Source organism: Coffea eugenioides, chromosome 1 (assembly GCF_003713205.1).
Source record: "Coffea eugenioides isolate CCC68of chromosome 1, Ceug_1.0, whole genome shotgun sequence".
Classification (NCBI taxonomy): Eukaryota; Viridiplantae; Streptophyta; class Magnoliopsida; order Gentianales; family Rubiaceae; genus Coffea; species Coffea eugenioides.
In genome coordinates this window covers 41,066,747-41,138,835 of record NC_040035.1, presented here as the reverse complement: position 1 = coordinate 41,138,835, position 72,089 = coordinate 41,066,747, and the positions used below count along the sequence as shown (strand labels likewise).

Sequence of the window (72,089 nt, the reverse complement as noted above, 5' to 3'; positions counted from 1 at the left end):
TTATTTTACATATATATATATCCTTAATATTTTATTATTTGTTAAAAAATAATTATTTTATTCATTTTTAAAAATAAAAATAATTATTTTTATTTTATTTTTTAAACTTGTGCTCGAGTTTGACATTTTGAGCTCGTTGAGCTCGAGCTCAAGTTCGAGTTTTGTAAAATTAACTTGAAACTCGGCTCGATTAGGTTAAAACTCGACTCGACTCATTTATACCCCTACTCAGTGCAATTGGGTTGGACAGCCTAATCTCGGGTTAGATTAGCCATGTGCAACACACATACTTTGGTTTCATGAATTGATCAAATTGCCTTCCCAATGCTTTACAAAATGTATTTTCAAACTGACTTTTAAACTAATAAAATAGGTAAAAATGAACTCTGGATAATTACACTTAATTCAAAAACTTTTGAAGTGTAAAACATGAAGTATACTGTATTTAGCGACCACATTTTTTTAAATATATTTCTTAGTTGTAACAAACATATGAAAAATAGTAGTTGTAAGCTAATATATAACAAACTCAACCTCAATTATTGATAATAAGCTACAAGTTGCATAAAAATAGAATGCAGGGGAATAGCTAAATTGTGTTGGAAATTTTTCTTGTAAAGTAAATATTAAAAAAATATTGGAACGTAAGAACTTGTAGGGTAATATGGCCACTTCACAGGACCATGCAGCTAGAAATTTACTTGATCTAATTTTACCGGGTTGTGAAATTTGTAATGCCACAGAGAGTAAATTGGTTCAATTAAATATTTAGGGAGGACAATGTGAGGAAAAGGCATTTTTCAAGGGTGTTATTTGAAATTAATCCTAAAATTAATATTTACAGTTTGAATCCCAATCCTGCTTATATAGAAAGAACTCAGAAACAGCCAAACTTCAGAGAATCTGGATACAAATGCAGAAGAGAAGATTCACCTTCCTCAGCTTAAACCTCACAAAATTCATGCCCAAGAAACGAACAACAACCAGGTAGTTTACTTTGGTAGATGGCAAAATATAACTGATCTCTTAAGTTCTTGGTTTCAGAGTTCTACAGGTCAGATGACAAAAGTTCAAAACGTTCCAGTCCACCTATTATATGGTTCAAAAGAAACAACTACCACCGTTCACCATTGTTCCTTCCGTATCTGCTTCCAGTGTTCCAAGCACTATGAGAAGATTTGTCAACATATTGGCCTCTCCCATGAACCTGTTGCCGAGGGGATGCAGAAGAATTAGAAGACTTGTGAAAATATTGGCCTCTCCCATGAACCTGTTGCTGCGGGGATGCACAAGAATTAGAAGATTTAAAATATTGGCCTCTCCCATGAACCTGCTGCCCAGGGGATGCACAAGAAAATGGCTGGCTCTGCCTCCAAGCAGGACTTGCATTACTTGTAGAACTAGACTGCCACGAGTCCTTGTCCGTATTTTGCCATCTGCTCCAGCTATTATCTGATGCAGAAGTATTTGATAGTTTTTCAGGCCTCCAGTTAAGACCGCTAGCAGAAGTTGAGGTACTTGATGATGGAAAGGAACTGTTTCCTACACAACGAGCATATGACTTCAAAGCTGGAACTGGCCCTCTTTGAGTAGTAGAGTTGTTAAGTTTTCCTCTGCCAACACTCCATCCAGTGCCAGCAAATTTGCTGATGACTGCAGGTTCTTTGTTCTTTAGGCTAGATTTCTGAACATGGTTCCTATTTACCAATGCTCTGTTGGGAGCGCTGCCATTGTATTCATGCCAAAGCTCTCTCTTCACTATATCTGCTTCAGATATTGACTGCACGGATATATAGTGATTCAAATTTTATAGGCATTTTAACAAGTCAATAAGCATTTGTCTACTCTATTAATGAAAACTATTATTTCCAATTCCAACATCTACATCATGCTTGAAGTTTGCAATTTATCAGTTTTTTCATTTTTGATCGGAGTTATCAAACTGGCTTGGAGAAGAAATGCTTTCCCTTGGTAAAGTTGACAAGATTTTTATTCCTTTTAAGGAGAACTTGATAGGATTAAGCTTGTCCAGCAGATAAATGCATTTGCGTACCTCCTCTGGAATATTTACTCCTTCCGCAAGATGCCATTTAGGCACATAGTCCGAAGGAAGCTTGTAGAATGCACAGCTACAGGCAAACAAAAACAGGAGCAGTGAGCAGATATCCAACAGGAAAACTTCTCAAGATTAACAGAGATCGGCGATTGCTTACAAGACATCTTGATCTGCTTCACAAAGATGCATGAACCCACTCAGTCCATCGCTGAGGATAATGGCACAAACAGATCCACCATTGTTAATCCATTGTTGCAACTGTGACGACAAGCTTATACGGTATACAATTGACTCATCACGCAAATTCAGCAATCCAAACCACCTCTTGCAAGGTGTTGGAATTGAATGCTGATCCATACTCTTGGATAACCATTAATATTTTTGGTTTCAAGGGATAGATAACAATCAGATCAAACCAGCAAATGGTGATATTTTACTTTGTTTCACTTCTTAACCATGATAAAGCTACTTAATCAACACATTAGAAATGCTATGCATTCGATTTGGCCAATGATATTTAGGCACAATGGAGAAACCTGTTAGTTACCAGGTCACAGATTTAAGTTACTTTCAGTAAATTTCATGCACGAAACTAGGCAGACAAAAAGACAAAATTTGGAAAAAGTAAAAGGGTTGATTTGCTTACTTCAACATGTCATTGATCTTGATATAATCATTCTGCATGAAAGATGTGCAATTTTTGTAGACTGAACTAATTTGTTCACCCAAACCACTTGAACTCCCTATGAACAATTGATCAGCAGTCTCAGCATTCCTCTCTTTCTCATGGTCCTACGTAGCGTGAATGAAGTTAAACATATCGTCAAAATCAAAGGTCCAAGTTTATCAAATCCACATGCAGTAGTACACAGTACACACAGCTTCAGTGAGATTGACTATAGCTTATTAGTTAAAAAAAAACAAAAATTAACATGTGAGCTTGCTACATGCTCAAACATAGGCTTTCAGATTAAGCAATGTGTATCTAAAACCCTCAACAAGGAAAGAAGCATACTACCAAAGCAAATACAGATATATCAAATGGAAATATTCCAAACCTTTAATTCTGTTTCAGCCTTTTTAGTCTCTACTAGGAGGCGGTCTTCTTGAATGAATGGTAACTTGCATATAGCCTGAAAGGAAGAAAATTGTGTAAAAGATTCAAAGAGATAAGTTGTTTAACTAAAATTTTGTGTAAAAGATTCAAGTTGTTTAACAAAGAGATAAGTTGTTTATAGATATATAGGACAAACCTGCCACATGAAGCGCTTTCCATCTGCATCCGTCTCAAAACCTGAACATCAAATTTTCAACATGAGTAATATAGTCAATTATATTCTGGTTAACCTACTTTAAATTGAGTACAAACATCAGAAGTAGCCTTACGGGCTGGATAAAATTCAAGAATACTTGAATCTGCATCAACCATAAGTCTCTTGTATGCTTCAGGAAGAGCGTGGCAACTATTTGTCACTCGTCAGAAGTCGGAGAATAAAAGAATACGGTAAGAATAAAAGTAATCTCAAAATGATTCCAATACACAAAAATCAGGGTGGCAAATTACCTTTTTGGAGGGAGGACAGCCAAGAGCTGATCAAAAGGTTTCAGAGGTAGACCTTTTTGAAATTTCACATTCACTTGAGTAAGGCCTTTTAGGTCCGAAGCAAATGGACCATAATGAAATGGATAAAACCTAGTGGGATACATTGGACGGAACATATATTAGTGAACAAGTCTATCTCAATCCCAGAAATTTGCAGAATTTTTCTTACCAAGTCCATGATGGAACTCCAGAAAAGTAGTACTTTAGGACCCAACACAGTCCTTCAGTGTACTTCGCTACCTAGAAATCAGAATGGTGAAATCACTAGAAATAGGTGCAATACTAAGCAAAAGAATCAGTTGCTTTTTCCTGATAAAAATCAACATAATGCTCCTATGCTATGCGTTGGGATTGTATAAGCTAGATACTTGAAAAAAATCTTCCTCATGCTTGAAGGAATGTTTATATGTCTCAGCATAATCTAACGAACAACTAATGCTTTGTGACCAGAAGATTGATCTCATTATTACCTATAACAATACTAAGGAGATAAGATAATACAGCATGTAATATCATACCAACGATCTACGTCTCTGTTCCACCTCATCTGTTTTTGCAGAAAATTTAACTTCATAGTATCTCTTTTTCCATCCTTGAACACCCAGTTTTACCTGGAATTAGTCCAAATATTCATCTGTCATCTTCAATCATCAAAAATCTAATGAACTGCCTGACAAAAGATATCCACTTCATTAACCTTATCTGAAAAAAGGCCACCATTTCTGAATGTATCTGACTGGTGCTGGATGCGATCTTTCAACTCTTGCATTAACTCTTTTGTATTGTTCAGAACCTGAGGCATTAGAAGCGAAAACTATTAGATAGACAGCAGACTAAAATAAATGAAATAATTATAAAAACAAATGCAAATAGAAGAGATATACAGTGATGAAAAGAAGTACTTCTGAGAGAGTAATATCTTACTTCAGAATAATCAGTTAAAGAAATATCTTTTTCATCTAAACCACTTGTAGAATCCACAATCTCCGACATTTTTCTATCCTGAAATGCATTATCGGTATTTCCTAAGCTGCTCCACAAATTTGCTTCAATACATCCATCATCTTCAGTGTCCTGCTAGACAAGAATTATAGGATATCCCAATTAATTTTATGTAGCAGACAGCCTCAGGCCAAGAAATACTAGCCACTGAATCATTCAATTGTCAACACTCACAGCATTCAAAAGTTCTGATTGGATCCTCCTGAGCTTTCTTTCCTTGATTTCTAATCTTTTCTTGAATATTTTTTCTTCATACTCACCCACTGAAAGTATAAATTTCTCAACCCTTTTCAATTTTATATATCTGCCTTTCTTGTCCTCAATCTGCTTTCAGAAATTATATTAAAACAAAGGCGGTTAAACGCCCAAGTTGCAATTGCAGTAATTGATTGCTTAATACAAGATATTGTTAGGTACCAAATGTGTATCAACCAAGTATCCACCAAGATTCTTCATCTCTTTCTTATAAACATACATCAGTAAATCAATTGCACCCTGTAATCATAAGTAAGAAGAATGTATAAAGCAAGAAAACATAATTATTTCAAGACATCTAACTGCAAAATCAGAGACAGTACAAACCTCATGGATTTCTAGAGTGGGCATGTGCGGTAAGAAGTCATTGCCAGTGAAGAAACAGATGAATATGAAGTCATCGATTATACGCTCCAAATCTATGTTCAGATTCTCAGGAGGATCGCTTATGTTCAGATCGATATGCAGGTACTCCCTGAGGAGCCAGATATGCAAATACTGCAAACACAGTTTCAAAGAGAGTCAATAAAAAAACAAGTCATTTTCCATTTTCCCTTTTCTCTGTCAAAACATGATTGCAATGTTCAACCATTGGTGCAATAATACTAATGTTTCTCAGGTTTGTTTCTCACACCTGAAAAGGTTTTTTCATCACAGGCAATCTTCTATTTAATTTTTTGCTCGCTTCACTGCATCTGTCTGATTTCTCTGACGCTGATACTACCTCAATGTGGCAGGAAGCGGGCTTTGGCACTGATTCTGACTTGTCTACAACCTTTGGCAAATTACAAACATTGGAAAACAGAAGTTCTTCATTTCACAACATGTTAAACACTAGGACATCTTAGAGCAACTATAATTAAGCAATAAAGTAGAAGAATCTGCATTCGAATCACAAGTTTTGGAAACAGTTCCAACCTGCTTAAACCATCCCCTACACTTTCCTGAATATGATTCTGCTTTGCGGGCACTACGTTCAAGTTCTGACACTCCATTTAATATTTCCTCGTGAACGAGAACATCCTGTTTTGAAAGACAACAAATAATTTAACTCAAGACCGTATGGATTAACAAATCATGGATTTTAACAAGTACGCACTATCCAATTAGGCAAATTATGGTAGCACCAAAAAAAAAAAGCAGTTGATTGTAGCATTACCTCTCTCAATATCGAAAAATGCACCTCATGCGTTGCCAAAGCAAGCATGATTAAATCCGCGTCCTGCATTCAAATCAATAACTTTAGCTTGCCAATTTTCAAGTTCAAATAGGCTAAACTTCCTATAAAATATTCATCAAGGGGAAGGTTAACTAGCTACCAGGCCATATAGACAATGCTGAGTATTCGGATCATAACCTTCACTGCTGCGCTGAGCACGAATGAAAGACATTATCTTATGTTCCCCTTCGCTAGGAACATTTGCATCCGAGAGAATCACCTAAGATTTAACAATTTTTTCAAGTGATTAATGAAGTACATAATTAATTGATGAATCTTGCATTTCAGACCAATAATTAATTGATGAATCTTGCATTTCAGACCAATGTAGTACGTAATAACAATGCACCTTGATTTTGCTCCAGCGCGAATCATTAGTCATCCGGCGCTTAATATAGTTTTGCAGTTTCTTAGACAATAAGTACATAAATTCTGTGCCTGGAGTGATAATATTGGAATCAGACAATTCTGATTCTTCTCGAGGCAAAACCTTCTTGCCTTCCCTTTCAAATTTTTTCCTCAGCTTCGTTTCCACCTCTTCCTGAATTAAACATCAGTGAAAATAATTGGTCATTATGGCATAACCAACGGTGGCCAAGCCAGACAAAATCTTCAGTGAATTTTCATGTATAAGAAGATAGCCACCAATACATTAAACCCCTTAATTAAAACATTGGCTTTGTACTTGTAACATATATTTTGTTACTGGTTCATTTCATTAGAAATCGTTATCAGATCACTCATAGCCACTCCTTCATAATTAATTTCCACCAGTTATTGGTGTAAAAAGGTAAAAACAAAATTTTTTTTGTACCAGTTATATTAGCATAAATCTTTCGAAAATTTTATACTCGGAATTGAAAATTTTCCCTTGGTGAATTGAAGCACATGCCTCCACTAGCCAAAGTGTAGATCCTCCACTTGTAACCAATTGTAGATTTTCTAAGGTAGCGTTCAACCCCTTGTTACTCGGATCTAGCTATCAAGTCCTGCTAATACAGCTATTCTAGTGCCAAATGAAGAATTGGACATCGGTACATCGGGACAAAGCCGTTCGATTATGCATCATAGTTGAAATTCAGGATTTTATCCTATAAAAGAATAGCCTCATCTGAATATTACGCCATATTACAATTGGGATAATGAACCAAACATTGACTTGATTAATTGTTGCAATCAAGAAAATTACTCACAGCAGCTTCATTATCCTTTGCGGTTCGAAACCGTCTTGCTCTTTGTTGATTCATCTTGGCTCGGGGAGCCACCCCATCTGCCTCATGAAAATTGTCAATTAATCAACTAGTTAAAATCTCTCCCATTTTTGTTGTTTTGTCTTGCGAAAGACAATGATGTGAAATTAAATTTGGCATCGATCAAAATGGAAAAATTAACCTACCTATGGCCATGTACAAAAGTTTACGGGGTTTAACGATGTTGAAGAGTTGGTCGATATACTCGTAGATGTTGGAGAACACATCTTCAAATGTAGTCGGAGGAAACAACTGAAAAAAGTATTACAGTAGTAAACCTTAAGCCTCTGATTAATCCCCCAAAAAAAAAAACTTGGTCAGTAGTAAATAAAATAATAAAAAAAAAGAACAATGGGGAAATCTTTTTTGTAAAAGCAGAAAGACAATAGATAATTATGGTAGCTTACTAAACAAAACATGAAATTTTTATGCAAATACAACAGAAGTCATCATGGAAACCAACAAAAGATAAACACGTACGAGGAAACTCAAAAGAAAAATGCATGAAGGAAAACGAAGAGAGAGAGACCATATCTTCTGGATGGAAACAGGGATGAATGATTCCATTCATGTCAAGGTACAGATTATCGAACTCTAAGCCATGGTGATTTTCATCTGAATTAGCATCAGATACTATCTTTGGATATCTTTGAACTAACCATCGGAAAAATGATGGAACTCCCATGTTGATTTTCTTTCTTCTATACTACTTTCCTCTTTACAACTTTCAAGTTTCCTCTGCTTCTCTCTTGCTTTACTTCTTATGATTCTATCTCTATATATGACCCGCATAGCATGGATGCAACTAAATTAGCATTAATTATACTGTTTTGTGGTTGGCAGGACGCAAAAAACCTTTGGAGATTTCAGGAAAAAAGAAAAAAAAAAAAAAGTGGTACACTTTGTTGGCATTGTTTACACTTTTTTTTTGTACACTTATTTAAAATCAATTTCGATAAAGAACACCTTGTGAGCTAGTGGGAGTTGTTTTCTACAATAACTTTGCTAAAGTAAAGATTGAAGGACAAAAGTCTAGTATAGGAGTCTAAAAATTATGAAGTTTTTACAAAATTATTATAAAATTTTGAGTTTATTTTTATATATACCAATCGCTAATATATACATTGTTATTATTAGATGCAGATATATATATAAAATCTAAATTTTAAATTTGAATTCTAATTAATTGTTATGATTTTAACTGTGATAGTATATAAATTGTCAGTAAAGAAAATTAATCTTAAAGTTTTTCTTCTACTTTTGTTCTCTCTCTCTCTCTCTTTGCCTTTTTAAATTTTTTCTTTTTCTTTTATTTTGTGAAATCCCAAGAAGCTTAGGCTTGAAGAGATGCAAAGCTAGAAAATTTTTGGAGGAATTAAGGAGGCGAAAGTGAAGGTGACGATTTTTGTCGCTTCATATTGACCAACAAAGAGATCAAGGAAAGAGCAAAAAAGCAAAAGGCCTTTTGCTGTTCTGCCAGCATTTGTGCAACTTTCGAGAAGATTAAAAGTTGAAATGCGTCTTTGATATGAAAGGAGCCTGTCTCTTGAAACTTTCGAAGGGTAAATCATTTGTTCGGGCGAGAATTATTGAACGATGGACGCTTCGTTCTTAAGCAACTTCCGCACCATAATTTGCATTGTTACCACACAGGTTTCAAATTTTAAAGAATGGACCACAACTAATTTGGTATTCACGGTAGACGGTAGTAAAGGATGTTTCTTTTTATTTTGGGATAATTTCAGACAGCTCTCCTCATACTTTAAAAATTATATATACCTCCACTAAAACATAGGTTTGGGTTTTATCTCGATGATATAAGATCAAAAAAGTATATGAATGCCGAAAATTGCCCTCATCTAAATTTTCTTAATATGGATAATCATTAAAATTTTTTAAAAGTCAAGAATATACTTGTATACTACCGAAATTATGAGTTTTATTCCTCAACCAATGTTTTGATGTTTTCCATCTCCATGATTTTCTACGTCCACCCAAACTTTCATACTTTTATCACTTTTTCTTCTTCCAAACAAACTCTCTGTCTTAGATGTCAAAATCTACCGTCGTAATTCTTACCTTCATAATCTTTATCTCTCTATAGATTTCTTCCATGTATTGCCTATCAAACCGTTAGTCATAAAACTCACAATCCTTACCTTTTCCCCACTCAAATGGCCAAGCTCTCAGTTACCAAAATTCTTCTAATCTCTACTCTCAATATTTGGGTTGGTCATCCTAAATCAGCACACATTTTTTCTCTGAATTGACACAATTTTATTGAGAACAAGTTTCATATCTATTAAGAGGAACCAGACAAAACATCAACAAAGTGCAAGTTTGGAGCAATAGTTTTAATACAGTCTATCAAATTATACTTTTCCATAATTCACATTTTTTAAAGCTTTTGGAGCCTCTGATGAATAGACAAATTTGGAGGATGAAAGTGTTTTCTTGTAGGATGAAAAAGATAGAAGAATCAATTTGCATGGGATTTTGAGGAGGAAAGTGAGGTTAGATCAAAAGTAGGCTTTATGAGGGGCTCCATTTAAGAGACTTGGTCAAAAAGAATCATTGAATTGTTTAAGAATCTTTTTTTTCTTTTTTTTTTGGTTTTGGTTTTCTGAACTTGGATGTACGTAGAGTAATAGCTAAACCTTTGAGTATACGTAAAGTTGCTAGGTGAATTTCTCGAAATATTGTTGATATAAAAAATTATCACAAAAGTGGTGTTGTGATGGGAAGGTGGATAATATAAGGGTCGCGCGCAGGTGGAAATATTGGCGCAACAAAAAATTCAACCCATTTTTCCTTTTTTTCATGTTCTTAAGAATCGGTACAATTTTATATTTCAATCAAATATCACTGTAGATTAAAATATTTCAACGGTCGTGATTTGGAGGAAAAAATTTCTCAATCCTATTGCCGCAAGCAGCCACGGATTTAAGGGGGGGCTGGTGGGGGCTTAAGCCCCCCCCAAGCCGCCGGAAAACCCCCTATATATAGGGGATTCCGGCGGCCAGCCCAGCCATTCCGCAGAGGGCAAGCTCAGGCTCCTGCTTGATGATTTTTTCTTTGTCTGATGAGGTCAGACATTCCGCAGAGGGTTGCACGTATCCATACCCAAACCCTATGGCAGAGTTGCAATAAGTCTCTACGGTACCATCCCTAGATTCTAGGTTGATGTTGTTCAGCACAATGTGGCTGCAAGGAACCGTGTCGCTGCATGCAAATTTCATGGCGTTTTTGCTTTTGGAAGTCCCGCTAATGTTCTTGTACATGATTTCACGTATTTCAACTGCAGAACTCTGGATATAAAAAGTCGTTGTCAGGATATTTTAAGGATGAGTAGATAAACAATTGCCTGCACTTTTTTTTTTTTTGGTCGAATTTTAGTATCATTCAGAGTTTATTCACCAAAGAGAGCAGAAAATACAAAGTCCGTCTGGTTCCCAATTAACCAGCTATTCTGGAAAACCATGAAGCTAGAGGGTGAATCATACCTGGTTCTGGCAAGGCGTCGGCGAATCACAGTAGAATTGGTCAATGATAATGGGATTTGAAACGTCATCTACTCTCACATTCTGATATCGTACCCCTCGAACATACCCAGATCCTCCCTGCAGAGCTACCATTTTTAATCATTCTCCATATAATTATATGTTTTTATTATTTTTATAATTATTGATTCTAAATTTTACTTATTAAATATATTTATTTCGTCACAAAAAAAAAATTTTAATACACTTCGGCCCCCCCAAAAATAAATTTCTGGCTCCGTCCCTGGCCGCAAACAAAATTTGCGGAGAAGGAATTTTTATTTTTTAATGTCGCATAGGACTAAATTTGTGGACCATTGATCTACTCAGTAGACAATTGCCATTTGCAAAATTCTTGAAACCACAAATGACCTTTGCGGCAAAGATGAATAATAAGCCACAAATCATTTGTTGCAAATTGGATTTGCGGCGAAGGTCATTTTTTTTTTTTTTTTAAACTGCAAAGGTCATTTGCAGTGGTGAATAAGTTGGGACCGTTGATCATCGCTTGATCAACGGTCATACATTTGTTCCGTACTTTTTTCATTTGTCGCAAATTGGATTTGCGCCGATTAAATTTTTTTTTTAAATGCATCACCTCTGGACCATCCGTTCACACAAGACACAACGAGATCAATGGTGACAGCTTCAATCAAAGAAATTTTGAGTCAAAGTAGCATTGCTACAATTATTGTTGTATCAAAACAACAATTTCTGCCAACAGTTTTCTATAAAACTAGTCATTGTTCACTCGACTAAGAACCCTAACTTCTAACAATTCTATTTCTCTCTCGCACAACCCCATCCAAATCCCCTTCATCTTCTTCATCTGCTCAAAGTGGCTATTGTTCCGTAGGAAGACCAAAATAAGTTCCAGGATGATACATCATTTCGTCCACAAAATAGGTTCTAGGATGATCTTGACTATATGTACCACTTCCTAGGGATCTCGATGGGTTTTTCACATATTTTTCATATGGACGACGATAGCGTTTTCGTTAATGCTCCTTTCCAGGTGTCTATACATGGTTCTTGTCTTAGATGCTGTCAGACTCCCGTATTGGACCTCTCCGTTGATGACGAGGACCAAACGTCTGAACAAGTGCAGGCACCACCTCGGAGATCCGAACGACTACAATTGACACAAAATCCACCACATGGAAGGATACATTGGAAATATGGCTACTCTACCACTTCACGCGATAAGGGCAAGAGGCGTGTTAGTGGGTGATATTCATATTTTAAGAATTTTTCTTGTCAAATCTCTCGTTATTATCATTCAAGTTCATGTGCTAATTATTGCACTCATTTATCGTTTAAATGGTTGAATGCTACATTATTTATCATTATTTAAATTAACATTAAAACTAAAATATTAAAAACTTGATGACTTGGGCATATTTTATTTTCATTTAACAACATGCATGATTAGCACAATTCTTATAGGTAAATTAAATTTTAGATTTCGTGGTTAGGATTAATATTACGTGTTAGGGTGTAGTGATTTCGAGTTTAGGGTTGAGTTTATGATTAGGATTAAGGTTAGGTTTTAGCAAAAAAAAATTAAACGAATTGCCGCATTGACTTAATTGCATCATAATGCTGAATGCGGCAATTCTTAATTGCATTATAATGCTTCGCTTCGCCGCTCATGAAGGCTTTTCAAAAAAAAAAAAGCTCCTTAAATAATAATTCAAATGAGCAATTTCATGAAGTAGTTTGATTAAATAATAATTTGGCCTTTGCCGCTCATTTCACACGCGGCGAAGGCTTTTCAAAAAAAAATTTGCTCCTTAGCTTTGTAGAGGAAAAAAAATAAAAAATAAAAATTTTTTTTAAAGATGCCTCCATTACTGTTTGTGGCAATTCTTAATATAGAATGAGCTTCTAACTTACACCACTTTCGTGAACTTTTTTGATTTTAACAATATTCGTAGAAATTTGCCAAAGTTGCTAGGGTAACGGCACTTTTGGACGGCTTAAAAAATGATCAGTAGAATTTAACAAAACTTGCAATGATCAGGTAATTAACCCCAATAATCGGGCTGAGCCAAGCATCCAGGCAACTGCAAAGTCATGTTCATCCTGTGACTGGAGTGCAAGATCTCCAAGCCATGCCATGTCATGCCTTTTCTCTTTCTTTTTTTTCTCTTCCTTATTTTTTTTTCATTTTCTATGATATGGCTCTGGGCTTTTTCTCTTTTCTTTTTTCTTTTTCATGAAGAAAGCGGAGATAATGGCTAGAAACTTCTCCTCAATGGCTGCATTATATATATGTATATGTATATGTATATTGTGTAGAGCTTTATGAATCACAATAATATGCATTTTATGTTTTCCTATCATCTCGTGACTGCACTTTGGTATTTTCCATCATAATTTTTCATTAGATCTGTGCAGGCTTGTTTATATCCAACCTAACTTTTGGAAGAACTACATTAATATAATTGCGCGCCTTAGAAAAAAAAAAGAATCACTTATGTGACTATCTAGTTTAGATGGAGACTTACATGTTTTTGTTATACAGAGTTTTTGGGAGTCTTTAACATGTGATTGCTTGTTATAGCGAAATGAGTGGCACGGAGATTCAATACAAAAAGATAAAACAGCAAAAGGGACTTCAAAGCCATGGCATTGATGCTACTATCAACTCGAGTCAAGCTTTATTAAACAGCTATATATTACCAGCATGTGGTGATTTTGGGAGTTAGAAAGCTGTTATCGTAAGTCTACCATCATCATCCCTACCACCTTTCTCAAAGTATCTCTTGAATTCCTGATCTCCTAAATGTTAATCTGAAACTTGTAACTTTTTTTATTTTGCCACCTTACTCGTTACAACGTTGGTAATTCTATCCATAAATTGAAATAGAATGGAAATCTAAAATTTTCACAAACCAAATCCATTAAAAGTGAAAATCTAAAATTTTCACATAAAAAACTCATTAAAAGCCTTTGCCTCACTAATCTTATTGTCATGCTACCTTGATTAGAATATTTGAATGATAGAAGGTGTTACAATTTAATGGTCATGATTGAAATAGTTTGGCTACAATATATAGCTTGGTCAAGAAGAATTGTTTTTCTTTTTTCATTTTCTTTTTTTCTATTATCTTTTCCCTTTTTTATCAATGGCTTGTCTTTTGAAAAATTATGAAGGTTATTATAGTCATTATCTATCATCAAGAGAGGTAAGTGTAATATTGAAAATCTCAAGAGAGCTCAATGAAATCGTCAGAAACCTTAGAGGAGGTTTCTGAAATTATCCATTTTATTTTTTAAGGTAAATGAAATGCTAAGTAGGGGATCCTCCTACTTATGTCATTACAAAAAATAGAAGATTTTGTTTTCAAACCTCTCATTCACAAAAAAAATTATATGTATATATTTTATAATTATTCACTTAAAATAATTGAACATAATATCGTCCTAGTATTTGGATTTTTCTTTGTTATTGTTAATTGAGTTTCATAAATATCATCATTTGATAACAAATAACTCCTTTGTTTCCAAAAAAAAAAAGACAAAAAGGAAAAGGAGATTTTAAATACAAAAAAATTCTATAATCCCTTTTGGGTGCTATTCTCTTAACATGTATATCTAAGTATTTAACAATATTCAATCTAAGGATGAATAATACTTCTTTCACCATTTAGGGTCTATTTGTTTCGGGTGAAAATCTTTTCTAGGAAAATATTTTCCTAATTTTCCATGTTTGGTTGCAAAAAAGTTACTAAAAATATTTTACTGTGTAAAAGATTTTCGCTCATCCTACAGAAAACAACTTCCCTTCCAATCTTACTGAAACTGTTTTCCTAAACGCATGCGTCCCGCCTAATAAAGATATCTATCAAACTTTCAAAATTTATAGTATGTTCAAAATCAAAAAAAGGTCTCATCGTGCTCACTTCGATATCTTTGACACCAATGAGTTCGCCTTTGACGCTGACGAATTTGCTGGTGATGCCGACACTGTGAATTTGTTAACAATTTGGATTATTGTCAATTCTCACTGTCTTTTTTCAATCATTTTATTTTTCTTTGCAGTGTTTTCTTAAATCAAAATTACGTATCTTTAGTTCAAATTTGCCTTGATTTTAGTGCCTTTGAGATTGTGGTTTAATCGCCGGTATATGATCTTTAAACCAGATTTCATATACGAGTCAATAAGAGCACTAATCATATAAAAAAGAACAGAGCCTATTTCTTCAACTTGAGGAGATATTCATGCCTGGTCTTGCACTTTCATTGATTGACCTTAATCACCAACCATTTCGTGGTCTTAATATGTCTAACTTGATAATGTCTTTTATGGCACCAATAGTTATGAGTCAACGAATTGTCCTTTAATCACCAACCATTTCGTGGTCTTAATATGTCTATCTTGATAATGTCTTTTATGGCACTAATAGTTATGAGTCAATGAATTGTCCTTTATACTTGACCTGGATTCTTCTATTTTGAGTGGTTCTGCTATGTTTAGTGGTAGGAAATAGGAAGATCGGTTTTCCAGTGGTGGAAGAGAAAAGTGGGTGGCGAAAGGAGTAGAATTTTGATGATAAGAATGCAGTTAAAATTTTCAACCAAACATCAAAAAATATTGAAAAAGGTGAATATTTTCCCAGAAAAGAACTTCCATGGAAAATATTTTCTTAAGGAAAATACTTTACATCCTACCAAACAGAGCCTAAATGGGGAATTTTACTTGCAGGTATAATACCCAAAAGAGACTGTAGAATCTCCATTAAATACATAGCCAACTTGCCTTTGACAAGTTGGTTGATTGACAATAATCGCTTGTTCAAGCAGTTATACTAAACAATATCGGGGAAGGCATTTTTAATTTAAGTTCGTTGATAATAAATAGCTCACTTAAGTATTGGATAGTATTAGAGAATGTAGTTTGAGTATAAGCTGGTTGAAAATAAATAGCTTGTGTAAGTACAGACAATGGACAATATTGAAGAAAAGTAGCTTGTTGAGACGTGTTTTAGAACAAAATTTCCAATATCTTACAATTGATTAGGAAGTTAAAGATATAATTAGTAACTACGAGAATAAAGCTTTAATTCAAGATTGCTGAGCTTTGATAGAAGTGTTTTTTCTCCTGGACTTGGCAATGGCAGTGGCATCCTACACATCTATTACAAAAAAAAAAGAGAGGAGTTCGTGGTTTATTGTTGATAAGTTTTCATTTGCCTCTTATAAGATTAACTTAGTAGTTTAAGTCACTATCGTTTAAAGCTTTCATTCTCGAATTGATTGTAATTTATGCAGAACCAACTAGTAATGATAGTTCCAGCAAACATAAACGATTCTAGGATTCTTAGCAAGACTTCTTGCGCTTAAAATAGTATTGCAAAGTTTTGACAGTGGCTATAACATGTGTTTAGAATGAAAAAAAAAGAGGAATTGCTAAACTGATGACTAAGTTGATCAATATCTGGTGTACCAAGCTAAGAATTTAAAGCGTAATTGGGCTAATTCCTTCATTTATTGCTCAAAAAAATCGTGCAAGTATTGATATGACAGAGAGAATGTATTAAATAATAAGTTTGGTAGGCTACGAATTTTTTTTAATTGCTGCCCAACAATCAGTTGAATTTTAAAAAAAAAAACTGATGGCTATCGGATTGTGTCAAAAGGAAAAAACACACGTCAATGACTTTACACTAAATTTCACTGTAAAATGAAATAAAACATATGTCAACTACATTATAAAATGACTATACCACTAGAATCCTTACATTTTTTTATGAACTTTAACAGATGTTGATGAACCATTTCCTGCGAGAATAAAAGGAATTGATTTAGAAATAGAACACAACCATAGGAACTCAAAACCGAGACAACATTAAAAAAAGGACCTTTATCGAAGACACCATCTGATCTACCATATTCTCCCTTATCAAGAGAATTAGAATTACTTTGGATAGAGTATTATTTGAAATATTATTTGGAATAACTACTGTAGCACTTTTTGTGATGTGATATATGTGAAATAAAAATGTGATTGGAAATATAAAAAAATGGGTTGGAAAATGTGTTTATGATACAAGCGAAATATTATTTGAAAAAATTTGATAACCAAACAGTATGCAACTACAAAGCTACGCCCGCTTAATTTTCTTCGCTTGGATGGTGCTTCATGTTAACATCTATATTGGAGAAAAATGAGGATTACAAGTATATGGAACCTACTACAGAGTTATTACAAAAATAATTTCAAGAACTTGACTAAACTAATTTTAAGAAATTCAAGAGAGTTTCCAAGGCGTGTGATCACTCTCCTTAAGGTGTTGCAAATCTAAAATTTCTTAAAACACAATTTGTAACAAGAGAAGTTAGACTATCTCTTATTTATAGGCAATACAAAAGTAAAAGTACATGAATTTCATTTAATGCCCATTTACGAATATAGTGCGCTAAATTCATGAACTGAGTAGTTCTATACATAAACTAATAAACTTGAGAAGATACAACAATGTATCTTCACTTAATATCCATTCATGAATTTAGTACACCAAATACATGAATTGAGTGGTTCCGTGAATGAACTAATGAATTTGAAAAAAAAATCAATGTACTAATGAATATTGTAGGAAATTCATTAATCAAACTTCTAGAAATAAAAAGAAAGATCATGTCACAAGTCATGATCAATTTTCATATCACAAACTAATTTTCAACATTCCTCTACTTAGTTTGTAGTATGAAATGCTAAACCAACACTTATGATATCATGCATAAAGAAAAATAACTTTCGTTTTAAACTTTTCCTTAGTGCAAATAATTCACAAGTCCTAATTAAATCAGGGTGACTAGATTGCTTAAACTAAGATTTAAGATTAGAATAAAATTATCACACACATGAACTAATCAATTGCATCCAACAATCACATATCATTTTTAGCACTATTACCGCTCACGTGCTCATTCTAGTTCATGATCATGTATAAAAAATTACCCTAAACTTTTACTAGAAGTGGCACCACTTCTATGATCATATAGGTAAATTATATTTCTAACTTTAACAAATAAAGCACTAAGAAATATATTTATTAAGAGAATAATTCTCAATCTGCTCAATTAAGAGAACATGATGTACTACCATTTGGAATCATACATACAAAAAGTATAGTATTCATAATCACTTATTGACAACTTGCTTTTACCCTTTAAACCTTTCTAATTAGGGGTAGTACTAGAAGAAAATTGGGTTATCATTGCTAGTGATTCTAGACAAAAGGTTTTAATCCCATTCTTGATGTTGTCGAATTCATCAAGTCTCTTGCAAGAGATTTAGTCAACGGATCCGATAAATTATTATAAGTTCTTACAAATATAATTGTGACAATGCCATCATTCAATATTTGTCTAATATAGGTGTGTCTCAAACTTATATGACTAGATTTACTATGGTACACTTTGTTCAATGTTTTAGACATGGTAGCCTCACTATCACAATACAATGCAATTGTAGGCATAGAACGAGGTCACAAATTTATATCAAGTAATAAATCTCTAAACCACTATGCTTCTCTGCATGCGAAAGCTAAAGTTATGAATTCAGTTTTTATGGTGGAATGAGTAGTCACAGTTTGTTTCTTTGAAATCCAAGAAACAGCTCCACTATTCAGCATAAACATCCATCCACTTGTAGAATTTTGATCACTAATACTAGTTACCTAATTAGCATCTGTATACCCCTCAAGAACACTTAGAAAATTATTGTAGAATAGACCCAAATCTTTGGTTCTTTTAAGATAATTAAGGATTCTCGTCACTACTTTTCAATGATCTTTACTAGGATTCTTAATATATCTAATTAGTCTACACACTGAATAAGAAATATTTTATCTTATGCAACTCATTGCATATATTAAACTTTCAATTCTACTTACATATTCTAACTGAGCAATTGGATTACCAGTATTCTCATATAATTTAAAGCTAGAATCAAAGGAAGTACTAGTCTCTTTCACATTCAAATGTTGATTCTTGTTTAAAAACTTTATCAATATAATACGATTGTGAAAGTGCAAATCCCCCACTATACCTTTTAAAATCCCCCACTATGCCTCTTAACTTTAATTCTTAAGATAGTATCCACATCTCTAAAATCTTTTATTTTGAACTTAGCAGAGAGATACTTTTTAGTATCTACTACCGCTTGGTAGTTAGTATCTACAATTAGCATGTTGTCTATATAGAGATAAATGATCACTTCATACTTGCCTCTGAATTTAGAATAAATGCACTTGTCATCATTATTTGACCTAGATTCATGTGCACGTAAAACAGATTTAAATTTTTCATGCCATTGTTTAGGTGTTTGTTTCAATCTATATAATGATTTTACAAATTTACATACCTTATTCTCATTTTCGAAATTCTCCATTTATTCCATGTACGCCTTTTCATCTAAATCACCATTTAGAAAGGCTATATTGACATCCATTTGATATACACAAAAGTTATAGATTGAAGTTAGAATCAAAAGTACTCTAATGGATACAATTCTAGCAATCGATGCATATATATCAAAATAATCAACACCTTTCTTCTGTCTAAAACCTTTGGTCACTAACCTAATTTTATAGGTTAGTATGGATCCATCGGTGATATATTCCTTTTGAAATACCTACTTACAGTCAATAGGTTTAGAACCATGTGGTAAGTCAATTAGGACCCAGGTACCGTTAGATAACAATGAATCCATTTCGTCATTTACCACTTCTTTTTAAAATGGTGAATCTCTAGATTTCATAATTTCACTAAATGTTTTAGGATCATTCTCTATACTAAATAAAATTGGAGTTTTATTTAGTAGAGAATCTCTATTATTTTTAACAAGAAAGACAATAGCTTGTGAAGAAATGAAATCAGAGGGTAGATTCTTTTCTTTTCTTTGTTTCTGACTCCTCCTTAATTCAAAAGGAGTGTCAATTTTCTTCCTTTTTGTATCATTAGAAATATCAGCATTTTTTGGAAGAACTTGGTTCACAACTCTTGAATTATTGATAAACTTATTCTTAAAAAAGTCAACATCTTTTGATTCTACAATCACATTAGAATCAAGATTAAGTAACCTATAAGATTTAGAATTTTCAACATAACCAACGAATATACTTTTAAGTGTTTTAGGTTTCAATTTTATTCTTTTATTTTTCAGAACTCTATAATAAGCTATAAATTTCCAAATTTTTAGATAATTCAAATTTGATTTTCTTCCTTTCCACAACTCTTATGGAGATACTTTAGTTTTCCAAGAAGGAATGCAATTATGCACATGACATGTAGTTAATAAATCTTCATCCTTTAAATTTTTTGATAGATCAGAACTTAAAATCATGACATTTACCATATCTTTCAAAATTTTATTTTTCCTTTCAGTCAAACTATTTTGTTGTGGAGTATAAGGGGCACTTGTTTGGTGAACAATATCATTATTTTCACAAAAATTGAGAATTTGGTAAGAAAATATTTACCATCTTTATCACTTTTCAATACTTTAATTTTTCTACTTGATTGATTTTCAACAAGAAACATATGTCTAAAACATATAAAAGGTTCCATCTTTTATTTTCATTAAATATACATGCACATATCTAGAGCAATCATCAATGAATGTGATGAAATATCTATTTCCACTTGTTAAAATTTCATTCAATTCATAAACATCCGAATACACTAGATTAAGCAATTGTGAGTTTCTTTCTACTTTAGGAAAAGACAGTCTTGTTATCTTGATTTGAATACATACTTCATACTTCTTATTCACATTGTCATTAAATAAAATTAGACCATTTTTAAACATATGTTGTAGCATTTTGTGATTAACATGTTCTATTCTGTCATGCCGCAAAGAATAAGAAGAATCAACAAAATAAAGAGAAATATCATCAATCTTATTGATACTCAATTTAAACATGTCATTACAAGAGTAGTCTTTTTCAACAAATACACAATTCTTGGACAATATCACTTTGTTGCCCTCTAATATAGCTTTCAACCATTTCTTGTTAAGAATATAAGCAGAGACAAGAGTTTTTACAATATTCGAAACATGAAATACATTAGTGAGGACTAATTTCTTGCTAAAAGTAAATTGGATATTCACACAACTTTTGCCATGCATTTTAGCCCTTACACCATTTGCCATCATCACTTCATGTTCTTTAAGAATTTCATAATCGTTGAATTGACTCTTGTTATTGCACACATGAATGGCTGCACTAGAATCATATCACTAGTCCTTGGAAGAATTAGGTGCGGTCATGTTCAATTCAATCACTATACCAATTGACATCATAGCAATGATTTTTGAAATTTCGTCATCAAGATTTGCAATTGAAACACCACTAGCCTTTTGTTTCTTATCGTACATGCATTCATATTTGTAATTGTTTTTCTTGCCACAATTATAGCAATTTCTATTCTTCTTTTTATTGTCTTTAGTGTCACGCCCCATTTTTTTGAAAATAAAAGAAAGTGTTAAAAAATATGTTTTTTATTTTATTTTAGAAAACAAAGAAAAGGGGTTGAAGATGGGACATAAAACATGTGACGGTTTGAACCTAAAATATTAGTCTAAAAAGAATTTTTTTTAAAAAAGTAGAGTCGTCACTTGATATCGAGTTTAGGTATACCAAATCACCCAAAATATATTTTAAATAAAAAAATAAATAAAACCTTTTTATACGACTTCAAGTCATTAGAAAACAAGAGAAAAGAGTTCGGGAGTTACGGTTGAAAAAATAGAAGGCAAAGATTTGATAGGTTCAAATCTAAACCACCATTTCAACTTAACCAAAGTTAGTTGCGAGATTTAGTCAAAATTTTTTCTGATCTAACATCTAAAATTTATCACATTTGGATGCTTCTATATGAATGCAAATCTAGACCTAAGGTATTGAGAGGGATGGAATGTCTCTTCAAAATTTAATTGATGCAAATCACATTAATTGTGATATCCAAGAATGATTCTTTGAAGAGGTCACGAAAAATATGAAATATGAGACAAAAAAAGAAATTATAATATTTAGATAAATATACATAATTTAGAAAAAGAGAATGCAATATAACGGGTATCAGAGACGAGAAGTCATGACTTAATTTTCCTTCTTATAGAAGGGTAATAGCGTGCTAAGGTTAAAAAAATCATATTCGCTCATTTTCCATATTGGGAGGGTAACTCTCTTAACCTATTCAAGCAAATGGACTAACCTATTTCTAATTTGCTAAAATGAGATGCAATTCTAAATGATATGGTCCAAGCATATAAAGGGTAAGGGGATAATAATAGAAAAAATATCATGCAAATGATAAAACAATCCTAAAAATAAGAAAAAAAAATACATGAGATGTAATAAATATCATACCAAAGCATGAATCTAACGTATCGATGGTGTAAAGGGTCTAGTGTTAGACTAATCCATTTCTTAAAGTCCTCACTAGTGTTGGACTAGTGAGAAATTAGAGAGAAAAATCACAACTAGCGTTGGACTAGTGTGGTGACGTCATGCATTTATTATAAATAAATAAAGTATAATTAAAGCAAGTAAACACATAAAGCAAATAGAGTACATAACACATATGTATAATATCTAACTGCAAAATTTTAGAGAAAGCGAATAAATACACAAGCATACACACAAACATGCAAGCAAATAAAATTAGCTATTACATTGGACGCCCTAACTACAATTTAGAAGGAAAATTTTTTGAAATAATAAATCTATCTATTACATTTATCTAACTAATTACATTTTTGACAAAAATAAAATTTATCTATTACATGGTCTAATTAAATACATTTCTTGGGCACCTATCTATTACGATTTGGCATTTAAATACCTCCCAAATAATTAAAAATTAAATAAAACAAATAAAAAATTAAAGTGAATAAAATGTGTAAATAAAGGAAAAAGCACTCAAAATATGCAATCACACATAAAGCATATAGGAGTACATAAAAGAATTTAAAATAATAATAGAAGGTATCTCCCTTAACATAGTGGTTAAATGAAGTAAAGTTTGTTTTATTTATACTCCAAAATCAACAAAATAGTCAAGGCACCAATTTAATTAACAATTTAATAAAATGTAAACATGTAGCAAAATTCACTCTGTTATTCCAAAGAAATACGAATAAATATAAAATCCCTAAAATTCATCAATTAAATGTATCTAAATGAAGTATGATTAACAATTAAATGAAATAAACAATTGTAGTTAAGAAATGATGAAGATTAGGAACCTAATTGCAAAAATAGGAAGTTTTTGAGGTTAAATTATAATTATTAAAAAATTAGGGGTACAAATTAAATAAAAAGATAAAGTTTATGGACCAAAATATAATTAAATTTACAATCTAATTGAAATAAATTCAAAATTTTAGAGCCATTGTGAAATTAATTGAAAGATCAGAGGCCTAGTTGCAAATTTCGTTTCTGATTTGCAAGAAAACAACGCAGGCTTCTTGTGTTTTTTTTTTTTTTTTTTTTCTATTGGGCGGTAAACTCCTTAGCCCAAGCCGAAACCCGAATCATTTTGTCAGGAAAAGAATGGACCAACCCACTTGTTTTATAAGTTCCAAACCCAAACAAAACATTGGGTTTTTGCTTCACAACCATGTCATAACCAAAAGAAAAATAAAAACAAACCCATTCATTAAAACCCATCAATACATGAACCCATTTCTTAAACCATTTTCATAAATCCCAAAAAGAAAAAGAAAATGTCTAACTAAGTAATTTAAATCCAACAAAATTATTTTTAATTATATTCTGGAGACCAGAAATAATTTATTCAAAGCATGTATATAGAATATATGAAAGAAATCAAGGCTTTAATGGAAGAAATTCATCCATTTCTACAAAACTTTGGGCTTTAGTGCGATTACACAAAATTTGGAGGGGCAACTTGCAAATTTCAGAATCCTTCATGCAAGAACAGCAAATGATTCTGCACTTTGGAGATTCACCAACCCAGGAAAATGTGCAAAAATGGTTGTCCAAGATTCGGATCCAAATACACAAGATTATAATCCAAATATCCACAAGATCTAAACATCCAAGTGCAAGATTCAACACAAAATTAAGTAATAGAAAATCTAAGCTGAAAGTCTGCAAAACAAATGGGGGAAAACAGCGGAAAGAAAAGGAAAAAGAAAGAAAAACGTGTGCAGCAAAATCTTGCTACATCTGGTGAGGACCTAGGCCGGTATGAAGAAGAAAGAAACGAAATAAACTACCTTTGATGCCTTGTAGAGTCAAATAAACGTGGTAAATCTCAAGGAAAACGGATCCAGGTGCTGAAACTAGGAAAAGCAACTTTTGTTGATGAATGTTCAAGAGTTGTGACTGTAGCAAGTTCAAGCCTCAATACGAAGGGGTTGCAGCAATTTTTTTCGAAAATTTTCTAAATGAAATCTTCTCTACTAAGATCCTAGATTACCCAGAAACAAAATTTCTCCCAACAAAGCTATATCAAAGGAGAAAATTGAGCTCGAAGATGGCTGGTCGGTCAGCCTGTTTTTCCAGAAAAAATTTTTACAAAAAAATTCTTTTTTTCCTTGTTTGCCTTTCTTTTTCTCTTTTCTTTCTCTCCCTCCCCAGATTTTTGTGCAGCCGACTTTCCTTACCTCCTCTTCTTCCTAAGGCTGTGTCCTTTGCTATTTAAATGAAATGAAAGCCCCCAAAACCCTCCTCTCAAGGGTTGAGATGCAACCATATTTGCTGCTAATTTTTGGGTAATTTGATGGCCTCTTTTTCAGAGGTTTCTTGATAAGAGTTTGATTGGTGAGGTGGCCTTTGTACTGGTAATCTTGGGAAAAAAGAAAAGGAAGAAAAATCGAATCAAAATTCCTCAAAATTCCAACTGCATTTCTGTACAATATTGCTGGTTTCTGCTGAAGAAGAAATTGCGCGCGTGCAGCAGTGCACGCGGGCGCGGGAAATTTTTTTTAAAAAAAAACAATAATCTGATTTTCAAATTCCATTTTTATTTTCCTATCTTCATTTTCCTATATATATATATATATAACTAATTAAATAAAAATGATTTTTCTTGAAATGATAATTAAAAGGTCAAATGTAAAAGTAAAAAAATAAAAATAAAAAGATAAATAAATAAATAAATCAATTAACAAAATTTTGGTGTCTACACTTAGAATTAGTATCTTCAAGTTTCTTCCTTTTGACATTGGAAGACTTTCTTTCATTCATAAAATTTACCTTAGATCCTCTACTTTGATTTTGGATTCACCATTCACATCTTTCTTTTGAAGATTTCTAGTATTTTTTTCAATCGTTAGATGTTTCAAAACACCATTTAAAGTCAAAATTTCGGAAGTATGGAGCCATTTCTTTTGATAGTCATTCTAACTAGGAGGCAATTTGGCAATAATAACCCCTACTTGAAATGCTTCTGAAATTTCCATACTTAAATCTTTGAGTTTCGAAACAATCATTTGCAAATTGTGAATTTGATCAAGAAGTGAGAAATTATCTATAAATTTGAACTCAAAATATTTTTTAATAAGAAACTTATCTGAACCTTGCTTTTGGTCGACATGTTGACACTCAAGGGTATCCCAAATCTTCTTTGGTAAATTGACGGTTGTGAATAAATCATAGAGAGTATCTGACAGAGTATTGAGAATATGACCTCTAAACACCACTTGATCTTCTTCACGCTTTTTCCTTTGTCTCTTCAAAGCCTCTGAATCGTCATCCTTTGGAGGAGGAATTTCTGGAAGATCTGGATTCAACACGTATGCCACCTTCAAGGCCGTTAAGAAGAAGATCATCTTATCCTTCCATCTATTGAAATTGGTTCCAATTCCATCCAAGCGATCCAACTTAACAAAGTCTTAATTCATCACCTTGATAACAGATTCTTGAATAGACTCCATACTAATTTCAAATAACACCTTAAGATTGTAGGAGAAAAATGGGTATTACAAGTGCATGGAACCTACTACAGAGTTATTATAAGAATAATTTCAAGAATTTGACTAAACTAATTTTGGGAAATTCAAGAGATTTTCCAGGATGCGTGATCACTCTCCTTAAGATGTTATTTGCTCCCACTATCTTGCTAACCGGGTTGAGATGGCAAATTACCTCTAAGATACAATGAAAACAACAATTAGCCTATAGCAAGTTTAAGTTTAGTTTTCACAAGAAATGGATGTAAGAAACTGGTTTTGCAAATCTAAATCTAAAATACCTTAAGCACAAGTTGCAACAAGAGAGGTTAGACTACCTCTTATTTATAGGCAATACAATAGCAAAAGTATATGAATTTCACTTAATGTCCATTTATAAATATAGCACACCAAGTTCATGAATTGAGTAGTTCCATACATGAACAGATGAACTTGAGAACATATAACAATGTATCTTCATTTAATATCTATTTATGAATTTAGTACACCAGGTACATGAATTAAGTGGTTCCATGAATGAACTAATGAACTTGAGAAGATAGATCAATGTACTAATGAATCTTGTAGAAAATTCATAAATCAAACTTCTAAACATGAAAAGAAAAATCATGTCACAAGTCATGATCAATTTCCATACTACAAACTAATTTCCAACAATCTATCCCTCGTGTGAATGAACTTTCTGTTTCGATAAAATGACCTCATTCCTTCAGCTACAATACCAATATGTTAGTCGTAAATATTTAGAGCAATAAAATAACTCTATAAACAACCTAGATAAATTAGTGAAAAACAAGGCATTCTCCAAGGACATAATGAAGAGTCTCCACTTATTGGTAGAAGTGTGAGTCGGAATCGAAATCGGTAATTCGAAACTTTGAAATGGGAATTTTTCTGAATTTTGGTATTAGAATTTCTGACCGAATTCGATTTCGAATTCACCAATTGCGAATTCGATTAATTCGGTAAATTCTGATTTCACCGAATTCATGAATATAAAAATTATTATTATATATAAATGTTATATTACATATATATAAAAAAATTATATATATATTTGAAATTGAAATAGGAATTTCGAATCACCAAATTCAAGAATATAAAAATTACTATTATAATATATATGTTATATGACATATATATATAAATAATATATATAATATATATATATATATGAAAAACTGATTTGAAATCGAAATAAAAATTCCGAATTTCGATTTCGATTTCAATTTCGAATTGTGAATTCAAAATCAGAATTTTCGACTTGAAAAATTCCATTACCGAATTCGACCCAATTTCGTCTAATTCGAAATCGGATATTCCAATTTTTATTTTGAATTACCGAATTATCAAATTCGAAATTTAGAATTCAATTTGAATTCCGTCAATAAATCGAAATTTTTTAATTTTGTACACTCCTACTTATTGGTGTTTGAAACTTCATAATCTCTCAACTTGGGAGCAACTCTCCAGTATTTCGATTGCAGCATCTTCCTAATCCTTCGATAGCCATTGCGTGCTTGCGGCCTGAAGGCCCCAAACTTGGTGCTAAACTCATTGCACCCAAAAGAATTATCGCCATCATCTCTAATTCCTAAATTTACATTATTCTTGTGCTTGGGAAAAGAAGCACTAGAAACAGGGTCCTGTACTAGAATGAGCTTTTTTTTCCCTTTTTCCTTTTGATGATGGCCACCGGGCCATCACAAAAAAAATCCAGCTGGAGCAATTTTTTTTTTTTTAAAAAAAAAAATTCATAGTTTGTCGGGCTTAATAAGCCCGGCAGGCATAGTTCAATACATTCTCTCTGTCAATCAATACTTGCACGATTTTTTTTCGAGCGATAAAGGGATCGAGGAATTATTAGCCGGGTAATTGCCACTCTAAAAGATTGAAATTTAACTAATGCTTAAATGTTTTTAATTAAATTATAAACTTCAATTCATAATATATATATACACACACATATGTTGTGATCATAGAAGAAAACTTTAGATAAAAATGCGTGTAATAATGGATGAACTATATAAAAGGGTAAGAAACATGTAAAAGATTTTCATGTTTTCTTTGTTCCTTTCTCTCACATGCTTTTGTTTTTACGGTACCTTGACTTGTACTTATTTACACTAAAGTTAAGGGATCACAGCATCTGTGGAAAATGGAAGCGTTGAGAGAGACCAATTCCAAGCAGAGACCAATTCCAAGCACAACAAATCTTCATAGTTACATGCTACCACATGGTAGGTAAAATCACTTACCAATCACCACCTCTTTCCAGCCGTACAACCCACCGTTTTTTATCAACACACACATACATTTATATGTATGTGTGTGTATGTGTCTATATTTATATATATGTATATATGTATGTATGTATGTGTACGTATATATACGTATGTATATAGGCTTCATTCACTAAGGATATGCCCACCACCAAGCAAGAATTTATTGTTTCCTTATTATCAAAACACACATATATTTATATGTATGTGTGTGTATGTGTCTATATATATATGTATGTATGTATGTGTATGTATATAGGCTTCATTCACTAAGGATATGCCCACCACCAAGCAAGAATTTATTGTTTCCTTATTATCAAAACAAAGCGGTGTTTTCCCATACTTTTAGATGCTTGAGTTAAAATAGCCGGGTTGAAAAAATAAACCTTAAGTATTGAAGAACCATAAAGATGGAGGTTTGTAGTAAAAAAACATGTGATTAATCCTTACAACGTTGTAAGTGGCTGCAATTATCCAGAACCAAAAATGAATTTGTCATTGCCATTTGGATTAATTAAGAATAGGCATTTATTAATGAAGTTAATTTGGAGATTGGGAGACAAGGAAGAACCAAATGCGGCCTAAGCTTGAAACTGTTCTCAAGATACTACAAATGTGCATGTCCAAGTTTCATGCAACATGATCCTGATATGGTGCTGATACATGTTAACGAGACCAAGAACGATAAAATTCTTAGAACTTGCTGCCAAATTGATTATTCCTTCACAGTACTCCCTCTGTCCCATTTTGATAGTTCTAATTTTTTTTTTCATACAATTTAAGAAAAAATAGTTAACTTTGTTGAAACAATAAATTTAGGTGGCTATTTTCCTAAAATACCCTTACATTAAATAGAGTACAACTTTATATTAATTATTCATGAAAACTTGAATTGATGGTTTATAGGAACTTGAATAGATGGTCAAGAAAGAATCAATTCTCATTTTACATTATTTCACATTTTAGCTTGAAAGACTAACGAAGCTAGCTTTTCATATATTAATATGTCTTGGAAAATCTAAATGTATTAAATGGGGTAGGTTAATAGTCTATATTAAATAAGGTAGTTTATACTAATAACAACCTACATTGAATAAGGGTATTTTACAGAAATTAAAATATAACTACATTTTTCAATTGGAAAGTGGACTACCATTTAGGACAGACGAAAAAGGAAAACAAAACTATCAAAATGGGACGGAGGGAGTAGTATCTTTTTAATCAAACCTAGGAGTCCTTCATAAATTAGCAACAATCTTGGACAAAGTACTACCAAAAAAGAAAAAAAAAGGAAATTGGGATAAGCATGCTGAAGAGAGCTGAGTAAAATGTGTTTCAACCCTTTGAAGCTGACAAGAAAACTTTACTCATAGACATAATTGAGAACTGGCTGCAAAATTTTCCCCATGACTTTAGTCATCAATGGAGCCAAGTGTTAATAATTTTGACAAGCCCCTTTCGGATCAGCAACATTTGTCTGTGGCACATTTATCCTTACCCAAAAAAAAAAAAAATGGAGATCGACGGGCCTGTGATGAGTAGGACGAGGAGGAAAAGACAAAAAAAAAAAAATGGTTTGGGTAATTTAGTTTCCATGAAAGAATAATGCATTTCCCAAAGTTTTGAGCACCTATTTTGTTTTTGGTATTGAAACTTTAGTTGAACTTTTAAACCCAAGAATTTTTCAGCACTTCCACTCAAAAAGGAAAAGGAAAAGAAAAAAGAAAGAAGAAGAAGAAGAAGAAATTGTTCCATATTTTAAAGTTGCCTTTACGGGACCCATTAATGAGCAACTATGCCCTTTTCTTGGCATCTTGCCTGTGTATATCAATTACCACAAAGTCTATATTTCTGTGCAGTGCCCACAATCAAGAATCTAACAAGAAAAGAAAAAAGGGAATCACAAGCGTGCATGCATCCAAAAACAATTATCAGAACTAGAAGCAGCGGTTTGTCGGTGGGGCAGCTCCATTAATTCATGAAACATTTCTTTTTTTCTCCACCAATTACATTGTACATACTACAAATATAAAAATTTAAACTTCAAATTGAGTAAAAGGGGTTAAAATTAACCACTGTAAATTCATACATAATCTCCAATTGACAAGAATTTAATTCCTCGAATTGGATGAAAAGAAAAGATAGTGGAAATAACTCTTCACCTTGAGCGGTTGAGCCCACGAAATTGGAACTCGTTCAAACATCAACATGGCAGCTCTGCACCAATTGATACTTAATCGCTGGTCCAACCATAATGCCAGAATTCCGATTTCCAAGATTTATATAGGCAGGACAATTAACGTATAAACGGTATCTTCCAGAGATAAACGTACCAACTTTCCATCTAACTCTTCCATTAACTTTAATGTTGATCAAAACCGTCCCAGCAAATTGATCTTGAGTTAAAGCATCGGTATAATATGGTGCAATAGGAACTGAATTTCCATACAAGAATGGGGACCAAACCGTAATATCCTTGTGACCCTGGTAAGTAGAAGGCAGCAAAGTTGGCAACGTGATTTGTTGGCCACGGTAGGATGCATAGGCATCAAGTCTATCGTAATAAATGCCAATACGGTCATTGGGGTTGCGAGAAGAAAGCGTGATTTGGAAGTCGGACGTGAGCAAGTTGGGAGCTGAGACGTTGAAGGCGTAAACGGTGGCGTCTTGTAGGAGGAAGTGTGGTTTTGTGGGACGTAGGATGAGCCATACAAGGAGAATGATGAAGAGAATGAGGATGATGAAGGCGAGTAAGGCCACGAATAGGCGGCGGAAGAGCTTCTGTTTCTCATGCTCGTAGTGGCCGCAGTCCTTGGCCGACATAATGGTGGTTTGGAGGGTGTTGGAAGAGGGTGGTTTCCGGCAATAGGGGATTAGTTAGAGGAGGAGATTTGGTTGAAAGTTGGAACTGGCTGGTATTGGTAAATGGCTTTAGCTTTGTGGTATGTTTCTAGATTTTTGAGAGTGTGAGAGATCGCTATCGATGTTTTGTGGTGTCATATATAGCATTCATTGGGAGTAGGATTGAGTGGAGGTGCATTTAGGATATGAAGGTTATGAAAGCAATACTAGCTCTAGTAGAAAACAAAAGGCATATAAAAGAGTATTCATGCATTTGATCTTATACATGCTATAGTAGGATAGTACATTAAAAAATTAAGTAGAAGTAAGCCACATAAACTAGTGTTGTATATTGTGGGTCAAATGTGATGAAATAATTAATTAATTGTTGTTATGATCAAGGAAATGTTAGCGTTGCTAATGGGAGGTGAAAATTTGTGGTTTTTATAACACACAATTTTACACAGAACCATGATGGAAGTGTTCTTCTACATAAAGAAATGTGGAGATTGTGCAAAAATGAAGTGGACGGTGGAAATAAAGCCAAGGGCATTTGTTTGTTTGTTGCAGTGTGACCTTATCTTTTAGGGCAGATGCGTCTAAGCAAAGGCTACAGGATTCACGAATTATGGGAGGGGCCCTTCTTGTTTCACACTCTCATGGATGACATTTGGTAACTTGTAATGGCATCATTCTTTGGCCACCAACCTCTTGGCTATGGAAAGAACTATGATTGATATGAAATTAGCCATGCACATGAGGTAAGTTGCACAATTACTCAATTTTCTCTCAGTTCTCATCATAACATCAAAGAATATGTCTAACCAGATGAGTTGGATTCAAGATCATATTTTACAGATATAGAAATTGGACAAAATTGCTTCATCAATACAAGATTGATTGGGTAAGCTTATATAGGATCTTATTTAATTTTACTTTTTTTGAGTTTTCAAAGGGAGAAAAAGGGATAATGCAATGGTGGTGAACAAGGATTGTAGAAATTTAGCCATTTGGATAAGAAATGAGGTGTATGCTATAAACCTATGCTCTTCTCAAATTAGCAGTCTTTTCAATTTCAAACATTTTGCTTGATATCTGATCGAGAATTTATTTAACGTTTAATTCTTTTCAAGAATATAAAAAAATTAAATAAGTCTTCATAAAAGGGAGTTGGAACAATCTGCTTGTTTTTTTTTTTTTTTTGGGTCACAGCAATAGTATTAGTATAACTTATTTTAACCTAATTTAGATAAATTGGGAGGGGAACCTAACCGACGAGAACCCGTCGAAAGCAGCCACGTTCGAGTGGTAAGGTGGGAGACAAGGATTCAACCCTTGATCTCCCACCTACAACACCAAGACTTTAAAGTCTTAGGGATGACTAACAGCCTTTCGAAACAATCTGCTTGCATTAATTGTGTAATTAATATTCTTGTCCTCTGCATGTGCCTTCTACAGTAAAGACGGTACACAATCAATGAATTTCTTTACAGATATTTACCATTCAGTTTATTATATCCATTTTAATTTTTGTGTTTCTTAATAAAAAAATTATCTTGAAATGATCAGAGTTTGACGAGACTCTTCCTGTTTGATCAGCGAAGGTGATGGAAAATGGTTTTCCAAGAAAGGGAGAAATTATTATAGATAGTCCAAGTTTTTTCTTTTTTAATGGATAGTCCAAGTTAAGTCTAAGTTTAGTATGCCTAATTAACTACCCTTGTAGACCTGAGATACTGCAGACAATTTGTAACTTTTGTTCATATCATGTAAATCAGTAAATAATTAGCATTTTATTTACCAAAAAAATTAAGTAATTATTTGCTTTGTATCCTAAATGCAGAATTACTTTCAGAAGATAGAATTTAAGATTAGTATTCAGTACAACTAGAAATCTACCTAATCCACCGGACACATTTCACTGCACCATCTGGTATGGTTTCCCCTCTCCTCTGGATATGGATAGAGCTTGACTACTAGTCAACTTTAGGACAATTTCACAATGTCATCAACCACGTGTCCGTTCAAAAGCATTTATTTTAAGTTGGGACAAACAGTACGCCATTTCTTTAATAATAACAATAAATAAGTAGTAAACTTTTGTCAACATCTCCTATTTTTTAGAGTTTTTTTTTTAAAAAAACGTACTGTATCAAATTAACGTATGTGACATAAACAAGTAATTAAAAAATACATTCATAAAAAATGTAAAAATTCTTTGAGAAAAAATGGCAATCCAAACAGGGTGAATTTTTTTGTCTCCGAATTTTATGTACTATTGGTGTATTACGACCATTTTATAACTTTAGTACAATACAAAATTTTGTTAAATCTCAGACATCAAAAATTACAAATGTCTGTAATATTACTACCTCTATTAAAATTATGAGATGTATATGTGTTACACATCATACATTGCTAAAAAGTATTACTTACAAAATGAAACTAGAAATGCAATACTAAGTACTATTTGCCAAAAGCAAATACTATGGGCAGTTTTAATCAGCTATACAAATTCAGAGCTTGTTAAAGGCAAATGATGCGAAAGGCTAATTACTTTAGGTGACTGGTCGCATCACATGATAAGATGGGGACTTCCCTTCTACTATACGTATTCAAGACCAATTCCCATATGTGCTATAAAAAACGTTAAATGAAATAAAAGATTGGAGAGTTGTGGAATATTAGAATATAGATAGAGTAAAGGACTTTCTATTAATTAATAAAAAGTTGATTCTTAGTAGGTCCTTTGGTCCCTTTAAGAAGCTGCAATAGAATCTCAGAATATCCTAGACATCAGTGTTAAGGAATGGCTGCAAAAAATATCAAACACTTTACTCTTATACCCTGTTTGGATTGCAGATTTTTGGGAGAAAGTTTACGTTATTTTGTGAATATTTTTTTTACACGTTTTCTAATCGTTTTAAAAAAAACTGTAGTAATTTTAAAAATAAAAACATTCAAAAAATACTATAGTAATTTTGCACGCATCAAAAGTATTAGAATAAATTTTCTCCAAAAACTCTTCAAAAATTTTGATCCAAACAACCAATGTAGTTGAGTTAATCAAAGACATTACTAGCTTTATTTTGGCGACACTAATATATAGTTGTATACTTCCTCTAACGCTTAGTGAATTTCTTTCGTCTATGAAAACTTTAGCCATATCATGTATGTGCTAAACTGCTAATGACGAGTCAGATTTTAATTTTTTTTTAAAAATAAAGTTAAATTGAAAAAGATAATATAAATCAGGACAATAATTGTGAGTTTGTGAATTTACATAAAAAGTTAAATGCGATTTAAGTGTATTAAAAAGTGTCTACTGGATATCTATTGAAAAAAAAAAAAAACCCAACATCTTTTTATTGACAAGATTACATACAACTCACATACTTTCTCCTCTTTTCTTTTTGTGATCATACATGAGTTTTTAACAAGGCAATTTGCTGTCTTGTCTTATTGATCTTTTGTTTGCATGACTACATACTGTACAAGCTCTTTTTTTTTTTTTTTTGGGTATTGCCTTGAATAAATTCACATTCCATAAAAGCATGATTCTTGTAATTGTTTCGCTTCAAAGCCAAGGAAATTTTGAACATACGTGGTTGTTTAGCTCCATCATGACACCACTTGCAACAACCGTTTGAAAGCACAAAGATGAATGGAGCCAATGCATTTCCAATTTTACCATTGTCAACTACTCCTATCCAATCGATCATGACTTGGATTGGACCATTTATAAGATTGAATTATACTTGATCATATTTTTTGTTCAAGAATTTCTGCATCAAAGGTCGACATTCCAAAAGATATGATGGTTGTTGCATCTACTGAAAATGATGGTGCTTTTCTTCCCCAATCTCGATATCATCATTTCTTCTTTGACCCTCTTTTTTGGTGAAATATTATGGTGGAGATGATGTAGCTATCAGATACAAGGGATATTACCCAATGAAAATTTCATGTCCTGTCTAAAATATATTAGGTAGGGAGCAACTTTATCATAGATGCAAGATTGGTGTCTTAAATTTTTTTTTTTTTAGATTGATATATAGTCACATTGGTTAAATCTTGAAAGAATAGCTTCAAAAGTTCACATGATTCACTGCAAAAGTTTACATGCTGCTATATGCAGGATAAATTCCCTCCATTATAAAACCGCAAGTATTTGGGGCCCCAAATTCCAATTTCATGGACTAAACACGTTGGGTCTTCTGCTGGCTAACAACTCCACCCAGGTGGTATGATATCCATAAGCCAAGAACCACAAAAAACAAAGGATAAATTCACAGAAGTAAGGACAAACATCAATTTAAGTTTATACTATTTTCTATATTTTCATGTTATTTATGTATTTCTTTTTTATCTCAGCCAAAAAAAGAAAAAAGAAATTATGTTTTCCTTTTTCTTGGGTTTTTGTTTTTGAAAGAAATGTCTGGTTAACTTCAAAAGTTAGATAAAAGATCATTGATCAAGCCTCAAAAATTGAATTGATTGTTGAATTGATAATTTCCTTTTTCCACAATTTTTGTTGAAATGATAGTTTTCTATTTTGAGACATTGATTACCTGCATTTCTCTCTTTTCTTTTTCGTTTCCCTTCTCTGGTGGAAAAGGGCATTTCTCTTTTCCAAGGACGAATAAGCCTTTTTCATGGAACACAAGCCAAGGATATTACGTCTTCACAACATTTCCAATTTGCATGCAAAAAGTTGAATATCTTAACCTTTATGACCCCCAAAAAATAGCTCCTCTGGATGGAGATATTCGTTTTCAATCTCATGAAGCTTCACTAGAATATCCACCAAAGTTATTGAGCCATAGACGACAAAATCCAAAAGCAGAGGTCACAAATTTTAGAAGAAATAAAGGTGCAAGAAGCTTCACGCGTGCAAGATTCTGTCGGAGATAAGAGAAGTGGTAAAGAAATTGAACACAACACCAGGGAAGGAAGAAATGAATCTTTTTCAGAGTTTAATGAAACAACTTTTCAATTGAGTTGAGACAGGATAAGAATGGAATGATGAATTCTGAATTGAGTGCTCACAAGTGAGGATCTCTACAAGGGATTGGGTTCAGTCCAAACTTTCTTTGCAGATTATTTGTGGGCTCTAACAAAAGAGTGCTCCAACTCAACTCAGTAAATTGCACCCCTAATCCTAATGGAACCTCTAATATCTTTAGCATTGGTTTTAATTTTAATGTAAAGTGTAAGTAGGTAGAGTTACATATAGTCAAGCCCCTTAGTGGGCTTGGCTAGGGGAGGGCCTTTAAGGTCCTCCTCGTCTGATTGGGGGTTAGAAGTGGATTTGGAAAAGGAGGGAGGTAAAAGAAAAGGCAAAAAAAAAAAAGAAAAAAGAGTAGAGTTATACTTGCATGTATAATTAGTATTTAATTTTATGCAATTTCAGGAATATATAAGACAATGGCCTCAATCTTAAACACAATTAGCTTGTATTTCTTAAGATTTTAACCAAAGTATTAGTTGGATCGTCATAATATGAAACATCTTTGTACTATGTGTCCAAAAAAAGGGAAAAACTTTTGAAGGTAATTCTCCTTTGCATATCAAGAAAGATTAACGCAAAAAAGAAGCTTGCAATCACCAAGAACGTATGAAAATATTTAAAAAGATGGATATTGCAGAATGCATGAATCTAATGAATGTTGTATTTTCTTTTTTTGAGCCCAAATATTTATTCTTTTTTTCCTTTTTTGTTTTTGTGCATCTTTTAAATGCTATAGCCTCTAGCTACGTCTCGTGTTGAATTGCTGTAGGCTTCAAAATAGTTGATGAAATCTTTTGGTGCATTACGTTTGTGGATGGTAGATCATTTGGAATAATTTTTTGAAAAAAATACTGAAATATTTTTTCGATGTGATGTATATCGGATAAAAAGATAGTTTAAAAATATATTTTCAATGCAAGCAAATAAATTTTTACAAAGAATCCACTGTCCAAGTTGAGGACCATGCAGTAAAAAAATGAGCAAATTAATATGAATTTGGACGGAGTTATTTGACTAGGTCATTTGTTGGGCCATAGCCAAGACATATGTTCTATGATGAATTGTAGTAGAACTATGTAATAATTTCTCATCAGAATCATGAATCCGTTCCTATTCACTGGACAGAAGCAAGAGCTGAGCTGCAAGCTGTATTGATTTGTTAAAAATATTTTACCAACTGAGATATTTTTGACCCTTACATACACTAGGAGTCAACCATAAGTTGCTTGTATAGGATAGAAGACTTCAGACCATTGTCAAGAGTTTTCTAGCATTTTATTCTTCGTAATAAAACCAGAATCTCAAGCCCACTTCATCATTTCAAGTTCGTGTCATTGGTCAATAATTAAGACCTTACCCCATATTCTAGATCCAGATCTAAGATGACAAAACAAGTTGAGAATAAATGGCCTCTCCAGAGTTGAACATTACCATTAGGGATAATTTCATAAACATCCCTTGAGATTTGTAACAATTCCATTGAACTCTTTTGAAGTTTCAAAAATTACACGTACCTCCCTTGATTTGACAATTTTGATAACTTAACATTAGCTAGCAATTTAAATGAATACCCCAAAATACGCTCAACTTATAATGTTTAGTTACTTTCCAAAGTAATTATTAGCACAAATATAAGGAACGAGTGTCAAGTTTTCAATACCATATTTATTGTTTTAATTACTTTCCAAAGGAATTATTAGCACAAATATAAGGAAACGAGCATCAAGTTTTCAATACCATATTTATTGTTTGATAAGTAATTATGACAATAGTTCTACATTATGATAGAATGCTTTTAATGGTGATTTACTGGGGATAAATATTCTTCTAAATTGGAGATGAAAATATTGCCATGCTACTTTTAGAGTTTGTGAATTTTTAAATTGCTGGAATTACCATAATTTTGTAGTAGTTTTGACCGTTTCGTTTTGAGTTAGTGTGCCTTTTGATTAAAAAAATGGTCGACAAATAAATATTGGAGGATCGCATTCTAAGTCGTTCAAAAAAAAAAAAGTCACCAGTTCAACAGTCAGGGTCGATATTTATACATTTCTACAGTTTCACTAGCCAAAATATATAACAAAAAAGGAATAAGAAGAGAAAAGGAAAAGAAAAAATAATTATAAATCCTATTCTTTGTATATACACATCCAACAAAAGAGTTTTATTAAAATATTAAGATAGTATTATCATTTTATGTGTAATTTTCAAAACCTTGAGGGAGCTCAATGAAATTGTCATAAACCTCAGGGAAGGGTTGTAAAAATTTCCCTTACAGTTAAATTGGAAGCAGAATAAAGAACTGCCACGAAACACAGAGCCAGTGGAAGAAACGGTCATGAAGAAGCCAGGGAATATGTAGTCAGCAAAACATCGTCATGAAGAAGGCTCAAAAACTCAAATAGAGAGATCACATCATACAAAAAATATACTCCAAAAACTCTTCAATTTTATTCGGTCAAATCCCACAAATATGCTCATTTTTCTTCCAGCACAAGGCTCGCCGTCATGTTGTTAAGGCACTTGCTCAGTGCATTACTGCAACTTACAAAAGATGAAAAGAAAGCCATGTGTTTCTCTAAACAACACCAGGATATGGCTCTAGGCTATAGTTTAGACCTTCAAAATCAATAGATTGCTCCTCGGTAGCATCTCATTCTGCCAAAAAGGATTTTCATATACCATTTATCTCTTAAACTGCAAAGGAAGAAAATAAGCATGCATATATCACCTTTTCGACAGCTAGACAATATTTTTCTGTCTGTTCAACTTACAAGAGTGCAACAACTCTCAAGAACAAGAGAAACAGTACTGTAGTGAACCGAATCTTACTCTGTAATAATTAAAAAAGGTTGTATAACCTATTTATTCAGTCTCACTTAATTCCTTAAGGTATTATAGTTTGACTCCTGCCAACCTGCCAGGTAACCATGACATAAACTATGTGTAAAACCTGTTTTTGCATGTAAATATAAATATACCTTTTAGGCAATACTGGATATAGACCATCCTTACCCAGCCAATGTTTTAGGAAGAGAATTGGAATTATACTTTTACATTTGAGAAATGAAACTTCAATCCATCCGCATTATAAAACTGTACTACATTAATAATGCTTGCTACAATCTTTACTAAGTAATAAAACTTTAGAATGCAGCTACATCATCAACTGGTCTAAATCACTAAATATGCAGCATCATAACCAACTAATAACTCATTCTAGACCAAGTATCTTTCATGCTTGCCAGAATTAGAGTACCATGGAGACACAGAAAACTGTGCTTATAGGCCAGTAATATTTCATAATCAAGTTGTGTCAGCATGCTAATCAAATAATGGAGATCGAATAACATCTTTGCATTTGTACACCAACCAGAGATAAAAAAAACTTTGACAGAATCAAACATAGCATGTCGTCACACTCCATGTAGAAACAGTGGTCCAATCGATGCTGAGGAGTATTTTGTGCTCGAAAGACAATCTTAATGCAGATCATAAAATTCAAGAACATTTTCAGATGTCTTTTATGCACCATAAGTTACAAGTGACACTAAAAAACTTAAAAGTAGATTTTCACTTTAAGTCAGAAATTGTTTCCCCATTAAAAAGGAGTGGAAAAGTGCTCCTCACCATGTCCTTGAAATCGCAGACCATGCCAACTATGTTATCAGAAACATATCAATCATTTTGTGTTTTACATGTCAGCCTGACCTAGCAATGGCAATATTAAATGTAGAACTTCGAAGGAGCCACTTCTGACCTAAACACATAACCCGTCATCCAACTTAAAATTACTCTAAATTAAGTAGTGCATCTAGGCCACGTTCTCATCAACATCAGCTAAATTTCCTACAATTGAATCTATTCACCTGTATTCACCAAACTTCCAATGCTATGTAAATCAATTAACTATTTTTCTCATCTCAATGTACCTCAGAAGTCCAATTATGCTCGGTGATCTAAAGAAAAAATAAGGTCCAGGTTGAATTTCATTTTTTTTACCATTCTTATGCGCCTTTTTTTTTTTACCACTAGCAGATCCAAAAACTAAAATTCATATGTCCATTCATGCTACAGTATATGTATGTCCTCACGTTTCAAGACCAATTATCTGTACCACACTAAACATCAGCAGAGATGCAGAGAACTAAGCACATTAGACTGGCAGTAGAGCAAGCAATAAGGAGTGCATATACCTAGCAGTATGCTCATGTAGAGTATCTGCAATTGAATGGTGCAGACACTGTTTGGTTGCCAGTGGACAGTGTCCTCAGAAATGCTCCCATTGAATACTTTTCTAAGTCTTTAGACACTCGACTAATCATTTTCCATTGATCTTCTATTATGTAAAACCAACAACCTTTCCACAACCATCAACATAAGATCCCTCAAGTAACATGTGTTCACAAAATGCAGTAAAGGGCCAAATCAGTAGGTGGTGAAGGTAAGATCTATGTGCTTCTAGTGTAAGTGCCAATATGCCCTTCACCTGAATCCAGAACAAGGAATAGACAGCACAACAAAGAAAGTGCCAGATTGCAATTTCATAGACAATCAAGGCAACAGCAAACATTGGACCAACCAATAACAAACAATATCACATCATGCGAGAAAATATGAATACTGCAATACCAACTGTACACTAATCACTATGTAAGAACCTACGACAATACTGTCTCAAGCGTAATGGGAATTACACTACCAACACAGCGTTTCACAAACACAACATCAAGTCACAGTGCCCCTAATTCAAATGCCAATTCCTAATCATCATATTACATTGCTTATACTCACTAATCAAGGCACAATAAAATTGCATTCTAAGTATAAAACTACTAAGAACTTTAAAATTTTCATTGATTTGATAAAAATCCCATTTCACCTCAAATCCCTCAAAGGCCAACACGGCACTGTCGAGGTCCACCGGTTAAAGTCCCATTACTCGCATTAGCCGAAATCCCTACCGATAAATCCCCGCAAAACGCCTTCAAATACCTCCTCCTAGCCTTCCAAGCACCCGCCTTGAACCTCACCTCCATAAGCATCCTGACATTAAGCACCACATTTCCATTTTTCCCTCTTTCCCCATTAATCCCATTCGCAATATCTCCATCCAAATAAGCCTTTACCGCAGCCAATTCCGCCGTGAACGAGGTTTCATTCTTCTTCCCCTGAGAAAACGGCGGAAGAGTAGTTTGGGAAAGCTGAAAATTCTTAAAAATAAACGGCCGCCTCAACGTTGTCGTAAAACAGAGTGATTTTTCCATTAGGGTTCCGAGCAGTAATTTTCACGTCGAAATCCGCCGAGACAAGGGTACTCGAGGAGAGATTGAAGTTGGAAACCGAGAGCGAGTCGACTCGGAACTCGGGAAGACGGGGGCGGAGAACCAGCCAGATGATGAAGAGGATGGTGCCGAGGACGATGACGCCGGCAATTATGAAAGCGAAGAGGCGGCGAAGGAAGGTGGCGCGGCGGATGGCGTCGGGATCAGGCTGGTGGTAAGCTGGTCCGGTGTAGTATTGTTGGTTGTAGTAAGCAGCAGGTGGTGGTGCAGCGTAGGGGTAGGAGGTGTTGGACGGCGGCGGTGGGTGACCATTGGTGGTCGGAGCTGGGTAGCCGGTGACGGGTCGGTTATTCGGGTCAGCCATGGAAGAAGCGGAGGAGCATGAGGAGGTGCAGGGGTGGCAGGGCGGTGGTTATGAAGTTAGTGGAAGTAGTGGGAGGAGGTGAGAAAGTCGGCAAAGAATCCAGCAAAGCATCCTCGATACTTTCTTTTTTTTATTATTAAAATAGTACACTTAAACGGGAAAAATTACATAAATAGTCCTGAATATTTTTACTCTGCGAGTTTTGGCCCTTCACATTTGAAATGTGACATTTAAGGCTTGAGAAAGTATATTAATAAGGAAAAATGATAATCACATAAATGGATTCACATATTTTTACTTATTAGTAATTTTTAGGTCTACACCATATCTAATGATCAAGTTTCAAGTTTCTTTTTTGCCTAAAAAGATCAAGGATGCATCGAGTGACTGATTCTTTTATGAGTCTGTTTAATGGGTGCCTTTAACATATATTTCAGGTATCATATTTTTAAAAATATAAGATTAATTAGGAAAAATAAATAAATACAAGAGAGAATGGGTAAGATTAAATAGATAAAATATATAAATGCAAGGGACGATAATAATTATTAATATGTGTATATACATAGTAATTAGATGAATGTTAGGTGTGTTAACAAGTGTCTTATAGGTACCTATTAGAAAAACCCTTATTTTATACCAAAAATGAAAGCATAGTATTTTTTTCTATAACAAGTGAATAATTTTTCCCGCTACAATAAAAATTCCTTCAACCTATGAATTTTTTTTTTGTTGACACATCTTCAAGCAAAAAAATAGACTGAAACAAAATTTTTAGACACAAGGATTCTGAAGCATGGGGCCAAAATGGTTCATTTCGAATATGTTGGATAAAAGACAATGAAGTAAAAATATGAGGGATATTTTTCGTTAATGCCAGATTGCAGTGTGGAAAATATCGGAGGTTTGATATTTTAACTTTGGGTATCGGCTATTCGCCTATGTTCTGTGGATTATTCTATTTTGCAGCTATGGAATTTAATTCAACTTCATCATAAAAGATCATTAGATTAGATATGATTATTGCCTTGTCCCCTTCAAGTTTATCCACTCGCTGCTTTTAACTTTCTAATTTCTTTTGAAGTTTATCCACTAGTTTTTTTTTCCACCGGAAAAGGACATTCGAATCAGTAAGAAGAAAGAAAAATATATGAATATGCAAATGGAAAATGAAGGGAAAAGGAAACCTTTTTACCCTAATACTTTTCCCCGGGAATTCTTACAATGGTTTTCCTAAAAAGATAACCCAAAAACATAAAAATGGAATTTGTTATTGTTTTCTAATATTAGATCTGCAAAATACTTCAATATTGGATGGGGCCTTGCAAAATACTTCAATTAGCTCTGTTTGTTTGATGGGAAAGTTGTTTAAGAAAGTGTGTCGTAGAAAAAGTAACGTGAAGTGATGTAAAGAAAAAAACTGATTTTTTCACATTTGTTTGGTAAACAAGAAACTAATGTAAGAAAATACGAATTCTTTGTTTGTTTAGCCAGAAAGTAACGGTAAAATTTGACTGGTCTATTCATTAATAGAAAATATTCAATATTGAACTTATTCACTTTTGGTATTCAATATACATAAAAACATGTAATAAATATAACATTTTGCATATTGGAAGAATTGTTTATCTCAGAATTAATCGCATTCTTTAACAATTAGTTTATATGTGTGTGTAAGTTATTTCATAAGATTGAGTTTTGGTTAAAGAGGAGGTTGAATTTCAACAACATAGGTAGGGACTTTTTGGGAATTCCTTATATTATGAAGTGTTTTGCAAGCTGAAGGTACAAGTCAGGAAAGCCTGTGATTGGGTATATTAACCGAAATGGCCTCCTTTATAGATATTTAAAACTTTAAATGTGGTTGCGTGTTTGAGTATTTATGGTATGTGCAATTAATCTGGAACCATTTGTTGCTTTTGGTACAACTCATATAAGCATGTGGGTTTGTGTAATTACTGAAATGGCCTTTACACAGCACACGTTCAGCTCTTGAGCCGCAGATAGCCGTTTGGGACTCGCGCTTTGGCTGAAATTGCCTAAAATGAGTCTTGGCCGCTCTCACAGACAACCGTTTGTGTCTGTAACTTGAACAGCCTTTTTCCCCGCTGTTCTTGGCCACTGTTGCCTAATGTTTCATGAGCTTTCCGGATAGCTTCATGTTTGCATCTGGGTATTAGTTTTTGTATTCTTTGGATGTTGTCTCATGATATTGTTAGCTTTACTGTCCTGATTCCCAGCTTGTCTTTTCATCCTCTTTTAGGTGTGAACTCCACTATTTTGCTGTCATTTATGCCTGAATTTAATGGCCATAAACATGGGTTTATTAATGACTCCATGTCTGGCCTTTGGGATTGGGTCTGTTTCCCCCCTTTCAGCTTCAGGGATTGGGATTTTCCATGCCTCTTCCTTTCCCCTCTCATCCGAGCTCATGTCCGAAAGACCCCATTTCTTTGACATTATAGCCTCAATTAAATAACCAAGCGTTTGTATGTTAATGCCCAAATGGCTGCGCATTGATTATGCTTATTTCAATGCCTCCTCTTTCGTCTTCTTCAGTTTCACCCTTTTAATATTCTGGGATTTGGGCTATTTTTTATGCCTTTCTACCGAGCATCTCAGAATGTTCTTTAGCCGCAGCTACTCCTGGTGGTTCAGCTTGAAGTCAGATTTTTCCCGCAATTTTGTCGTTCATGTGGGTGGTTTGGGCCGTGTGTGGCGTCGATGTGTGTTTAATTCCTAAAATTTGACACTTGACCCTTGTAATTTAGCTGCAACATACAGATTTTTTCACAAATTTAGAAGGCCTCTGTAATTTGACTGGTTTCCTTATAATGTTATAGGTTCGGGATAACAGCAAGAAAAAGCTCTCGGTGGGGTTTCCGAAATAAGGTTAGCTTTCTGGGTATCAAGTCATTTGTGTGGTTTTCTAATATTTGTCACTACGGAACAACATCTGCATCTTGGAATACCGGAAGTACAATAAGCACAACTGTGGTAGCCAACAACCCAGACCTCAACTCTAAAGGAACACAAATGGATGTTGCAATACAAGCAGTGGAGACAAAGAAAAGAGACAGCTCAACTACTTTGGCACCCTCACCGTCTATAAAGTCTAGTGAAAGAACCAGTGGTACAACCCCTGCAAAACAAAATGAAGAAACCACCAAGAAGCAACGTATCTGAATGCTGCCTATTACAGCATCTAAAAGATTTTACTACTATTACTATCACTAAATAAGTGGACATACATAATGTCCTTTTGAACTACTCTATTATCTATCTGGATCATGGGAAACCTATTCGTCCGTACATTTTTGGGAATTTGCTGCATCTACTTATTTGTCTTGGGGAACTTGCTGATTCTAATATTAGATGGCTCTTATGTTGTTTGTCTCGTAATCGTACCTGCCTCTAATTATGTCGCACAGTGTACTATTTTTAGTTCAACGAAAACACTTCTTTAACCATAGATACCAAACACCCGCGCGATGCGCGGACACTCCCCCTAGTCATAAATATATAGACATAAAAATGAAGCATTAAATGTAAAAGTAAAAATACTAGGGTTAATTACATCTACCGCCCTTGTCCTTTGGCCAAAGTACAAATAGACCCCCTAGGTATGAAAAATAACAGTCAGCCCCTTTGACGTGACACTTGCTAAATGTCGTTAAAATTCTACATGTATGGACAAACATACCCCTTAAATGAGAAGAAAGATGAAAAAAAAAAAAGAAGCTATAAACCATCAAATACTAGTCATCATATTCAGGACAGCCAATCAAACCAACCCACAAATCTCTCATCTTTTATCGCTAAACACAAATTTATACCTACCTATCTTCAAATACTAGTAATCATATTCAGGACTTGAAAGATGTTGTTGCTCTTTTCTTTGGGTTGATATATTAAGAAAAAGGAATGGTGAATACACATGCAAAGGTAGCGATGGTTTCTGGAATAACAAACGATGGAGGCAGACCAACGACTTAGGGTTTTTCATTGTTTTCCTCTTCTCTGTTGCCCTTTTCTTTCATCTATGTATCCTGTTTTTTCTTTTTGCCCTTTCCTTTTATTTTGGGAAGACGTAGGGGGGTAATCTTGGATTTCTGAATATTCTTTGGCTGGCTTGGGACAAACAGACGTTAACAAACTAATGGGAAGGGCTCATTTGTTAGATCTATGTTCAGTCAAAGGAGGGTGACTGTTATTTTCCAAATCTAAGGGGGTCTACTTGTATTTTGGCTATAGCACAAGGGAGGTAAATGTAATTAACCCAAAATACTAATGTCCTATAAATTCAAAAAATTGCTCATTCATTAATTGTTAAAATAAGAATAAAATGTATAACTACAAGCTAGTTTTTTGAATGGTAAATTCTAAGACATTCTAATTTTTGTACAAGTTCAGAATGGAGGAAGTAGATTAGAAACTAGAAAGAAAGGAATTGTAAAAGAAATTTAATTAGTTGAAACTTTCTTGTGACTCACTTCCCTATCAATTTCAATAGGAAAAAGTTTATATATACATACCCCAATCACCTTGTTATATTCAGTATCACATATATCACATCATAAAAAAAAAATACTAGTACATGATTATTGTAAATATATTTTTTAAATAATCTCCTATCCAAACCTACTCTTTGATATTCCAATGAATTATTACTGTGAGCATTATACTAAGCGATAGTTTTAGAAACCTCCCTTGAGGTTTTTGATAATTTTAGCTAGCACCTCTCTTATTTTAGATATTACACTTACCTTCCTTATTACTACACTATGGCCATCTTAAGCCATGCTAAATATCAGTGCCAAACAAAATTAAATAAAATGAAAAACAGAAAACAATTAATCTTAGTTTCAAATTTTTTTCTGCCTAGTTATGGTGATTCTTGATTTTTTTGAACTACTCAGCTTTGTTTAATCTATAATTTTTATCAATAAAAAAGAATTCCTGCTAGAGGAAAAAAAATCTGATGTAAGTACTTTATTTATTTTTTAAAAATTTTATTTTCTTGCCGGTAGCTTGTGATATTTGTCGGGAGATCAAAGATGGCAGCCATGGTGTTATAGGGTTGATAGCGGTATTGGCACTGGCATTTAACAGAAAGGCATTACAGTAGGTCTTTTTCTCCTCCATCTCTCTAGTATTTTGGGATTTTTATTTGGATATGTACTATTCATAAGGTTTTGTTAATCAAACATTAAAATAAAGGAAATAAGTGTAATATTTAAAACAAGAGGAGTGCTATGTGAATTTTCTTTTTTTCTAGTGGAGGCTTATGAAATTTTCCCTTATAACAATTTAAAGAAGAAAAGTGAAAGAAAAAGAGGCATAGAAAAAGAAGATTTAATTATTAAGAGGAGAAACAAGGGAAGCTAGAGTTGTACAGTTGATTTTTATTTTTTATTCTTTGTAAGTCGAAGGACCACTCTGAATTTTTTTTTTGGGGTGCCATTGGGCTTTTCCACTCCAAAAGCTAGCTCTTTTTTTTTTTTTTTTCAACACAGAGGTATTCTGACTTACACTAGACTAGTCTCCTTGTAGTGCTGCAGAATTCTCTCCAAAGATATACCACACGGTAACAAGTGGAAATTGAAACGATGACATCTAAATAAGGATTCAGAGAGCCAAGCAGCGAACTACCCGTTTGCGGGTTTTCAAAAGTTAGCTCAAAAGGTGAGATTTTTTTTTTCATCACACTTATAACCAAACACCCTGCTCTTTCCACAATCAATGTGGGATGAAACACCTTCAAATCCCACCGTAAAAGTTGTTTAATTTTTTCCACCTTGTGAAAATATTGGAAAATTGGCGTCTCTAACAAAACTTGGACTATGTTTTCTTCACGAAACTTGTCATCGTGATACAGGGAGGAAGTGCAAAGGACGGGACAAGCCAAACTAGTTATTGCTCTTGATTGAAAAACCAAAATTCCAATCGGCAGTTACTTGATTGGTAGATATGTTAAACTTTTTTGGAGTACGATCGTGTCTAAGCTGAAATTACTGTGTGTTTCTAGGAAGAATTTGACTACTTTTTAATACATTGTCATTAATTTACATGCGAATTGGATTTAAGTGGAATTAATCTAAGAGGTTAGGATAGAAAGTGTTCAAAATTGAAATATAAAGTGTTCAAAAATCAAGAATTCACTTGGGTAAGAATATACAACTCAACTCAATCCTATCAACAATTATAGTAATTAAGAAATGATTATCAACACGATAAAAGGTCAATATTTCACGAATTCAGCACTACTGAATGTAGGCCAGGTAAAGTAGCCATCAGGATCATTTTATTCAGGAAAAAAGGGATATGGATACGGTAACACAGTCTCTCTACAATCCACAGAAATACCTTTGACATAACGTCCCATATATATATATAGAGAGAGAGAGAGAGGAGGTTCTGCCAATGTTTTCTTAGTTACAAAGTTCAATCATCACGCAGATAAATCTGATCATACTTCTGATCCACTCCGAATATATGGGCATCCGACTAATTGTACTATCCTCAATTCTTCATATAATCTAACAAAATCGTCCATTTATGATGCTCGGTCTCAATACATGGGACCAAGCTATTCACTTTCTTCTCTCTAACTTTCTCCACTCCTCTCAAACAAAACAACACCTTCCATGGGAGAGGAGGGAGGCCATTTGATCTCCTTCCCTCCTCCCAATCCTCCCAGTGATTTCTTTTTTTTTTTTTTTTTTTAAATGTTAGTAGGTAATAACCAATGATTTCTTTTTTTCTTTTTTACGTTAGTGTGTAACAAGTTTTCATTTGATCTACAAAAAGTTTTCTTTTAATTTGTGTTTTTCAGGCGTGTTTGTCAGATTTGTCATTTGTCAGATCTCAACGGCTCGACATAAATTGCATGAAGCAGTAGCAATTAAACAGATCTGTTTGGCACAATTAGAAACTGTGCACAGATATTGGTTGGGGTCAAATTCATAATACAATATTTCTAATTTTTTCAGATTTGATGATGTATTTGTAGATGATGTATTTTGATTTTTTTTTTTTTTTTTGTAAAAAAAATGACAGTAGATACAAACATGAAATCCAAATACGTTAGAAACAAACATGAAATCACAATAGATACAAATATGAAATCCAAATTATGATATTCTTGAACGATAAAACAAACATGAAATCCTTAAAATGAAATCCTTAAAATCAAGGAGGTGAACATGAAATCTTTAAAAAACAAACAAGGAGGCGGGGTCATAATATTCTAAAACGATAGATACAAATATGAAATTCTTAAAATTAAGGTGCCGTCACCTAGTATTGAGTTTTCCATAAAATAATGCACTAGAAATTTTACCTTTAAACCTACTTCCTAACTTAATAATCACGCTATAACAGGAATGTACTCCACTCAGAATAACAATCCCTCATCCATGGGCAACAGTCCCTCATCCAAGAAAAAAATTATTCCACGAAGAGTTACAATCACCATCCTTGCCATAATACACCCCTGTAGCAACTCCAGTAGTAGAATCTGACGAAATACCTATCTTCAACTTTAAACAGTCGACAGAAAGAGAACTTGCTGCCGAACGCATTATCCCCGACAAACATTTTTTAGGTATAGGTTCAACATCCCCTTCAGTTTTAGCTCCAGAGAGACATTCAAAAGTTCAGATCTTTCTCCGCCTTCGTTCTTCAACTTCTTGTCAATGGGCACTGAAACACCCTCAAATCGTGCTGTAAAAGTTGTCTTGTTTTTTCCACCTTGTGAGAGAGTAGGACTAATGGCATCGGCGACGAAATCTGGTAAACTGTTTCTGTCGCCGAATCCGTCAGTTTAGTAATAATATAGGGAGGCTTTGAACTTATAGGAAAAGCCAATCTTATTAGTGTTTTCGATAGAAATGTTGAAATTCCAATCAGCAGTTACTTGATCGGACGAGATGTTAATATTCTGGAGCGCTGTGGAGTCTGTGCTGATCCATGGGGCATCCGGCGTTTTAATTGCTATGCAAATTACTGTTGCAATAATTGAGAAAGCGATGGCCACTATAATAATGCTAGAACACACGTAGTTGGGCTTTTGTTTTTCCATGGCCGGCCAAAAGGGCTATCTCAGGGAACCTAAGGCTATATTGGAAGAATTTTGATTTAATATAATGGGTTGTTTAACCTTTTTACGGCTTTTGAAAGAATATTATCGGCTGTTAAACCCTTTTACGGCTATTGAAAGATCATGAAAACGGGTTTGTAGAGGTTAGAGGGTCCTAATGAAGTATATACTGAATATCAACAAGAATGACGTATCACAGTGGGAGTAGGATATTGGTTACTTTTCCCTTGAGATAATTCTATCCCAACTTCTGGTTTCTCCCTTGAAAGATAGCAGATAACCTTGTTGTTATAAACAAAATTGTCTTATTGTTATAAATCTGCACTAATGACGGATATAATATAGTGTTAATTACTAATTAAGTAGTACAAATTGCTAAACCGTTATCATAAATTTCTTATATTTTATTTACTAATATAAGATAATTTAGTCTTGAAATATTGTTTTTAATCCTTCAATTGGTGCTCTGTAATTTCTTATCCGAATTAAAATTCTCAAAGCTTTAGAGAGCAAAATCCCTTATTACCTGTTTTAATAATACTCTGCTACGCAATCTATCTATATTATATGTATTAGAGGCAACGTTTTTTCATGAGGAGCTTCCAAAAGCGTTAGAAATCCAAATCCTTTTTTACTATAATTTTAATTTTTTTAATTTAGTAATTTTTATCCTTTAACTAAGGGATAATAACCACCCCTATAAATCAGGTTTGTATATCACAAACTAGGTCTGACACTTTTATTTTTACTACAATTTTAGATTTTTTTTAATTTAGTAATCTTTATAACTTAACTAACCGATAATAACAACCCCTACAAATCATGTTCCCTACAAATTACATCTGCAAATTATAAGTCACGTTTGACATTTTATCACACAACTAATCGTAACAACTAATTGATAAGGAACTCTCACCTGCAAACCAAATACAGTAAGAAAAAAACACTACCTATCATGCTCTCACAATGGACGAATTCCACCTACAAACACTTTAATGGTGCCTAAATTCAAAACCATGGCTATAGTAAAATTACTCCATTTTAATTAATTACTGAACAAATTTTTGAATTTATAATCATAACCTGTACCTTCTTTCATTCTTACTAGGTTAAATATTTCCAAATACCTACTTAGATTCAAAGCATTAACATAGAAAACATGTTTTATCAGATATGCAAAAATTGTGGACAACTATATGAAGGTCATTTTGCAAAAATAGTGTATATGCATTGTAATGACGTGGTTGACACCATTGTTGGGTAATTAATTTCATGTACCTTTAAGTTCAACATATTTTTCTGTACTGTATAAAACTTTTTATTCTCAAACAGGTGCAATGTTAATATACAAATCAGATATTTCAGCGGTAACTTGCATTTTAATCTACAAGACAGACATGCACGATTCGTATTTCATTGTGATGCTTCTTATCTTAGAGAATTGCAAAGGAAAGTAGAATTTTTTTGAAACATATTTATTTTTATAATACTATTTATAAACTGTGTAAAAATACACTAATTTCGAATTATGCATGCTCTTAATTCTCAAGAAAGTAGAGGTAGGTAGTATTTGAATGATATACATATTTTTATTATACTTTGAATTATTGCTAGACAAGTCTAACATTTTAATTATACTGGTACGATTTTTTAATTAATTTTTTTATTCACCCCCTCTTTTAATTTTTGTTAATAATGTTAGCACTGTACATAGCACGGGTATTCATACTAGTTCCAATCTATGAATAGCTGCATCAAACTTTCTTTAGTTTAATTTTCGGATTAACTTAATTGCTTAATTTTGGCTGTGAACATATCAATATACTACTAGAGAATGGATGTGTTTTTGTAAGTTATAACTAGAGTTCTATTTCCACTAATTAGTCTCTACACCCGGCTTTTTTCTTAACACCACTCCCCTTCCACATCAGACGTTCATCCAAACTTTCACTAACATTGTTGTCCTGGAATTTTTCTTGTATTACTAAAATAATTTATTTTCTATACGCCCTTTTAATCTTTCAGTTGTTACTCTTTATTTTGTTATCCAAAATGTAGTTCTCAAAGCTTTAGAAAGAAAAATTACTTAATTACCTGTATAAATTATAGGATGCTATGTATCTATATAAATCCCTAAATTACAGGATAAATCCCTTTAGTACTCGTAAAGTGTACTTTTTTGGATAAATTACTTATTAACCTCCTGTGATTTTACATAATGTTAGATGATCTCTCTAAGGTTTTTAAAAATAGCCACATAATTCTCTTGTATGTAAAGTGAAAAAGAGATGGAATGCCCAATTAGTTATGGTGTTTATACCAATAAAATCTTAATATCCATGTAACATCCTTAAAGTTTGTATAAATATCCATTTTACCTCCTGTAATTTCTGCATTTAACCATATAATCTCCCTATACTTTTATACTAGTTGTTTAAGTCATCGATTGATTTAGTATATAAATAAGGACATTATTGGTATTTCAACTAACAACATTATATAGGCTATTTTTCGTCAAGTCTTCACTTTACATAAAACAATAGGGGGGTGAAGTGGACGTTTTGAAATATTAGAGAGGTCATATGGTAAAAGATGAAAGTACAAGGGGTTATATGTAATTTACCCTACTTTTTTAAGAATGTTGTTGGATAAAATTTCATCTGAACATGTATCACTGGGACAGAATCGGGTATAATCCCGTGGACAATAGGAAGTTTTCCTGTCTGCAGAGTTTGCACCGGGTTTACCCTTTTCATACTTTTCTATGCCCTATCAACAAAATGTTACTTTTGAAGCATAACATATAACAAAAATCATGGCCACCTTTGCAAGAATATTTTACACAACTCAATCCTATAAAGAGTCAGAGTAGTTAAGCAAGGATGGTCAATTGGAAAAACAGGTCAATACATCACGCATTAGCACCACGGGTAAAATATCCATCAGGATCATCTTCTTCGGTATACTGGAACAAAATATCTCTACAGTCCACAGAAATGCCATGACAATTAAATCCCATATTGGAAGTGGTTCGGGCAATGTTTCTACAGGTACATTCATTTCAATCATCCTGACCATTTTAATCTAAAACCTGATCGGACCACTTATCGAATCCGAAAACAAATAGGCACCCGAGCAAACGTACTAGCTTCATATTAATCTAACATAACAAAATATCAGTCAATAATGTTCGTTCTTGGCCACTCTATTCAAAGGTGAAATCATATTCTAGTCCTCAAAATCGACACAGTTCAGATGGTAGGAATATGAACTCTTAACATCTATTCTCAAACTTCTGTTCTTATTTTCCCCTGTACTGACTTGAAGTCTCCGATGCACTAAATATGATCATATATAGTGCATTTTGAAATCAATTGAAACCAATGGCTCAGATCGAGATCTTGGGTCAATGACTGGACGGTACCAGCCACTCATCCATGGGCACCAGTCCCTCATCCAAGCAAAAAATTATTCCACCAAGAGTAACAATCACCATCCTTGTCATAATAGACCTTTGTAGCAACTCCGGTAGTAGAATCTGACGAAATACCAATCTTCAACTTTGAACATTCGACAGAAAGAGATCTTACCGCCCAACGCATAATCGGTGACAAACTTTTTTTAGGCACAGGTTCAACATCCCCCTCCAGAGTTAGCTCTAGAGAGACATACGAAAGTTGTGAATTTCCACCACCATCCTTCAACTTATTGCAAATGGGAACTGAAACTCCTTCAAATCTCACCATAAAAGTTGTCTGATTTTCTTCACCTTGTGACAACGTTGGACTAATGGCATCTGCAACGAAAATTTCAGAACTGGATGATCTACCGTATTCGTAATAAAAATAATAATATAAGGTGCCTTTGAATTTATAGGAAAATCCAAACTCGTTAGAGTTCTTGATAGAAAAATCGAAATTCCAATCAGCAGTTACTTGATCAGAAGATACTTTAACATTCTGGAGTGGGACGGAGTCTATGCTGATCTGTGGGGCAGACGGATTGTAATTACATACGAAAATAGCTGTCCCCAAGAGTGAGACCAATGCGCCGCCGACTATAATGCCAGCAAAAAAGCAGCAGAAAACTTTCATGGCCGGGTCACAGACGATAGCCTGAGGCTATATTTGAAGAATTCTGATTTCAAAAGACGGGTTGTTTTAACCTTCCTACCGCTATTAAAAGATCTAAGAGAATATTGGGGGGTGACGATCAGAAAAATTATTGCAGGAGTCGGATGTTTGTTACTTTTCTATGCATTGACATAATATCAACCCAATTTGTGGAAAGATATTTCTCCTAAATTTCGGACTATCTTAGTATGGATATAGTTTAGTCTTGAAATAATCTTTAAAGTCCTTCAATTGCTGCTCCATATTTTCTCATCCAAATTTAGACTAGTATTTTAGCTGTGCATCGGCATGGGAGTAGGACTTTTTGTTGGCATAGGACTTTATGTTTTGGATGATGTTATTGCCGTTCTCTCAAACAGTCTCTTGCTCCATGACTCCATGAACACTTCCCGGTTTTAAGCTCCGGAAAGAACAAATTCTCTTCTTAGTTCCAAATTCCAGAGGGGGCCCGTTCAAGTTCCAGACCAAACAAAAATAGTTCCTGGATTCGTAGCAAAATATGACGAACTGAAGGTCTTTTTTGTACGACAGAAACAAATTCTCGAATTTTTCCATGAAAAATTTTTTGTAAAGAAAAATTTTCAGCTGATGTTCTTCCATTTGATAAAGTTTACAAATGTATTTAGAGAATATTTAAAAAAAAATTTTTTTTTACGAAAAGCCAATGACTAGAGTAAGGAATTCGAAAGATCTAAATTTCAGTTCCAAAGACGTAATCATTACATATTGAATAGAAATGAAAGAGATCGAGCTATTGGAAGAATTGGGATTCTGAAAAATCACATAGCACTAAGTCTTCTACACTTGTTACTAAACAAATATCCTAACTTATAAATCACGCTATCCAAAGACAAACGATGACTATCCTTGCCATAATAGACATGTGTAGCAACTCCAGTGGCAGAATCCGACGAGATACCAACCTTCAACTCTGAAAACTCGACATAGAGGGGGCATACGGCCCGACGCATTATCGGCGACAAACTTGTTTTCGGTGCAGGTTCGATATCCCCCTCCAGATTTAGACCCAAATGGGCACCCGAAAATTCTGAATTTTCTCCACTTTCGTTCTTGGAGATCAACTTATCGTCAATGGGCACTGAAACACGTTCAAATCGTACTGTAAAAGTGGTCTGATTTTTTCCACCTTGCGAGAAAGTTGGACTATTAGAATCCGCGAGAAAAGTTTCAGCTCTGGCTAAGTTGCGGAGTTTGTAAGTTTTGTCATAATACAAGGAAGCTGTGAATAGATAGGAAAAGCCAAAATCGTTACTGTTTTTGATTAAAAAATTGAAATCCCAATCGGCAGTTACATGATCAGAAGATATGTTGATATTCTGGAGTCCAATGGAGTCGATGCTGATCTCTGGGGAATTCGGCTTGTTAATGTCTATCCAAAGTAATGCTCCCATCAATGACATATAGACCCCAGCGAGGCCGATAAATATGTAGCAGTCGGAGTTTTTCATGGCTAGCCAACAGGACGATCTAAGACAACCTAGGAAGAATTTTGATTCAATATATATGCAGCAGACAGATTAAAAAAAAAACATTGAATTATTTTAAGATTTCATAGAATCGCCTATATATCTATAACTAGTAGTTGGATATGTCTATACGCTAAGAATTGAGAAAGAAAGATATTAAATAGGGAATCGCATCCAAATACAATTAGTGGTTACAATTAATAAATGCTTTAATCCAAATCAATCAAGTGATTGAAGATTCTTGATTAATTGGAGAAAATGATCATGATTATGGAGATTATAAATCACAGGAATTTATTTCCATGTATAGATTGTCGTAACTAGACATGTCTTATTCACTTGTACAAGTACTAGAATTCTCACCCGTCCACATTTCAAATCAAAATAGTAAAATAATTTTTGTTGAAAAAGTTGAAAGTTTGAGATGGTGTCAATTTCTATCAAAATATATTATTTTGAAAAAAACAAAGGAATAAAATCCCCACTCGTGGATGAATACTTCCTAAATTGTGTTTAATTGTCATATATTCTTACAATTGCTTATGTAAGTTTGTCCCATTCTAGGAAAGTTCCTTTCTTTCGTTATATCATACCGTGAGAATTTTGTATATTTTAAATTACCTATGATTCAATGAATAATTAAAAAAACTAATTCAAGTTGCGTTATTAGATAACATTTATATTTAGTAAAAAAATATAAAAAGTTACTAAAATTAAATAGAAAAAACACCAAATAAGGTCCAAAAATATTCCGAATATACGGATCACAACCATCCTCCTCATTCGCCTCTCTACGACCTTTCCGACCCTTTGGTTTCTACTCGTGGATAAAGTAAAGCTTATTTAGGTAATTACCTTTTACAAGGAATTTATTATCTTGGCACCTTGTCTTGGGACTCGAATTTGATGATCCTTTTGAAAGATTTTATTTTGAAAGATTTTATTTTGATCTATTTTTTTTTCTAAGGCTTGCAATAGGGTTGAGGAGAGAAGAGGAAAAGCGAGAGCTTCCGGTATAAATAGGTCTGTCAACGGTTCGGGTCTAGATCCTGACCTGGACCGGATCCGTGAAATTATTACAGGTACAGGTAGGGATTTAATTCCGTTACCCGGACCCGGATCCCGATCCATTTTGTCAAACAAAAAAAAGGGTCGGATACGGAATATAATATTCCGACCCGTATTAGATCCGGATCTGGATATAAATGGATTAATAATTTAAAAAATATATATATTTATCAATATAATTTGATTAGAGTGATGTATTTGAGTAAAGTCAATTTGATTTCTTTTTTTTTTTATTTTTTTTGTATTAGTTAGAAATTAGTTTACAAATATATTTTTTCTCATTTTTATTAGAAATTGTAAGTTTTGATAAATTTTTTCGGGTAAACCCAACCCGGATCTGAGACCTGTCGGATTCAGATCCTGAATATAGAGTAGAAGGCCTGTCGGATAAACGGGTCGGATCCGGGTCCGGAATAATGAATTCCGGTTCGGACCCGGCCTAGGTATCTATATCTATATGTATTGCAGAAGGGGTTTTTAGCAGAGACCCTCTCAATGACTTTCAAACTTCTCATTCTTTTTTCTAAATTTTTATATTTATTTTAATACATAAAAAGTAGTGGGTTATAACCAACCCTATCATCAATCAAATTTAAAATTTAAAACATTCCCACTATCTACTTCATAAACCGTTTATAGTTTGTTATTTATACTTTAAATCCTTTTTACTCCTTAATTAAAGACAAATGCTCATTCGTATGCTATTTTAATACAATGTTAAATTTTTATAATTAAGAAATATTTGTCACCACACTAACCCTATAACCACCCCTACAAATGAGCTTTGCAAATTACAATCACGTTTCAAAAAAATCACAAATGTGCAACTAAATGTAAAGTTGAGGGGGTAAAGTGCAGCTAAATGTAAAGTTAAGGGGTTTACTATATTTAACCCTAAAAAAATCCCAAGAACGTAACAAGTAGTGGGTTATAGATTTTTGTTTTTATTTTAATACATAAAAGTAGTGGGTTATAACCAACCCTATCACCAGTCAAATTTAAAATTTAAAACTTTCACATAATCTACTTCATAAATCGTTTATAGTTTGTTATTTATACTTTAAATCCTTTTTACTCTTTAATTAAAGACAAATGCTCATTCATATGCTATTTTAATACAATTTTAATTTGCAAGCATACAACATGATCAAGAAACAGCAGAGCCAATTAGGACTAGATTTTGACCAAAAAAAATTAGACCTAGATGGCACTGGCACGTTGTCGTAACTTGCGATGCCAATTAGGACTATTTAGTGCTTTTTTTTTTAAAGGAGTTAGGACACTGTAAAGCTTATTTAGACAAATTTTGCCTCATCGGTGATTTGAGTATCAAGTTATTGAATATACTACAAATCCTATATATCAGTCTGCTTCAAAAAAAAAATAATATTTTACTAGCATGTGGTATTTGCGTACGAAATTTTAGCGGTAAATCAAATGCTTTTATTTATACTCTATACAATTGAATAGTTTTTTAGCGAATATAACCATACTCTGCAGGACCATCACTTTGTACAATTGGAGCTAGCAAATTGTATATCATCATAATTTAGATTTTGCTCGATACCTGCGCAGTTGGTGAGTTCCATCAGTAACACTACATCAAACTTTTAATGTTGTTTTATACTCTTATCAACATGTATTTCAAAAAATTGTAGGTTTGAAAATAATACATGTGCTCGAAAGTTAGTTACGTGGTTGAGGTCAAGCAATTTTACAGCATCACAAGCATTGTTAATAGCAAATTCAAAAAAAATATGAATATCCGAATATACAATCATGCGTACGGTAAACTTACTCTATTTAATTTAATTACTACATAAAGTTTTTAAATTTATAATCATAACCTATACCTTTTTTCATTCTTACTAGGTTAAATAATTTCAAATACTTGCTTACATTCAAAGCATTAACATAGAAAACATGTTCTATGAGCTATGCAAAAATTGTGGATAACTATGTGAAGGTCGTTTTTAAAAACAGTGTGTATGCATTGTAATGACGTGGTCGACACTGTTGTTAGATAATTAATTTCATGTACCTTTAATTTCAACAAATTTTTTTGTATTGTATATAACATTTTATTTGTCAAACAGGTACAATGTTAACATACAAATCAAAGATTCCAGTGGTAACATGCATCTTAATCTACAGGACAGACATGCACGATTCATATTTGATTGTAATGCTTCTTATCTCAGAGAATTATAAAGGAAGGTAGAATTTCTTGATATATGTTTATTTTTTATAATGCTATTTGTAAACTATGTAAAAAAAATACACTAATTTTGAATTTCGCACATACTTAATTCTCAGGACAATGATGATAGGTTGTTCAACCAACAAATCAATTCATGCAAAGATCGTGCATTTTCATTTGTAGTACGCATTCCATAAAATTCAACAGAATTAATTAAATCACCAATTTTGGCTTTCGTACTAAAAGTTGATTTGTGTGAAGAGTGTTCACACCTTCATGCAAGATTATCAAATCGAATGCATAATATTTGTAAGTATTTCATTTTAACAACATTTAATTACATTCATTTTTATTCATATAAATTTCTATTATTTTTTCATGATCTATCATCCGAAAAAAGGTAATTTTTAAATAATATACACATTCTATCATATTTCAAACTATTGTTAGACAATTTGTACTATTTTTTAATTCACCCTTTTATTTTCATTTTTTCAATAATACCAGCACCGTGCATAGCACAGGTATTCACACTATTCTAAAACAATTGGACGAAACCAAAAGAACGAAGTTCCTTATTCTAAAACAATTGCTTAACTTTTCTCCGTGGGCCCCACAAAATAGTAACAAGGCTGCCGAATTACTCCTTGTTTTAAGCCTCTGTACGTTTCTTTCTTCTTAAAAGCCCAACATGACTAATGCTTCATACTCCGTGGTCCCCGCCGAATTGAGTGAAAGGTTACCAGAAGTCAAACTCTGCCCAATTCCCTTATTGTTTCCTATTGACCTTCGTACTCCAATCTCCTCATCAGCAAAGGACATGCAATCCCTTTGTAGCACCATGTGGGTCCGGTTGTTTGAAGTCTCCATTGTCTCCCGAAAGTCCCTCCTATTTTGTGTTTTTCTGTTCCACTCCCTGAAATTGAGTCCAATACCAAATATAAGTAAATATTAATAATTAAAACAATATTTGGCAAGGATAAAGGGGAAAATTAACAATAAAATAACTAACAATTAACACCCTATCAATTCCCCCCACACCTAAATCATGCTTGCCCTCAAGCATGGGACGACAAATAACACCAATATTTAAAAATGGGCATTGCTCCAACTGCCGTATTGCCAAGATACCCAAAAATATATATATATATATATATATCAAGCATCACAAGTTAAGATTCAAGAAAAACCACCCCGGTTAGTCTCTTAACCACCAACTCTTCCAAGTTAAAGCAAACTAATCTAAGGAAAAGGAATGGTTGCTCACATTTATCAGCAAATGGTCCAACTATTAATCCAAATCTCAACATTAACCCATAGATCGGTAAGCTGACTTTAGACACACACTTACACAACCTTCACCTTTTTCATCACGCTTTTCTATTTTTTTTTTTTAAAAATTTTTTTTCCTTTTTTTTTTTTCAATTAATATAACAAAAGACTTAGTCTCTAGCCATTAGAGCCTTTTGACGCGAACTCCAACATTTGATAGATGGAGGAGCCCGGTTACTCAGCTCCAATCGCTACGGGACCACGCACTCATAGCAACTACTACCTTTTGACGCGAGAATCGACACTTTAGGTGAAGATCCCCGGTTACTCAGTAGTAACAACTAGCGGAGTACAGTCACCTCTTATTTACAATCATATAGCACAATAACTAAAAATAACACAAAAATAACAGCAGCCAGCCTCAAATTTCCAAATATGGAGAACTAAAATTAATAATTGACCAATTCACATGAAAAATGCCAACAATCATTCCCTATGCCTAGAAAAGTTAACCAAAAATTGGAAAAGTTAAGCAATTACTGATATTCACCAGAGAGATGTTCCTGAACTCAACACATCAACTTGATACCTTTTTATTAATAACACTTAGCAATAGCAGAATTAGAGACAACAATCCAACATCAAACTTGGTATTCAAATAAAAAACTGACCACTAGGAAGAAAGAAAAGGAAATAAACGAAAAATAGAACAAATAACAACGAAAATAAAGGAAAAGAAAAAAACTAAAAGCTGAACACCAGAAATACCAGCTGTACCACAGCTCTCCCCCCCACACCTAAATCCGACATTGTCCTCAATGGAGATCATAAAGTAAAGAAAGCGAATAGGACAACTACACTTCCCTGAATACGTGGTGGAAGGTCTCGGGCGGCTATGGAATAGGTGGGAACGGTGGAGTGAAAATGGTGCTACGGTAGTGCGCGGCAGTGAAAGATTGTAGAAGGAAGGAGAGCTCCGACGTGCGTCTTGATCCAGGCGAACTAGAGTGCAACAGAGAACATCAAACCAGCAAATTTCCAGACAATGCAGCAGTTTCAATCAATGGCCGAGGACGTCCAACAATGTGCTTGAACGCAGTCAATTCCAACGAACATGGCGATCAAACAGACTAGAAGCGGTAATAGAGTCTAAATAAATCAACAAATCTCAACAAATGAACCCAATTCTACCCAAAATCGCAACAAATGTCCCCTAAAATTCAGCAAGTCCAGTAATAGCAGGTTAGAATTTAAGCAATAACAACTTAGTCACAAGCTCTGAGCTTTCAATCAAGCAGCCAACCAAGGAGAATGAACAAATGCAGTCAAAATACCCCAACCCGTACCACTGGTGCCTCAGACAGACAATGAAGCAACAAAAAGGATCACCCCAATCAAGAAAATGGAAACTTCAGGCACCTAAAGACTAGACGAAAGTCTCAACAAAGCAGCTATTACAAACAATAAGCAATGGTGGTCCGAATATTAGTCAATGCAGAAATAATGCAACTCAAAATCTCTGCAAGTGCTCCAATGAACTTAGCAATTGAAATCACAAAACCGAATACTCCCCAAACAAGGTACTTAGAGTCAACCAATGGCAATACTAATTCAACAAACCAACCCAGAAAATTACTCAACTAAGGGTGCAATAGGGGTCTCCAGCAGCCAAAACCCCAAATAATGCCCAACAATTCGATCAATACCAGAAAATCACCCCAAACAATGTAACAGTTAAACTCCACGGGCAAGGGACGTCCAACCAATTTCACTCGAACAAACTAGGAACAGTGTGAGTGACTAAACAAAGCAACAAATTTCAGCAATTGGACACAAATCCACCCAAAATCTCAACAACTGCCTCCAATTGGACAGTCAAATACCCAACTCAAACGATCAAAACTTAGCAATTGGGCCAAGCAACAGGCAATGGCAACAACCAATGGTTAGAATTCGAGAACAGTTCAGGCACCAAAACTCAAGAATCAAATAAGCAGGCCAGTACAGAGGATTAAGAAATGGAAAGCAACACTGCAACCAGTACCACTGGTGCACAGACAGGAAAGAATTAAATTCAATGGCAGCAACTCAACTGCAAGAACTTAAACTTTAAAATTAATCAACCAGTACCACTGGTGAGTCACAGGGAAAAATTAATCAAACGGCCAACAATCTAGCAGCAATTAAACTCAATTCAGTTCTAAATGAACCCCAGAAAATGCCTCAATCACCCCCTGCTATTAGCTATCAAGAAACCCAAAAATGCAAATTCCAGCATTAGAAGAACTAGAAAAATACTAATCGAGGTTGAAAAGGGAATACCTCCACCTGTCAACTTGGACAGGTGGGATGGCGTGAGCAGCTGAGCAGCGACGGCTAGTGGCGGTCACGAGGCCAATAGGCAGCGGCGCGCTTGGAGTTGCGCGCGTGGTGGAGCAGAGCGAGAGAGGGCCGCGCGCTGTCGGCTGTGGGCGGCGATGGGCTGGTGGTAGCGCGCAAGCGCAGGAGGAACTGACGCGAGGGAGAAGGTGCCACGAGCGAAGCTGGAGCTAGAACAGGCGGCGGCGCGCGATGGAGAATATCCGTAGCGTGCGAGGAAGAAGATCTGCGGCGCTGCGCGCTGGATTGACGGTTGAGCTGAGGTGGCCGAGAGCTGTGGCGGCTGTGAGCTCTCGAGGGAGGAGCGGCGCGGCGTGCTGGAAGCGCGCTAGCGGCAGTCGCGCGACTGAAGAGGAGTCGCGCGAGCTGGTCTGGTTGTGGGTGAAGCTGCAGCGGCGGAGGCTCGGCCACGCGCGCGGTTGTGGGCACGATGGTGGCTGGTGGCGGCGAGCTGAGCTGAGGAGAGTTGATGGTGAGGGCCGCGAGCTTTGGAGGAGGAGCTAGCGGCAGCGGCGGCGGCGGCGGACGAATGAAGGACAAGAAGAAAAAGGGGAAAACAGGGGCAGCGGGGAAGAAGGAAGAAAGAAGAGAAGGAAAGAAAGAAAGAAAGAAAGAAAAAAGGAAAAAGAAGAAAAGAGAAAAGGGAAATATTTTTTCTTTTTTTTTTTCAAAATTACTCCAACGTAAATCGTCCAAATTGGAAATTACTTTAAAAATTTTTTTTATTTTTTTATTATTTTTTTGTTTTGTAATAATAAAATAAATTTTTTTTTTCCTTTGGATTGGAAAGAGAATAATCTTTTCTTTTTCTTTTGATGATAGTAATAATAATAATACTACTGAATAATTAATAATTTTTTTTTTTTTTTTCTTATTTTGCCAAAACATGGTTTGGGTCGTCCAACACCGCGTGGGCATGCCAAGATTACAAAATATCCTCTGACCTCAGGAGACACAAACACCGCGTGGGCGCGCCAAGATTAGTCTTCGTCCTCTGATCTCAGGAGACACAATCACCGCGTGGGCACGCCAAGATTTCACTTCCTGGTAACAGTGGAGGAGATATTAGCATTGATACTACCCAACGGAGAAATGACAAAATGAAAGAATTTAACAACGAAAAACAATAAAATCAATATTTGGGTTGCCTCCCAAAAAGCGCCTTTTTTTAATGTCTTTAGCTAGACATTGTCATCTTTGCTCAGGGAGGATAAAATCTTGTGACTCGTTTCAATGCTTCATCCTTTATATAGTCCTGATAACCCTCGTAAATAGAGTAATCCTTGAGCACACGAACTACGGTTTTCCTTGGACTAGTAGATGGCGCCAAATAATCAAGCAGTGATCTCAATTCTTCATCCACTCCTCCATCAAGAGCACTCAACGGTTCAAGATATTTGACCATAGCTACTCTTAACTTATTTCTGCCATGAGACTCAAAAACTTCCGGTATAACAAAATCAATCTCATTAACAGAAATCATAGAGTAAGAGTTAAGAAAATGCGGGTTAGGGAATGGAGGTGGTGTCACCACATTTGATGATTCTTCACTGGATTCTTTCACTTGAATGGGTTGCGGTTGGGGTTCCATTTCTTCCTTTTCGGCTTCTTTTTCAACTGCATCTGTAGATCTCTCATTTTGACACTCTTGCATCTCCTCATCACTAGTCAAACAAATTGCACTCTCATTTTCTTCAAAATCAACAATGATTTTCGAGGGCAATTCTTCAATTTGAGAAGCCAATCGATTTATTCTGGATGTCAATAGACATATTTGATTTGCCAGATTATTCATTGCATCCTTCATCATCCCATTTCTCATTTGTGTCTCCTGTTGGAATTGATATGTATTAGTAGCTATTGATTCAACTATTTTTTCAAGAGACATACCTGACATAGATGATGATTCTTGAGACTCATACTGCTGAAAATTCATTGGCCCTGTTGTATAATTATAACTGGAGTTATCCCACCATCCTTGATCATACCCGTTTGGATTAGGGTTATACCACGGTTGAGACCAGGGTGAAAAATCTCCATAATTATTGAGTGGGACACTCAGATTATCTTGATATTCGGGACACATACCGGTTGAATGATCCCTGGCATAACAAATTTTACAGGTTGCAGCAGCCATTCTTTCTCTAATAGAGTTTAGTGCCTCTGAATATGCAAACTTAGCTAAAAAACAAGCCTCATTGCCTTCTCTAGAAACAAAATCCAGTATATCACCAAAATACGGAGTGTTAGAAGCCATAAACTATATAAAAAAATAAGAGAAAAATAAATAAAAAAAAATAAAAATAAGATGAACTCAAGAAGAAACAAATTAATCTGGCACCAGTCCCCGGCAACGGCGCCAAAAATTGACAGGTGTCGAACCTGTACAATAATAAATACCTGCTTAAATAAAATAAAATTTCTGTAGATAGTGATAAGTAGGGTCGAATCCACAGGGACTGGGGATAATTTATTTCTTTTAGAGTCCGAAGTATGGGGGAATTTTTGGAGAATATAAAATGACTAATTAACTAACTAATGAAATAACTAATAGAAATAAACAAGAATTAATCAAGAACCAATATGACTCTAGCCAAAGGTGCAACTTTTCAGACACGGTCCATTCAACTGATCATTGATGCAAAGATAATTCAATTACTCATTATTAGATTGGTTATAGTTGTCATACACGCGATAAACAACCAGTCTTTCCTTACCTTTTCGATAGTCAAGGTACGACCATTAACTATTTCCCTAACTAAGAAATAACCCTAAGTACGACCGTAGGATTTAATTACTCGATTGCATTAATGATTAGAAAAGCCCAACCATAACCAACAAACACGCTACGAGGGTTTGTTTAAATTAGATCATGCGTTTCCTTAACATGAAACCAATCACGCTAGTCGCCACTGGTATTAATCAATTGAACAATTACGGATTCAATCAATTAATTTGACATTAGATCATTAAATTAATTCGAATATCGGGCCCTTGGCATTCAAATAACATAACAAGCATAAGCAATTGAATCAGAAAACACACAAATACCAATAAATAAAAGAAATAAGTAAAATAATTAGATCTCACAGATGTTCGGAACCGAGTCCTCAAATTGACCTTCGACTAGAAAAACTTAGTTCATTTTCATGGAGGAAATCCCATGCAAAATTACAGAAGTAATTATTCTAAAACAAAGTTATGTTTCCCGCCCTCCGAAGAAATGAAAAAAGGGCAAATAAATAAACGAAAGAATTGGACGAAACCAAAAGAACGAAGTTCCCTATTCTAAAACAATTGCCTAACTTTTCTCCGTGGGCCCCACAAAATAGTAACAAGGCTGCCGAATTACTCCTTGTTGTAAGCCTCTGTACGTTTCTTTCTTCTTAAAAGCCCAACATGACTAATGCTTCATACTCCCTGCCGAATTGAGTGAAAGGTTACTAGAAGTCAAACTCTGCCCAATTCCCTTATTGTTTCCTATTGACCTTCGTACTCCAATCTCCTCATCAGCAAAGGACATGCAATCCCTTTGTAGCACCATGTGGGTCCGGTTGTTTGAAGTCTCCATTGTCTCCCGAAAGTCCCTCCTATTTTGTGCTTTTCTGTTCCACTCCCTGAAATTGAGTCCAATACCAAATATAAGTAAATATTAATAATTAAAATAATATTTGGCAAGGATAAAGGGGGAAATTAACAATAAAATAACCAACAATTAACACCTATCAGTATTCACACTAGTAAATAAGGTATCATGCAGAGTCTTCTCAGGGCTGTTTGGGGGCAATCCTGCCTTTTTGTGTGATGCATATTATTTTGTAGTATATTCTTTATTTTCAGCCGTGGTTGATTTTTTATTTGCAAATTTTACGCACAACATAATCCCATATAGTTTTGTGCCCCATCCAGTTTGCCATACTTTTGCGATTGAAGATGGCTGCGAGGATTGAAAATTTGAGACCTTGTCGTAGGCAAAACACGGTGAGTGGGTGTCTACCAGAATCAAAGAGGTTGGAATCGTGTCCTCATTCTAATCAGAAGAAAAAGGTTTTGTGTATGCCTCGTCTTCCCCAAGAAATTGTCTTCAATATTCTCCTGTGTCTTCCTGCTGATATTCTCTACAATGTTATGAGATATGTGTGCCAAGAGTGGTACAATGTTATTCGTGATCCAGTTTTCGCGAATGCACATGTCCTTAAGTCTGATAGAGGCAGCCTCATCTGGACAGGCCCGAACAGATTGGGTGTTCCTTACGTGGAATTGATGAAGCCACGGGACCTGATTGAGATGACTAGGGTGCGGTTTCCTGACTTTGGAGGGATGCTCGTGTCTAGTTGTAATGGTTTGGTTTGTTATACTACAGTCAAAAGGTCATACTACCATTACATTGCAAATCCAGTTACAAAGGAAATAGTAAGAATCCCTACAGCATCTGAGGTTCCCTGGATATCATGTCTTGGATATACCAGTTCTTCTAAGGAATATAAACTGGTGGAGTTCCATGGAGGTCATGAAAGATTGGATTGTGGAATTTTGACTCTTGGAGTTGATAAAGAATGGAGATTTCTAGATGCAACAAACCAAACTTTGAAAATAAAACGATTTCTGATTGAGGTGTTGGTGGGTTCACAAGTAGCTACGGACGATGGGTTTGTACATTTGCCATATTACTCTTTTAACCTTACATTAGACTTGGAAAGTGAAACCTTCTTCTTATGTTCTGTTCCAAATTGTTCTAACACCGAGAGGGAAGACAGGAAATATTTTGGGACTGGGAGGTCACTTTGTTTTATGGATCGCAAGGGGAAGTTTTCATGGGAGCTGTGGTTGCTAAAGAATGTACCAACTGGAGATTGGACAAAGCTTGCCACTATTGATTTAGGAAGTCAAGAGCAATGGCTTCGACAAAGTCTATGTCCACAAGGATTTAGGCTTGGGCCTATTGGTTGGTTGAAAGATGGGGAGATTGCAATCTTCCATGTTAATTATGATCCTTCATTTGGCAATCTAACTCTCTTCCACGATGCCGAGGCACAACCACTACGAAATTGCATTGCTTATAATGTGAAGACTGGAGCAATGAATTCGTATAAGTTGGATGAAGATGATAATTTTTACTCGGGAGGGAGTTATGTTCCGCATGTCAAGAGTCTGGTTTCTCTAGAATTTGCAACTAACTAGTAAGTGATTCCCCATTTTATTGTATAATTAGTTTGTTTAGAGTGAGAAGGCCAGAGAGTGACATGAATTTGCGTGGGGAAATCAGAACTTAATTATCTTTGTTAGACAAGGGTTTTCGTTTTTTTTTAATAACTTTTAAGGATGGCAGTTTAACTCTTTATTCAATTTAAAACCACAGCTTATGTGTTTCAATTATTTGTCATAGATTTAACTTGTACCTCTTTGTCTTTGTTTGGAAAATAGCAAATCCTGACTTGTAGAGATATTGTGGTACTGTATCCCTATAATCCTAAAGAAGATAACCCTGATGGTTATTTTTCCTTGCCTACATATATACTGTTGTTGAATTCATGAACTATCGACCTTTGTTTGTGTGATCATCATTGATTAATTATTCTGATTATTTATTGAACTGAGTTGATTTGTATATTCTTACAAAAGTGATCTTGATTTTTGTTCTCTGCTATACTGTTTTTTTTATTCTGAAACAATAAGTGATTTTATTAATATTATGTATGAACTATACACTTAGTGAGCAAAGCCTCAGATAGAGCTATACAAGTGCAGTATGGCACTGAGGGTTAAGCCACTCCTTATCAAAAGATATGCTTAAAGGATAATTGCTAATATGGTCAGTTCTATCACTATCTTCACTTCTAAGCAAAAAAAAAAGAGCATTCCACAAACATAGACCATAAGCTACTGATGTCTTCCAGGTGGGAGTATAAACTCATATCCTTGGATTTGTTGGTTCTAATCATCTTCAACAAGTGTTGCTGCGGAATCCCTACTTGAATCTTCCTCCATTGCTATTCTCTTCCCTTACATAAATCAAGTTTTATAGCCGCAGCTTGGTCCATGAGCATATTTCCTGAGCTGAACTCCTTCAGTACCCATTGAGCTATCACTTTTTCGTTGCTGTTTTCTGCCATGACGCCGATTCCCATCTCACCTCTTTCTGCTTGCTGTTTCACTGCCATGCTAAGATGTATCCAGTCATTTTCCTCCCTTCTCTCTTGCTGATCATTCTCTGCTCTTGTTGTTTCTGTGTGCTTATCTTTCTTTCTTTGTCCCTTACTTATTTTTATTCCAGCCATTCACTCTGTGCCTTTTGCATAATCTTGGTTGGATGTCTTTGAGACGCATTGAAAATCATGTCAATTCTAGCTTTCCATAACTGACATAAGATATTGACAGTGAGAGCTATGTGTTCCATTCCTTCTGACCTGCTTCTAGCTTCTATCAAAACACTCCACCATTTTTTGAAGTTCCCTGTATGGTCATCTAGTCAATCCCAGTTCACTGGTGATAAGTGCCACATTTCCTTAGCTTATCTGCAATGGAAGAACAGATGCTTTGCTGTTTCTGTGTCCTCACCATAGCTTTTGCACATCGGGTCTCCCACCTTGGTTCTGTTATAGATCACTTCATTGACTGGCAGGGCCATGTTCATGCTTTTCCAGATAAACAGCTTCAACTTCTGTTTTTAAAAGAATGGCTGTAACGGAAGAATTCATTCCTGGAATGGTACTCCAGTTCAAATCTTCTGTTCATTTCTTACCTTCTTCAATTATTAGGCAGAGGTATTTATTCTATTACATACAAATGCTTCAACTCAATTATTAAAAGAATGGCTGTAACTGTAGAATTCATTCCTGGAATGGTACTCCAGTTCAAATCCTCTGTTCATTTCTTGCTTTCTTCTTCTGTTCAAATCTGTCCTATTTTTCTCTCTGTTTCCTTCCCACTTTTCCCTCTTATTATATTAACCATATAGACTAAGAGCGAAAGGATCCCTCCACGTGTTTTTGGTCGTCTGCCTAAGTGGCGCCAGAATATATTATGATTTATTGTAGGTTAAATAATGGTGAAAACTACGGGAGAGTGGTAACTATCTTTTAAAGTATTATAGATATTGATTTATTGTGGGTTAAATAATGTATTTTTTCTAGTTCTGTAGGTGCAAATGATAAGATTTTGTCTTCAATCCGTTTGAGAACCTTTTCCTAGAATGGTAACTCTCTTTTAAAGTATTATATATACATACACAATGATTTAATGTGGGTTAAATGATGGTGATCACAACTGGCATGGACGGTGGTGTTCATTAATTTTACATTTATGAATAAAGCTAACAATTATTTTGTTTTCCTTTCCCCTTTTTGGTGCATTCTTGGTCTTACACCTTTTCTGTTTTTTTTTTTCGACCGATTCATTGTGCATGACTTTGATTTTAAGAGTTAATGGTCCTATACTTTTTTGTGTAATGGATTTGAATTTTTTTTTTAAATTGACTTATGATTAAACAGATGCTACAAATTTTCATTAGTCATATTGGCAAGGGTAGTTTTTTAAAGCTACTTCTTGTTCTATGCTTTAGTTTGTTACTGTGTCGCAATTTTCGACATGTCATGGTTTCTTTTTTATTTGAATCTAGTTTCCCCAAACCTTGTGTTCTTTTGGTCTAAACTCTTGCTTGTTCAATAAGACTTGGTGCAGAATCACATACTGATATTGGCTATTATCCTTTCTTGAAAATAAGTCACGACCTCTCCAACAGTTATGGGATATTGATTTGAGCAAAAAATTTCGAATTCTTACCAAGAACCATAAGAGTTTGATCCTTATCAATTAATTGTTGCAGCATGGTTCATGGTAAAATGGTAAATGTTACAGAAAGCAGCAACTCCTGCAACATTTCTTCCTCTTCCTGATACTCCTGATGGGCTTGATTGGACTGTTAGCCACTCAGGTAATTCCACTCTCGACTCTGCTATGAAAATTCTTAAACCTCCTGGACCTATCAGTGGGTGGAGGAAGCTAGTGTGGGGAAACGGTTACCTCTCACAATATGCTTTTATACTCTGGCTTCTATACAAAAAGAAGCTCGCTACCAAGAAGCTTTTACGTTTGGGGTGTTATTGTGGAGCATGATCAGTTTGTGCAAGTGGTGTCACTGAATAAATTTAGCAAACTCTTATCTTCTGTAATTGCCCTGTTTCCATGAATGTGTGGCAAAAAGTGCAGTCTTTGCTTTACCTGTAAAGGGCACTATCCTCTAGCTGAAGGAATTCCCTGGTTAAGCCAACATTCGAGGACCGATTTCTTCGCTGATCAAGTTAAAAGATTACTCCTTTCTGCTACAGCTTATCAAATCTGAAAGGCTAGGAATCAAGGTGTATTATGTAACATGCAGGCCTCTACTGCAACCACTGTGGCTGCTGTACTTAAATTCTGTCCCTACCTGGAATAATATCCCACGCACTCGGACCAACTTAAAGCTTGTAGTGAAGAAGGAAGCATGTATAGTAGGTGGACATCTAAAATCAACCTCAACTCTTCTAACTGAAGCTGCTTTCAAATTCACTTCAGAAAGAAGAGCCATCTCTTATTTGGTTTGATGTATGAAAGCACTCACAGAAGGAAGCATATAAATTCCTCCTGATATATATTTCATTAGCTCTCTCTTTTTGTTCTGATCTCATAGATGAATGTATTGAATACTGTAAACTTTAAAAGAAAAGGAAAATGAACAAAAAACTCTACTTTTCTTTATTTTCCCACACACTAAAATATGCTTACAAGGTAAGCATTTATAGGACAACCCTATCATAGTTCTGCCACCACTTAAGGTAATAGAACCATGATTTTAGGGATTACATAATCAACTCATATCCTATCTATTCAAACTTGATTGATCATAAGCAATAAAATTCCATAATCATGGGAGGTAATATCTCTCATAATCATGGGAGATAATTATGGAAGATAATATCTCCCATAATCATAGGAGATAATATCTTCGACACCCCCCCTCAAGTTGGTGCATATATATTTATCATGTCCAACTTGCTTGTAAGAAGTTCAAAGTTTGGTCTGAGGAGTCCTTTGGTGAGAATGTCAGCTATCTGCTGAGCTGATGGAACGAATGGGATGCAGATAATTCCTCCTTCAAGTTTCTCTTTTATGAAGTGGCGGTCAATCTCAATATGTTTGGTTCTATCATGTTGCACAGGATTATGAGCTATGCTAATTGCCGCCTGGTTATCACAATAGAGCCTCATTGGTAGTTCAATAGGTCTTTTTAGCTCCTCTAAAACTCTCTTCAGCCATAACATCTCACACACACCATGAGCCATAGCTCCGTACTCTGCCTCTGCACTACTACGAGCTACAACACTTTGTTTCTTACTTCTCCAAGTAACCAAATTGCCCCATACAAAGGTACAATACCCCGAGGTTGATCTTCTATCAATGACTGATCCTGCCCAATCAGCATCTGTATAAGTTTCAATGGTCTTTCGATCTCCTCTTTTAAAGAACAATCCCTTTCCTGGAGTACTTTTTAAGTACCTCAGAATTCGATATACTGCATCAAGGTGCTCTTCATATGGAGAATGCATAAACTGGCTCACAACACTCACTGAAAAAGCTATATCAGGACGAGTGTGAGCCAAGTAAATTAGCTTGCCTACTAACTTTTGGTATCGAGCAGTATCAACTGGTGTTCCATCTTTTATATCTGCTAACTTGTGATTCGGATCCATAGGAGTGTCTGCAGGTCGACATCCACTCATCCCTGTTTCCTTTAAAAGATCCAAAACA

At 34.3% G+C, this 72,089-nt stretch overlaps 4 protein-coding genes across 4 annotated transcripts; 1 reads left to right on the top strand and 3 right to left on the bottom strand.

Annotated features, from left to right (window-relative positions):
• Positions 1-873: 873 nt before the first annotated feature.
• On the bottom strand, positions 874-8,115 carry LOC113751479 (5'-3' exoribonuclease 3-like). Its single transcript, XM_027295540.1, has 24 exons — positions 7,915-8,115; positions 7,532-7,637; positions 7,329-7,405; positions 6,485-6,676; positions 6,236-6,355; positions 6,076-6,138; positions 5,835-5,939; positions 5,551-5,691; positions 5,244-5,414; positions 5,079-5,156; positions 4,836-4,985; positions 4,584-4,736; positions 4,357-4,452; positions 4,178-4,270; positions 3,829-3,899; positions 3,621-3,749; positions 3,443-3,519; positions 3,310-3,350; positions 3,115-3,189; positions 2,703-2,848; positions 2,214-2,264; positions 2,054-2,129; positions 1,331-1,780; positions 874-1,270 (listed from the first exon to the last, which is right to left on the bottom strand). The coding sequence occupies exons 1-24, from the start codon at positions 8,068-8,070 to the stop codon at positions 1,115-1,117; spliced, it is 2,973 nt and encodes a 990-aa protein (XP_027151341.1). The 5' UTR covers positions 8,071-8,115; the 3' UTR covers positions 874-1,114.
• A 21,997-nt stretch (positions 8,116-30,112) lies between these two features.
• LOC113761263 (NDR1/HIN1-like protein 1) lies at positions 30,113-31,203 on the bottom strand. Its single transcript, XM_027304167.1, has one exon. It carries the CDS (start codon positions 30,983-30,985, stop codon positions 30,359-30,361), a length of 627 nt encoding a protein of 208 aa, XP_027159968.1. The 5' UTR covers positions 30,986-31,203; the 3' UTR covers positions 30,113-30,358.
• A 9,416-nt stretch (positions 31,204-40,619) lies between these two features.
• On the bottom strand, positions 40,620-41,761 carry LOC113762833 (NDR1/HIN1-like protein 13). Its single transcript, XM_027306454.1, has one exon. The coding sequence runs from the start codon at positions 41,661-41,663 to the stop codon at positions 41,229-41,231; it is 435 nt and encodes a 144-aa protein (XP_027162255.1). The 5' UTR covers positions 41,664-41,761; the 3' UTR covers positions 40,620-41,228.
• Positions 41,762-66,236: 24,475 nt separating this feature from the next.
• Positions 66,237-67,484, top strand: LOC113772828 (F-box protein At5g49610-like). Its single transcript, XM_027317309.1, has one exon. The coding sequence runs from the start codon at positions 66,237-66,239 to the stop codon at positions 67,482-67,484; it is 1,248 nt and encodes a 415-aa protein (XP_027173110.1).
• The last annotated feature ends 4,605 nt before the right edge of the window (positions 67,485-72,089 follow it).

Excerpts from the sequence above, each read along its gene's own strand:
- LOC113751479 (XM_027295540.1), bottom strand. The coding sequence starts at position 8,070 with ATGGGAGTTCCATCATTTTTCCGATGGTTAGTTCAAAGATATCCAAAG. Across the intron at positions 6,139-6,235 it reads AGCATTGTCTATATGGCCTG|GACGCGGATTTAATCATGCT; the intron begins GTAGCTAGTTAA and ends ATTTGAATGCAG. Across the intron at positions 1,781-2,053 it reads GAGTAAATATTCCAGAGGAG|TCAATATCTGAAGCAGATAT; the intron begins GTACGCAAATGC and ends ATATCCGTGCAG.
- LOC113761263 (XM_027304167.1), bottom strand. The coding sequence starts at position 30,985 with ATGTCGGCCAAGGACTGCGGCCACTACGAGCATGAGAAACAGAAGCTC.
- LOC113762833 (XM_027306454.1), bottom strand. The coding sequence starts at position 41,663 with ATGGCTGACCCGAATAACCGACCCGTCACCGGCTACCCAGCTCCGACC.
- LOC113772828 (XM_027317309.1), top strand. The coding sequence starts at position 66,237 with ATGGCTGCGAGGATTGAAAATTTGAGACCTTGTCGTAGGCAAAACACG.